At 49.7% G+C, this 71,581-nt stretch overlaps 3 protein-coding genes across 8 annotated transcripts in view; 2 read left to right on the forward strand and 1 right to left on the reverse strand.

Moving 5' to 3' along the window:
* The first annotated feature begins 1,610 nt into the window (after positions 1 to 1,610).
* Positions 1,611 to 9,547, forward strand: LOC119101500 (SET and MYND domain-containing protein 4). The gene is made up of 4 exons (XM_037224840.1): positions 1,611 to 2,221; positions 2,409 to 2,543; positions 7,759 to 7,880; positions 8,188 to 9,547. The coding sequence occupies exons 1-4, from the start codon at positions 1,663 to 1,665 to the stop codon at positions 9,214 to 9,216; spliced, it is 1,845 nt and encodes a 614-aa protein (XP_037080735.1). The 5' UTR covers positions 1,611 to 1,662; the 3' UTR covers positions 9,217 to 9,547.
* A 7,837-nt stretch (positions 9,548 to 17,384) lies between these two features.
* Positions 17,385 to 57,811, forward strand: LOC119100827 (protein prune homolog 2). Of its 2 annotated transcripts, XM_037223977.1 has the most exons (9): positions 17,385 to 17,512; positions 29,160 to 29,404; positions 40,418 to 45,371; positions 46,949 to 47,083; positions 48,412 to 48,545; positions 49,306 to 49,427; positions 51,670 to 51,888; positions 52,668 to 52,766; positions 56,945 to 57,809. In XM_037223977.1, the coding sequence occupies exons 3-9, from the start codon at positions 43,601 to 43,603 to the stop codon at positions 56,997 to 56,999; spliced, it is 2,535 nt and encodes an 844-aa protein (XP_037079872.1). In that variant the 5' UTR covers positions 17,385 to 17,512; positions 29,160 to 29,404; positions 40,418 to 43,600; the 3' UTR covers positions 57,000 to 57,809. The 2 variants fall into 2 exon arrangements, with proteins under 2 accessions (XP_037079872.1, XP_037079873.1); XM_037223978.1 differs by lacking the exons at positions 17,385 to 17,512; positions 29,160 to 29,404; positions 40,418 to 45,371 and having other exon boundaries at positions 45,594 to 47,083; positions 56,945 to 57,811.
* A 5,095-nt stretch (positions 57,812 to 62,906) lies between these two features.
* The window catches only part of LOC119100775 (caspase-7), a 12,417-nt gene continuing 3,742 nt past the window's right edge, over positions 62,907 to 71,581 (reverse strand). For all 5 annotated transcript variants that reach the window (XM_037223910.1, XM_037223908.1, XM_037223913.1 and 2 more), the window contains 2 exons: positions 68,865 to 69,465; positions 62,907 to 64,659 (listed from right to left, as the gene is read on the reverse strand). In XM_037223910.1, the coding sequence (XP_037079805.1) occupies positions 63,502 to 64,506 (1,005 nt within the window). In that variant the 5' untranslated portion in view covers positions 64,507 to 64,659; positions 68,865 to 69,465 and the 3' untranslated portion in view covers positions 62,907 to 63,501. The remainder of the gene's footprint in view (positions 64,660 to 68,864; positions 69,466 to 71,581) is intronic.

Below are 71,581 nucleotides of genomic sequence, written 5' to 3' on the forward strand. Positions count from 1 at the left end.
GTTGAGTTCGAAAGACTGCTGCAGTCATCAGAATTTCTATATTTAGTAAGTAAGATTCCCAATACATCATCATTTGATTGTGTCATGGAACGTCTTTATGACGTCACAGTCGCCGCCACTGTAGCAAACGGGCTGACTCACTTGTAGTATTTGATCTTGCCGAGAAGTGGCGTGTTAACTGGTGCGTGTTTGCTGACCCCGGATATCGTTATGTGCACGTGTTTTTGTACCTTCTCGTGGTGTCATTGTTTATGCATCCTTGGTTGTATATGTTTTACTTGCATTCACATGTTCCGTTACGCCGCATTTCTTAATTCAATCAATTTCCTGTCCCATTCCGTCATAACTAGTACCACTGCCAAAATTCCTCTGATATTTGGTAGAAAACATGGTTCATATTCGAAAGTTCCACCCAACGCATTAAATCGATTAAAGGCAACTGCTGTCCGTTGATGTCATGAGTTGTGCTTCTGCTGACATCAACCAGACACGAATAATTCAACGATCATGTTTTTCGTGTTCTTGAGCACTGTGAGGCCAATGAGGCGGCGGTATTCGCAGGGCATTTCTATGACGTCATGCATATCTAGGTGGCCTTCAAAAAGGCTGTGCGAAGTAGTCCGTACAAATTTGTATCCGTCGAGCATGGAAAGGGGGGTTTGAAATCTTTTAAATGGCATGACTGGAATTGCACTGAGTGATCTAAAATGTTACCATCCCAAAACACATACCAATGTGAAATACTCCTGTCAACAGATTGCACGGAATTTGCACAAATTGTGCATAGATTCAGCGATTTCCCGCATTTTACAAGTCCTCGTGTTTTCATTTGATTATTGATTAGCTCATTCGTGACCATGAGCGCAACGAGCACGCGGGAGCACGCAGAAATTCGTAATTTGTGGGGTAAAGGAACCCGAAAGGTGCTAAATTGCGTAAAACAAGATTGTACTTTTCAGTAAGTTTAAATATACGTACCCGTAAAATAAGCTGTTGGAGATCTGCTTATTTTTCCACGTCTATCCAGAGCTTGTTGGTCTCATTTTTTCGCAAACATTTTGAGGCATGCGCATAATGTATTAACATAACCGATGCTGTCTCGATAACGTCGTTTAAAGTATCTCCTGATAAAATATTCTTGAAAGGTTAAACATTTTAAGCATAAGACCTCCCCAGGCATAGTCTTAATTCCACTTCTGCCATAAATCCAATACATTCTCGGATCATATTGAATTGCCCAATGGTACCAAATTACCCCAGTTCGCCGTTCATACCCACGTATCATGTTTCCCACATATCTTCTGTGAATTGTCGCTCCTCCCTCATATGGAAGCCTGGGAGCCGTAAAACATGTTACCTGCAGGCCCCAAGGACTTAAAAGTCACGCCCTGGCACTCTCCCAAGGTCTTATTCCAGGGCGCACGCGTAACGCGTGGGCCCGTCCATGGTATGATACGGGCGTGCACCATGTGTCAGAGAGTGTACCCGCATGCCGCGCGGGTCGCCCGGTGGCAGGTGTGCCAGAGTGTGTACGCAGCTGGCTCGCCGTTATCAGGTGCGACGGGAGCCGGTGGTGGGCGGGGCGTACGGGGCGCGTGTGTGTGGGACGGTCCGGCGGTGGGTGGTTGCCGAGGTGCTGGGCGCGGCTTGGAACCAGTGGCCATGGCAGGCGACGGAGCAGACTTCGAGGCGACATACAAGAAATTGTGTGTGGCTTTGTCAAAACAAGGTCAGGTCAAGGATCTTACCAAGGAGTTCAACTCGATGCGCTCGGATGACTCGCGCGTACGTTTTCTCCTCGCGTTGGACGCGGTGCGCGCGCCGCCTTTTGAATTGAAAGCGAAGCTGAAGTGTGCCGAAGAGAGCAACAGGCTGCGCGCGGAGGGCAACGCTGCGTACGGCCGGCGCGGTCAGGAGGCGGCTGCGCTGGAGTTGTACACGCGCGCGGTGCTGGCGGCGCCGGCCGACGACGGCCCGGCGCTGGCGCTGGCGCTGGCCAACCGGTCTGCGGTGCTGCTGAGCCTGGGCTGGCTGGGACCGTGCCTGGTGGACATGCGTCGCGCGCTGCGGCATGGCTACCCGCAACAGCTGCGGCCCAAGCTGGAGCAGCGGCTGCAGAGGGTGCGGCAGGAGGCGCAGGCGCGCTCCTGCCCGGAGCTGGCCGGCCCGCTAGACTTCAACGAGGACGCGGCAGACGAAGACGATGAGCGACTTGTGTCGGGTCGGTGAAGTGCCGTGATCAGCGACGGGTTGTCACTTGAACACGGTACCGGATGTAGGTACTATGTGTCCCGTTTTGTTGTTCACTTAAAAATATCAAGTCACAATTACAAGCCCACAAGTATCCACCGTGCCTAGCTAGCAGTAAGGACATCGTGCACTTCTTCATGCTGGTTTGTCTGTTCCAGGCGCCTTCAGAGGGAAGCCCGCCCCCGAGCTGGAGTCCATCAATCGGAGCATGCCGTCGGCGTGTGCCGCGGTGGAGGTGCGCCACACGGACGAGAGGGGTCGCGTCCTGGTCGCCACGCGCGCCATCTCGCCAGGTGAGCCGCCCAGCTGATGCAGGGACGCGGCGCCATCTACCACCTGGGTGACGCTCCTGTCGCCGACTGGAAAGGTTCTTGGTGCTTCCAAGCGCGCGCGCTGGGGCGGGTGCGTAGACGCTTTCGGTGACATTGCTTTTGTTCGTCGCCTTCTGTCAAGATCCAGTTAGCAGAAGCCTTTGATGTGACTTGTGCAAGGTCTGTCAAAGAGACAGTGTAGAAGCATCTGATGTGACTTGCTCGGGGAGAGCGAGACAGTGCTGCTGGTCCACCGGACCTACATGTACATGTTACATGTGCATGTAGGCGCGCAGCTAGAGCCTTGGCAAGGAGGGGGACCCTTGACGAAGGGCTCCCCGATAGTTGTTGCCCCCTCCCCCCCTCAAAAACTCGCCAGATATGACCCATTCTTAAAGAGGGCATGCTTTTCATTGATATTTTTCGTTTCTTCCTTTGAACTGGAATAGAAGCCACAAGCCACCCTGGAATAAATGCTTAGTCAGTTTTACAGTCAACAAAGTGAAGAAATCATGCGTTCAACGATTGCATGAAATAAATCGCCGCCGCTCTCCGTTTTTCAATGGTTCGGTGGACTCGCTTTAAACCGATAGAACTCAGAGGCGTAGTCATAATTTGCATCTGGGATCCACAGAGATGTTACGCATCCCACGAATGTAGATTATAGACCGAAATGGGTCAGCAATTTTTGCCAAGCTGGCCAAACCATGTTTGTCCGGAAATGTTAAACATACGATCGGAATCGATTATTGATGCAAATTATGTACGTAGTTTTGGGCATGCGCGCTCGCAAATCGTCTACCAAAAACCTCGACTCTAGGAATCGTATCGTCATCCGTCTTGATAGTGTGGTCGCGGTATGGCCGATGCATGAGTTTGGTCGACGTGCACGGTCGTCGATGGAGCATTTAAACTCTTAGATGACGTTCGTCATTTTCAGTGCTGGGTTCTTTGTGGACAGACCGTTTTTTGCACTTAGGTTCAATATTCTGAGCTCATGGAAGGGCCCCATTTTGATGCGCATTGGTGTAGAATGCCACCATGCTGGCTTAGTGCAGGCAAGGTGCAACTGACAGCGCTGGAAGCTTGTCATATCAGGGACAAAGATCCAGCATGCCGCCGGTACGTGGATGTACGGGTAATGCCGTGCTTAGGGGATGGACAGCATGTGCCACCTAGAAACGGGCCGTAAGAAGGGGGGGGGGGGCAATAAAGCTGGGTGGAGGCTTCACAAGTGTTTGTTGCTATACGAGGTACCTAAGGGTACTGTGCTTGATAGAAACTTGGTCATAAAACCGGATGACATGTTTTTCATAAGAGAAATGCAGAATTTTGTGCCGATGGGGCCACGAATGCCTTGTTGTTACGTGCAGTTTGTGCTTATGTATGCTGTGCTTGTGATTATGTCTGATGATTGTGACAGGACCAATGAAATGTTGCAATATGACGTAGGCAACCTCCTTGACAGATTTTCGGTTTTTTCGAATTAATTGTTCCCTATCTTTTCGGATGGAAAAGGATTTGCTCCGAGAATTAAATCATCTGAAAAGCAGGTACATGTTAGATAGGTTGTAATTTTCAATGAAACTTGTCGCATGGAAAAGCTGCTTCTTCACTTCACTAATGTGGCTGTTTAGAAATGAATCTTATCTTAAAATATGTCAAAATAGATCACAATGTTTTGCATTGGTGGGCTGTGTACGCATATTGGGGCATGTTCATATGTTTGTGTGCTTAAGTATGCTTCAGCGGGTATTGTAGTTTTTTATTGATTGCAATCGAACAACCCAGAACAACAACACTCATAAACAAGAAGGCCATAATTGTTTTCCATACCAATTACAAATGGGAAGTAAGTTCTTCAGCCAGGATTTTGCTCACAAGGTGCTAAATTGGGCCATTCGGCTCTTTCAGTCAAGAGGACTCCCCTTTGTCGCTACACGGGCCGTTTTATGTGCTCAAAAGACCTTTTGAAGCTTGTGTTCTTATTTTGATGCAGCATGGGCGGATTGTTTATTGCTTCAGGAACCCTGTGTGCGTCTTAAACTGCAAAGGGCTATAGGGTTTTCAGCCCTAGGGTCCCCGCTACCTCAAGGAATGGCGTATGGCCTGAAGGTCTTGGCTACGCGCCATTGAAAATAAGTGTGATGGATGATAAAATATATCAGACAACTTCAAGACATGACTAGTTCTGGGTGGTAGGGCAAACTGTCCTGCCTTTGGAACCATGGAATGTTGCGGTCGCCACAACGGTGTATGTACACATGAGCGCTAATGTGTATATATATATATATATATATATATATATATATATATATAAGCAACATGGTCATAAGTGTGTTTGTGTGTGTGTGTGTGTGTGTGTGTGTGTGTGTGTGTGTGTGTGTGTGTGTGTTGTGTGTGTGTGTGTGTGTGTGTGTGTGTGTGTGTGTTTGCGTTTGCGTATATGTGTGTGTGTGCGTGTGCGTGTGTCAATAAATGTGCGCTTTTCCTGTGCAGTGATAAGCTGTCCACGTCTGCGCTCCAGAGGTTGTTAGAGCGTTTGGTACCTCTGGTATTTTTTAAATGGAACTGAATAATTCTAGTCGTTCGCGAGCCATGTTAGGCAATCCAGAATCCGAATCATCCAAGCTGCCAATGCATACGAAGCCTAACTGGATAAATGCCAAAACGGGAACGATACCGAAATCGGATTTGATTCCGTGAACGTCAAGCATAAGTCTGCCAGCAACATTTGCCTGACGTGCACGTATGCAGCTGTTCTGGTGCTCGGGCGCAGTGAAAGCACATCACTTCGATGGAAATCTGTGGACTTTTTCTCGTACTACCACAATATCTCATCGTTCAATAGTTACATTCACAAATATCGGACAAGTGTGCCCTTTCCGTTTCGTCTCGCGAACATAATTTCCGTCAACGTATTCAAGAATCCTGGTTACAGTTTATGCTGACGCCATTTTGTTATCACCGTTGTCTTGCGACCCCAGCTAAAATGTTGACCAGGGACCTCCTTGCTTCTCATAACGCTGCACCCTTTCTTCCTTACCATGGAGGATCTTCACCGCCGTAGAACGATGCTTTGATCCTGAGGTAAGCTCACATTGTCCCCTCCCCACCCCCTACCAACGTGTGTTGTAATGGTGTGAGGCATCCCACCTTTCCCTTAACCGTGACATTTCAGAGATATTTGTGCACCGGGCATGTGGCACGCGCTGAATTCCACTGGTGACACCGCATAGTTCACAAGGGACTGTGCAGAAACTCATGAACTGAGTATATTTTTTTATAAAATTAAGATATTGGCCGTCCGCCATATTGCTTTCCAAGCCTGTTCGCCTTGAAGTATCGATCTGCACCACAGGCATGCTCCAGTTCCACCTCAGGCTCAACTCTGCCCCTCCACACCGATATAGCTATATCTCTCTCTCTCCCTCTGTCTCTCTATCTTTCCATACCTTCATCTAACTTTCTTTTAATTTATATCCCCATCCCCTTTCTCCCTATCTCCCTATATCCGTGTCGCTGCATTCTTTGTTTCGACGCCTTCCTATCAGGGGTATAGTTCCCTATTCAGTCGAGGGTGGGGGCTCAAGCCCCCCCCCCCCTCGGCGAACATTATCTTCTATCCCCACTCCCAATCCTTGAGAAAAAGTGAGCCAAATCCGTGGCGAAAGCCGTCTGTTGGCGTGTTTTGTGTTAGGTTGTCGGCGTCGTATTCTGCTCATCTCCTCAACTTATGTCGTGGAACTTCACCCCTGTTCTCGGCTATCTGCCTGCCTGTCTCTCTGCTTGTATATATATATATATATATATATATATATATATATATATTGTTCTCTCCCTTCTCCGCCTCTTCCTCCCCCACCTTCACTTGCGCCCCGTTCCCCCTCCCCCTGCCTCCGCTTCCTCAGATGTCCAGTGAGTATGAACTGCGGTGTTATTCTCCATATCTCACCATTCCCACTTCTCTATACCATGACTTGTTTCAGCGAATGTTCTCTGGACGTCCCCGAATGTTCTCATGATTTCCTCGAACGGTGTCTTGATTACCCCTAATGTCTTACCTCAGTGACTTCCCCGACTGCCGTGATGTTGTCGTAGGCCTAATTATCCCCACCCCGCACCGATATGAAATGTTACCAGCTGCAACCCAACGACAGGGGTCAGCAATCCCCACCCTGCACCGATATGACATGTTGCCAGATGCAACCCAACGACGGGGGTCAACAATCCCCGCCCCGCACCGATATGAAATGTTACCATCTGCAACCCAACGACAGGGGTCAGCAATCTCCTGTCTTGTGTTAACTTGTAATGATCCCAACGAGCAATGTCTACCTCAATAAAAGTAATGTCTTTTTCCATCTATTTGCTAATACCAATAGATCACATTATAACTCACTGTGGACAATATGTCATCAATTCCTCGGCATGAGTGATGTGAGTAAAACACAAAACTACGCAGCTTAGCACAGAACCCACACGCTGCGGTCTATGTTGTTTGTGATTCACTGAAGGAAGATGGATCTGAGCTTATAATCATGGAGTGAAAAGCATAAGACTGCGCCACTTGCCCATGCGTACTGCACCATTACGCTGGCGGCTTGTGGTACCTGATTTGCGTAAGCGTAAGCGGTTTTGGTGAGCACATCAACAATCACTGTGACCGCAAATTACGCGTGTGCTATCGGAGTGTCCTCGCTTGTTTATGCTCTGTCATTCGCCAACGTTCACCGTGTGCCCTCCCCCTCCCTCCCCTCCCCCGTACCCAACTTTTATTTGCTGGCAATATTGCGATTTCGTTGATCTGGAGTGGATATTCTTTGCCTTATGCATCAGCGACATTTCAGATTGGTTTGCTTTGTCCTCCCATTTTCATTTTTGTGTAATGATGCTACCTGACGCGCGATGAATTGCCGGTATGTTGATTTGCCAATTCTGCCCCCCCCCCCCCCGAAACACTAGTTTGCCATGGAAGGTGTGTTATTGTTTTGAAGAAGTCAGGTCCACGTTCACCTCTTCGTTCTGTAATCGTTTAACTCCAAACGTGTGATATTGAAACGTACTCCGTGAGAGTAGCGTTGTATGCGGGCGTTGCGGCAGATCCGGATGCCCCGTCCGCTTGCTGAGAATGCTCACCTCGGGGCCGGCGCGCGCGCGGCCCTTGACCCCGATCCGTGTGGGGTGTGCACGTCAGGTGAGCTGCTGGTGGTGGAGCAGCCTTACTGCGCCGTCCTGCTGCCGGAGGAGACGCAGGGTCACTGCCACCACTGCTGCCGCTGGAGTCCGGCGCCGGTCGGCTGCCTTCACTGTACGGAGGTCAGTCCGTACGCTCTCGCCCTCCCCCTCCCCCCCTCCCCCTTTCTCCTCGGTCAGACATTAACCGTATCGCTCCGCCCTAGGCCGGGCCAGGCACTGCGGCATGTGGCCTTCGCTGGCATGAGTACTTTTAACTGGGAGGCAGTTATACAACATGGACCCGGACAGGTCCTTCCGACAGTGTTGTACCGTACGTTCCTTATCTTCCGACTGAGGGGCCCGCGTTTTGTGCGGGCGCCCAGTCTCGTCGCGATGACGCGAGTGGCCGAGGACGCTGACCGGAGGACGCCTGGCCGCGCGCCGACAGGTGCGGTTCTGCAGCGGCCGCTGCCGGGCCGAGGCCTGGACGCAGTATCACGCCGTCGAGTGTGCCATCTACGGCCAGCTGGTGGCGCTGGACGCCGGCCAGATGGCGCTGCTGGCAGTGCGAGCCGTGGTCGTGGCCGGCTGGCCGCGGCTGGCGGCGGCGGCGGCTGGCGGTGCCCCGGACACGCCCGAGTACCGCTCCGACGACTACCAGCGCGTGCGCCAGCTGGTGGGTAACGCGGCGGCGCGGCCGGCCGCCGACCTCTTCAAGCGCGCGCTGATGGCGGTGACATTAGGCCGGCTGCTGGAGCGGTCCAGCCTGCCGCCGCCCGGCGCGGACGCGGCCGAGCGGCAACGCCGCCTGGTCACGCTGTCGGCCGAGCTGCTGCGCCACCTGCAGACGCTGCCCTGCAACGCGCACGAGGTGTCGGAGCAGCGGCTGCCCGGTGGGCGGCTGGCTGGCGCCACCACGTGCCAAGTAGGTGCCGCCGTGCTGCCGGTGCTCAGTCTCACCAATCACTCCTGTGACCCGAACGTGTTCCGCTGCTACCACGGCACGACGGCCGTGCTGCGCGCGCTGCGTCCGATCGACGCCGGAGGCGAGCTGCTCGACAACTACGGCTACCACTACGCGCTGATGGAGCGCGACGAGCGGCGCCGCGGCCTGGCACGCCAGTACTACTTCAGCTGCGCGTGCGCCGCGTGCCGGGCCGACCTGCCGCCATACGAGCGGATACCGAATGGGCGGCCGCGCGCCATCTGTCGCACCTGCACCGGCGATGTCGCCATGTGCGACCACGAGGCGGACGTGACCAAGTACGAGGCGGAAGTGGCGCGCGCCGCTGATGAGCTTCAGCAGGCCGTCTCTGCCGTGCTTGAGGAGGGGGCAGTCGACGTGAAGGACCGTGTTGGTGAGCTGATAGAGCTCTTGGATAGGCGAGTGAAGCTGCCGTGGAGGGGGCTGAACGACGCGCAAGAGGTCTTCAAGATGTGCTTTCTGATCAGCGGAGATGTGTGCCCGGACGGCTAGGCTGGAAGGGCTCGTCATTCGTATTGTGCTAGTCAGACTCCGCCAATGTTGGCGCCACCGCAGGACCTGCGTGGTGTGTGAACTGATTGTGCAAGACAATATGATAAACACAGGTTTGATATGCGCGATAAGGTAATGTCGGAGAAACTGGCTGAACATTATTTGAACAACTCATTTGGCCAGCGCGCTGACTTAAATAGTGATTTAATAAATATCGTTATCGTGAAACAGAACGAGTTATACCACCGTGACACGTGACAACGTCGCATAACCGTGTGGCAAAGTACAGGTACTTGAATGCCGTGGAGACCGATATTTGCCAGGTTATTCCACACGCTTGTTGGGGTCCGTTGGCCCTTGCCCTGCCTTCGTTCGGAGTCGGCCAGTCAGTATCAGGTCGGTTGGCGGCCAATACAGTATCTGTGCGTCCTGTGCAGGGCGAATCGGACAGGTCAAGATGTGCGAGTTATGGGTGGAAGGCAACGCATCAGCAGCAGAGGAAATATTGTGAAGGCCGAGACAGCGGCGGAGACAGACGTCCGACACCCAACTGTACTAATTTTGCTGCAATGCACGCCAATATCATAGTATGATGTTTACATCTCCTAGGTGCTCACACTAACCACGGGACAGGCAATATCGCTCCATCAGTGCCACGCCGGCCTTTGCCTCCACCCACTCGTTTTGTTCCGCTGCACGAGCGGCGCCATGACGCAACACCTGAGGGCGGGAGCCAGGAGAGTTTCTCCGCCGCGGCAGCGGGCGGCACTGGGCGGACCTGGCCACCGCCGCGGCCCAGCCCGACCACGAGCGCCTCTCGCGTGCTGGGCGAAGCTGCGAAGAGCTGGGAGTGCGGTCCCACGCCGGCGGCCCGACCGCCGTCATCGCTGCACACCGAACCCCATCATCAGCTGCCACCTTGGGCCAGTTTCCCGGAGTCAAGGACGCGTGAGCGGCGTTCGTGTCTGGCGTGTTGTGTCTGGCTGTGGATGTCGCCGGCGCACATCGTGTCTGGCTATCCAGCGCGCGGGTATCGTCTGGACTCATACCAAACGCCTGGCCCTGCTTGGAGGGGGGGGGGGGGGGGGGGGCAGGCAGGAACGCCGACTTTCTCCAGCCTATTTTGTAGATATGTGGGGCTGCTCTGATTCACCCGTGCATGATCAAGCAGCCACCCTCATTTCCCCATTAGGCATTGCCTTCTGATAGACAATGCGCCAAGTATGTCTTGTCTTGCTTGATGCAGCTCAATGCTTCATGCGGGTCAATGTTTCAGACAGGAAGCATTGCACGGGCAACGAAATTTTTCCCAAGTTGCATGGCTGATCGCCTTGCTTTTATACTTTCCAGCTAACCCCCATAGCCTCAATGCTAAATTTTTAGGGCTTCGAGCCTCCCCCCACTCCCCTTTACCGGTTCCCCAGCCACTGGCAGCCCCCCCCCCCCCCCCCCCGTCTCCCGCGCTCCTGGCGGCAGGTAACACTGGGGCCTGGCCTCAGACGTCGGTAAGCCATGCTTCTGCGGGCGTCGCTTGCAAGGTTCGGAAATGCTAGCCCACCGGGACATGTAGCAGTCAATCATAAAACTTCTCCGTCTGTTTATTGCGAAATATTATTGTTCGGCACATGTTCCTGTGCGTGTGAATGCATAGCAACGAGTGGCAGAGCATTATAATCTTTGGTATCTTAGAACAAATCTGCATAGGCCCGTTCCCTTTGTAGCATTTTGCTCCAAGAGTTTCGATGATCGGAGCTTTAAGCGTTTGGAATGGGAGAGTTGCCAAAAATTCGCTGTAAAAACTGTTTCAAAGGCAAACTCTGTGCAAGGTGTCAGCTTCTCGGCCGGTTGACACGGGGCTTTGCTTTACATGTGTAGGAACGTAGCCCTGTCATCACGACAGGCACAGCGGCACAGCGGTATTTTCTAACAACACATCTTTCAGTCTTCGATCATGTTTGATTGTGCTGCGGTTTCCATGTCACCGTTTTTGTTGTTGCTCTTCTTCTTTCTATCTATCTGTCTACCGCTTTTGTTCTAAAATCTTTGTTTTTTATCTGAAATCACGGACACATCCCAAGCTTTGTCCAGTGAGGGACCATTTTGTCCATGCGTGCCTTCTGGAACTTGGTTCCTCTCTCCCCTCACAAAAAATCCCCGGATTTCGGTCCCTTTGACTTGAGACTTTTATTTCTAAATCAGCAAGCATCTCCCACCTGAATGGTCCGCTGGATTAAATCAACTTTACTCTTAGAGGTCGGTTTTATTTTATTGTTATGTCTAACTTTTTGACTGAATGAGTGGACAGAAGCTACCGGAAAATACAGTTTATCCTGGATTTAAAAGTAATTCAAACGAAATTAAGAGGGGAGTTCCATACTTCTCGTAAAATTAATCAGCAAAAAAAATAATAAAACAGCTATAAGCACGCGCGCTGTTCGTCTAAAAGAAACGACACCGACGCCCTGCGTTGCAGTCTCTGCGGGCCGCACGGCGTTCGCACAGCCAACCCCGGCGACGGTCACTGGGTAGACGAAGATGACCATGCACTGGAAACTAGCACTTTCCAATGCTTCATCAAATCAATTGGTCTGTGGGAAGAGGATATCCCCGTTCGAAATTTTCATAATGTGCGCGATTTTCAAAATGATCCTCTGGACGGATTACCAATATGTACATCACTACGAACTCGTGACGCAGTGATGTAATCTCTCTTGCGCATGTTGCTGTAACTGATAATTACGTTTCAGGAATCAGCTCGAAATGGCACAGGTAAAATGTTCTGGCTGGGAGGTGAAATGCGTATCGTCCCATCCCTGGTCAGTACGGAGACCTTCAGGTGAATATATCATACACCGGCCCCTTCCCTGATGCGGCGGGCCCTCTGACCGGGCTATCTGGCACTGTAGGGGCCCACTGATACAAAATAGTCCCTTTCCGGCACTGGGAGTCCAATAATGTGCCCTGGCCAACCTGGGGCTCATTGCCGACACAAGGTCTCCTGTTGTTGTCAGCCGTTAGCTGCTGTTAGGTACTTCGCTGTTTCAAGGGCCGAACAATGCAAGAGACCTTCTGGTTGACATTTGCAGGCCCGGGTCTTGCCTCTGTTTTGGAAAGGGATCCCCTAGGGTCAAGACCGGCACGGAACCGACTGTTCGGTATTGGTGGCCTCAGCCCACTGACTGAGATAAGGACCCCTACTGTCCCAGGAGCCTCCGATCGGTGTAAGAGGTACTTCAAAATTTTGGGGGTCCGGCCTTCGGGCTGAGGTTCCTTATGTGACCTCCGTTTTTGTTTTGTTTTTTGGGCCATCATGTGACCGATTTGGACCGTCCAATCGGACCCTTGATCGCCGGCCCTAAGGGGCCCAAAAAACCCTCGGGACTCTCGGGCCTGAAGGGTCCCTACGTAAGGGTCTTTAAGCCCTTGTTTGCCCTCCCTATGGCTGCGCCCCCGGAACTTGATTCCTCAGGAAAATAAAGATTTGGGGGCATGTTAGATGCTACTTTGTTGAAGGGGCCAATCCAGGATATCATTAGAGTGGAAGACAAAGAAATTGTAGTGTCCCTGGATTTTGATGCCCCTTGAAATGAAAGCTTCGGAGCTCTTTCAATCACTCGTTTGGATTTGGTGCCTCCAGGAAATAAATGTTATGGTTCCCCGAAAGGAAGCTTTTGGTGTCTTCTTACCGAATGGGTGAATGTAGGATTTCACAATAGAGAGGTGCGGCCATTGTGGTGTCCCCTAGAATTTCTTAACTCCTGGAAATGAAGGTATTCGTACCTTTTTCGCTGACCCCTGAAGATTGGTGCCCCTGGAAAATAAAGGTTATTGCGCCCCAAAATAACGATTTTTTGGTGCTCTCTCGTCGAAGGGTTGATCTACAATTGTGTCAGATTCTAGGATGGTGTATAAATTGCGCCAGACCTCCTTATGCAACCGCCTTGAACCTTCATACCTGCTCTGAGCAAAATGGTACTGGTCTTCTTTTAAGGTCGGGGACCTTTCATGGCCTTGAGAAAATTGAGGTGCTAAAAAAACTAAGAGATTGCTTTTATTTTGGGACTTGAATAAGCGTCAAGGATAATGCTACGCGGTATGTTTCTAAAACAAATTGCTGACTCCGACCATTTAGGCCAGCGTCCGGTACTGCTAGATCCGTATTCCAGCATTTTTATTCTCCAGATCGGATGAACAGCTACAGCATTGTCATTCATCGTCATCCCGCTAGAAACATGTCTTGTGCTTTTGAGATAAGAACATTGTCTTGTGCCTTCCGAGTCAGAACACAGTTGGCCATGGTGCCCAGCCTCGAGCTCACTCGCTGTATCAGCAATCAGCGGCACATTTAGCCTTGTTTGTGAGGCGGTTTCGCTACAAGCGCTGGACCAGGCAGCATAGCGGGAACTGAAACGCGTGGTCAAGGCCATGACAGGCAGGGCCTGCGCCACGGATTTCGAGACGCGGAGCATTATCTTCCAGGGGGTACACCAAGGGTGTGTCCCCTTGCAACTAAAAAGAATCCTGACAGAGGGCCTCTGGACAGTGTCGCATTCAGGAGGAGGGACACCGAGGGTTAAAAAGAATCCTGACCGGGGACCTCTGGACAGCGTCTCATTCAGGAAGAGGGACACCAAGGGTGTGTGTCCCCTTACAACTAAAAAGAATCCTGAATGGGGCCTTCAAATTATTGACGAAAGGGTCTCGCTGACTTAAACAGGGTTTCCGGTTCCATAAAAACCGTTGATGCAAAGAGGGTTTCTTTTTCCAGAACAGCATGCTTCCGATCCACGAAGGGCCTCCAAATCTGGCCGAGGGGCCTCGTTTTCCAAAAACAGGGCATCCTGAGCCGGAACCGCGGTCACCTGATGCATGATAGCCCCCCCCCCCCCCCCCCCCCGTCTCAGATATGGGCCCTTCTAAATATGCCTGTCTTGTGAAGGGCGCCACTTAACCCAGAACAGGGGCCACCAAGCTTGTAATGGGGGTATCCCGGGCCAGCAATGGGAGCTTCCTTGGCAAAACATCAGGCCTCCTGATATAGAGCACGGGCTAATTTATTCATATATCGATGGCCTCACGATCCAAATGATCCAGAAAACGGGTCTCTTGATGCAGGAAAAGGGCTGCGGGGCCCGATGTAGTGCTCTCTACCCCTTTTATTGGGGCATCCTTGATCCGAATTTTGGTGATCTACTGTACTACAATGCCCTTAGACTGTTACAAAGGAGTCTCCCAATTTTGTTGTGGAGGGGGGGGGGGGGGTAAAGGTGTGTTCTGACCATCCGTCCCCACCCTTTACCCCAACCCCCACCACCTCTGCCGTTTCGCAGCTGATGACTGCACATTTTAGTAAACAAGTGCTCAGATTATTGCGGTGAACATTACGAATACTTACGAAAATCGAAGCGGTGGCAGTGTGTTTAAATGCGTGAGGCTACACGATCAACGAGAAGCTTCTCTATTTTGCCGACCCTGTATGGCCGAAGACAAGCTTTCAGGTGCGCAGAGGCTAACGGACGGTTGAGTAAGGGGTTCGGTTTTCCAGCTTCCTCCTCGGTAATACGCGTCTGCCATCTGTCGGTAGCTCCTTTGCAACATCGGTCGGCATCCGAGATTGCAGGAAAGCCTGCACTTGCTCATGCAGGCTTAGCTATGCCGCCCAGGTGTGCCCGCAGACACCGAGTAGCCCGCACGCTCCACCTTGATCCGAGTGACTCACGCTATATGGCAGCAAAATAACGTGGACAGGCGCGTCCGGGCTGCCACTGCGGCTCGCTGTTATAGGCACATGTAGGGACGTCCATAAATTACGTCACGTGTGTTACGGTATGCTTTCACTCTCCATCCGGCATGAGTTCGTCTTGTACCTGGTTAATTCACGCCGTGCCATGATCTCCCTGTCATGCACGGATACCCATATTTTATAGTCATGCTTGTTATGGAGCAATTCTTTGCAACGTTAACACCACGTTGCACATTGAAATAAATAGCATTTGAAGGGCTGGTTTGAGCATAATTCGCCACGCCACTACACTCGACCGGTGTTACGTTGTCATCTGCTTTTGTTCTTCCTTTGTACCGACCCTCGTTCGCTCATCTTGCAAATCGTTGCAAAGCGCATGTTAACCCCCGCCTACCGTATGCAGCCTGCAATCTTTTGTCAAGCACCGGAAGAATTATCCGCCATCTCTAGTGTTGCATAACTTGTGGACGGTACCTTTGTGGGCAGGACCTGTCTGATGTGACCTAAAGGTCTTAACACAAGTTGTTTTCTTTTTCTTTTTCTCTCTGCCAGCTTAGCTTTTTCCCCTCTCTCTCCCGCTCCTCTTTCCTGGCGGCCCATGCCGACGGATGCACCTGGTTCACAAACCAACCTAGCAAACTTCCCAGTGATTCATGGCGCCATTTCGCCAGCACAGGCGCTGTCCGCAGATGCATTTGGGTGAGGCGTGTTGGCAGCGAGACCTGATGCCAATCCCTGGACCACGGCCGCTCCTCTGGTGAAAGCCGTCGGAGGTATGGTTGGCCGGTCATTTCCTCCCCCACCGCAGCTGCGTTGGACGAATTGTGTTATGAGTCCAGAGGTTTTATGTTGTCAGTTATTGACTTTCAATATAATAGGAGATTGGTTAACCGACGTTATCAGGCAACACTTGTTTATTTTGTCAGTGCTCAATGTAACGGTATGATTGATACTGCAACTCATGTTTGCTTGGTATCTTCGCTTAACCAGAATCTCCCGGTGTAACGAATGTTGATAACCGTCAGAAAAGGAACCCTGCACTCAGTGCGTGAAAAAAGGGGGAGCCTAAGGCCTTTCTCGTTAACATCAAGTTATATTGACTACGTCCATTTGAAACACGAATGTTGGAAGATACCCTGGATCGCTGGCTCGTAGCGCAAGAGCATCACTTACTTTCGCTGTAGCGATTTTACAGATTTCATCTGCGAGAAATTACTTGCATCACTTCAGCCGCCACAAAAACGATCAAAAATAGGCAACGGCTGGGCCGAGCATATTCAGCTCCGGGGTGTAGTGTGTTTGCCAAGCTGTGCCACCCCGCCAACACATGCAAGCTGTGAATCACAACCCCCTCCGCTGAGATTGTTGGCACGCGATGAATTCGTGGAAGCTGCCAGATCACGACAGGAAATGGACAGCAAATGCGCTGCTTGTGAGCTATGACCTTGCCGACGCTCGCTTGTGTGTATGTACATGAGAACATGAACTTGCGGGACAATTTGGCAGCAATTTAGCAACAACGCTGTTCAGAGAGGCTAGACATTCGCTTCCTGATCAGGTTGGAAAGTCACTGTTCATGTAATGATGGATCCTCCTCAATGACAGTTGGCTCCAGCCGTGCAAGCGGTCTGTGGGTTGCTACAACGCAAAAAAAATTCAGCAAAACACGTGCAGGGGACTTGCGAGCGTAACGGCGTTGCAGAACAATTCATCGTCAACGGACAGTACTGCAAATGAGCTCATCATCTTGAGTGTCTGGAACTGCGATACTTGAGCATAGCAGTCGTAGAACGGGCCTTGTCGAGCGTGTATGGCGTAGTTACATTTCACGCTTTGTGGACCCAGGGTCATCAGTACCATGTCGGTGTCGGGTGCGCCGTGTAGGAGCTCAGGTCATGCTGCCACTATTGTATACGTTTGGATGCGGTTAAGCCAAGGTATATGCGAAACGTTATATTCTTATGAGATAATTCGTGGATACAAAGAGACAGGTGTAGGCCAGTCAATCATACGAAGGTAAAATAAACGGATGGGCGCTCCTCACCGATGGACGTTAAGCATAGTGCCCCATTAGGTGGCCATTAGCCGAGCTTAGCTGGGCATTAACCTTTACTCAAGAGCGCGACCGACCGCCATGGCAACTTGTCACATCGATCCCGTTTGACCTTTCCTGTCGCCTGCCGTCGGAGATGAGCTGCGATCCGTACCCGGTGACCCGGGTCATTGTGTTCTTGCCGTTCCCCCTCTCGCCTCCGTCAGCAGCACGCGCCTCCCAGCCCGGCCTTGGCCGAGCCCTGAGTCGCTGACCTGCGAGTCATGACTCAGGCCGGCTCCGGGGGAGGGGAAGCCGGCTCGCCAGGTCGGCGGCGGTGGCGGCGGCCGCCGCCGCCACAAACACCAGTTCAGGCGAGTCGGCCAGCCCGCTCGGCCACGGGCGGAGGGAAGGTGCGGCGTGCGACGGTCGCCGCGTCACCACCTGCAGGATTGGCAGCAGGCAGAGGACGGGGGCGCTGCAGGGAAGGCCACCGCTGCTGCTGACCGCTTTCGACGCCGGTGAGTGGCAGCAGTACCGTGACAAGTCAACCCGGTGTGGCAGTGCTGGTTTGATAAATCAACGGAGGGCACTGGGAGGTGGCATACGGTCAGATTTGATATCAAAACCGGAATGCTGCGCGTCTGGTTTTGGTTTTGGTTGGTCTGCTTTATGAACGATTTCGAGGGGAATGGTGGTCCATTCCTTTACTGCATTCGAGTTTGTGGTAATGCCTCTGGCGAAATGATGATATATAAAACGTCATGAACACCTGTGCTGTTGTCAGCGGTATTATTGTTTACGCAACATTTTGTCCGGTTTTTCTGGCAGCCGTCAGGCGTCAGTCGGGTCTGGGCAGGACTTGAGAATACATATTGCACAGCTAGGCAATGCGATTTGTAGACCGACACCCTATCCACCAAGCCCTTATTGATACTTGAAAGGTAAGACGGGAGCAGCCACCTACAAACAGCATGATTGGGGGCTATTATTTCGAATCCATCAGTGGCGCGGATATAATAACTGTTCGGGATATCGTTCTCGTCTGGCATGTTTGTCGTGTGGTGTGTTAGTCCGTACACAACATTTCGACCAGTTCGCTCTCTGGCCGTCGTCAGGTGCTATCAAGCCCTGAGAGGGACTGATGATGTTTGGCTATCAGTCAAGCATCGTCAGTAACTTTCATAGCATACGTTGGCGCATGCCAAAAATCGCCATTTTTCAGCGCCAACCTATGCCTTACGACACTTGGCGAAATAAAACCCTGAAACGTTACGTACACTATAACGCCATTAACGAGCCTGACACATTCGGCCAACATGATGGACAATGTGTCCGGACACCCTTGACCTTGAGTTAAAGATGGCGGACACTGGAGCAAACACGCAGCGTTACGTCCCACAGACCACCCCTACGTAGCTCGTCTACGTCCCGCAGACCACCCCGATGTAGCTCGTCTACGTTCCACAGACCACCCCGATGTAGCTCGTCTACGTCCCACAGACCACCCCGATGGTAGCTCGTCTACGTCCCGCAGACCACCTCGATGTAGCTCGTCTGCAAGGTCAAATGGCTCCTGGCTGGGGGGGGGGGGGGGCTGGTTAGCTCTACTCAGGGTCGTTTTGTCAGTTGCTCTGCAGCACGTTATGTTTGGGCACGTGGACCGGAAGGGGAGGGGGGATGGAATGGGGGCTGAGCTCGCACTCCCAGGTCTCTGATAATTTTGCATTTTATGAGCGTTGAAGAAATGCAGAAAAAATACCGCACCTGGCCACCGGCCGCCAGCTTGGGAGAAACTCCGCTGCCATCCGGGTAGGGATTGCTTTGGAAAGTCCCTTATTCGGAACCCGGCGCATGGAGGTCGCTGCTTCATGCATTTTCATATCGGTTATGACATTTAGATGCAGCCGTTTCAAAGAAATCTGATTTCTATGGAAGGCATCGTTTTTAGTTTATGGCGTGAGAGGGGGTTTGGAAAACATGATCTGATCGCATAGACATGCGACGGAGGAGTGACACCGTGAGCGTTATGGCACCCCAGCCTCCGAGTATGTTGAACCTTAACACTGTGTCAACACATGAAAAATGACGTTAACTTTCGATCTGGCTCACCCGCTTTCTGAGTCCTTTCTTCATCTGTATCTGGCGGGCTAGCAGTGTCCAGGAAACATGACGTTTTATCCCCAGTTTTACCTGAAATGGCAGTTGCCATCGGACCCAAAGAATGCTAATCGATGGCCGCAAGAACTGTGAGGCCTTGGCAGCCTAACCTTTAACCTCCAGCAAACTTGGTATTGGCCTATGAACATTGACGAGACACAATTAGTCAAAAATGGATTAAACCTCCAAAAACCTTCCACCTCCCGGTACAAAACCTTCCGATGCAAATTCGTTTTCGAAATTGAGGAGAATAAACGGTTGCATAGCCTAAATCTTTTGGGCCGAATGGCAGATGAGCTGAATGTTAATTTTTTAATTTGCGATTTTGACCAGGTTCCTGCACATCACTGAATGTCTCCAGTGTCAAGACGTTCTGACTCAGAGGCGCTTTGAATGGGAATTTTTTTAACGCGAAATGGGTGGGCAAAATAAGGGCTATACAATGTCCCATCTTGTTAACATTGCGCGGCGCATGTCTTCTCTGTGCCCCCCCCCCCCCCCCCCAACACACACTCAGTGATTACACCTCATGCCTCTCTGCACAACAGCTTGAGATGACTTCCATTGCCCCTGGCCTAATCTTAGGGAACCACAAACAGGGCGTCGTCTTGATCGCGTGCATACATGGTGCTCACGCACCGTCGCCGGCAAGGCCAAGCTGCGGTGGCGGCGGCGGCAACTGGGCCGCGCAGCCGGCCAGCTGTGACCGCGCCGCGCCCGGCTGCAAACGGTCCGTGACGTCACCGCGCGACGTGACGTCACGGCCCGGTGAGTCACACGGCCGTCGCCCCGCCCGGCTGGTCGCCCTGTCGAAACGGCGACCCTGACAGCCGGGGAGAGGGGCGGCGGTAGAGGCGGTGTCTGCTCCGCGGGTGCCGTCTCGCTCTGCCGTCCTGAGCGCTGGGTGTGTCGCACACCGGCGCATTGCTGAGCGCCCTCTGAAATGTTGAATGCGTCGCCCCACCTCTGTACTTCCACCAGACCGGTGACTTGACCATTGGGCGTGTTACAGATCGGTGTTCTGCATACACAGCGTGTCGCCCGGGGATTGCGAACAAAAGGACGCGTAGCAGCGCTTGTCTGGCAGGTGCTTGTGGGATAAAATGTTCGTATGCTTTAAATTCGCTTAGACAAAATTCGTAATGTAAGGACTTAAGATACAATGAAGTTGGTATGGTCAACGTTGGGAACAATGTTCTAAAACAGAATTTTCGCGCGCGGAAAAGTTCGTCGGAACAAAGTCTTTTTGACAAAAGTATAGCCGTAGCTTCATACGCCGAAGCGCACGTGCTGATGTATCATGTCAGTACGGAAAGTCCGCAGCCAGAATATTTTATGCAAATGTTTAATGCAAGCTCGTATCCGGATCATCATCATTGGTGCTGGGCGTTTGATGCATCATTACTGTGGGGGCCACTAAACTCCGTCGACCGGGAATAGAGAGTGGAAGGGAAAGAGAATGGCGGTTGACCTAGACAACTGCATGGGTTGTGTCAAGCGTAATGACTATCATAACTCATGTCATTGAAAATGAAATCGCTTTAACGGTGGCCAGCAAATGAACAGAAATCAATGGGTGTGATGTAAAATGTCGCTTGAATGGAAATTTCCATTTTTTTAGTACAAATCTATCCACCGCAGATAAGCAGTCATCTTTGTCGTGTACTCCTTATCCCTCGCCCTGGCGGCGTCTTTATCGGCACTTTGATGCACCCACTTTGATCAGGACCTTGTTTACAACCGACCCAGCATAATCCGAAGCTTTCGCTTTTACACTGTATGCCAGGTGGGGGAAGAAATTGCACGCTTGAATTATAACCTTTAGATTACCCTGTGAAGACCACATTTCGGAGAAATCTAACAGCTGAGATGTGCTATTTGCGGCCCGGATGCTCTAACTTTTCTGTGGAGCACCCCCTTGGGAGTACTACTCATGTGAAATTGTTACGATATGATTATGCATTCTTACGAGTGTTTCCATACATCCTTGTTTGAAACGAACTTTTATGCTTGAAACCTTCACGGACGTACAGTTACTAACAATCGATTGCATACACACTTGAAGGGAACATTTCACATTTGAAGATATTGAAGAGAGCATCACATATGATGAAACATGCTCACCTATCAATATCGGCACACTCTTTAAGTAGAAAAACTGCTGTAGACAGCACAATTTTCTGTTGAGTAAATATGTTCCTCAATGCATTATGGTTTGATTACGTCATCGTTAATTGCACGCCATTGATTGAGAGTCAATTGACGGCCGGTATATCTGGAAATCACGCGCACGAACGCCAGATATGAACGACTTGACAATCATCTTTTCTAGGCCTTGATCACCGCATGACTCACGGAATGGCAGATTTAATGACGTTATTATGACGTCATGAATGCAAAGGTGACTTTGAAACGCTCTCCCCGATATACTTTTCTGCATTTCCGCAGGCGTGTAGCTCAGAAACTAGAGGGGCAGCATTGTGAAACCTTCCGAGGGGCAACATTGTGAACAGCACCAAAAAGTCTTCAAGATGGCTATTTCAGTTCAAACCCGATATAAATTGGAAACACATCCTGTAATACATGCGAACTTTTTCCATTCCAATTTTTGTTGTGACGAACTTCTGTCAATACGAATATTGTACATACCCACCTGCTTAATACCTTATAAACATTTCCTCGGGAAATTATACGTACAAATTTGGGCGTACGTCGTTCTTCCATGCGAACTGTATGCCTGACGTAAATTGGCTTACGAACAATTACGTGCGTGCTTCATGCATACGTACTTACGTGCAGACGTACCTCATGAGGCTCTGAAGGAAGAGCACAGCGTAAACTATTGGGTACAGTCAATAAAATGGTTATTGAGCATTATAACGTCGTTTAGCCGGTATCTCTTGGTATACAGAAGGTTGTCAACTTAACATAACAACTTCTAACTTACAAGGCCGGCAACACAGGAGCTAAATGCCCTTCTTTCTTAAAACAAGCAGAAATTAGGCGTGATTAACTGCATTATCGACCAACACAGATGCAGTTTGGGTATGGGCATTTGCAACAGATCACCACACGGTTCCGCCTGTTCATTAAGAACGAATTACACGAAGAAGCCCGCGAGTGCTTACGCACACCACAGTGGAAAGGATCTGTACAACTAATCTGGATTGCTGAAGAAATGTGCAGAACGTCGGGGGTGCTTAAGTCAAGGATGAAGCCAATTATCTAGATGCGTCACCATGGGGCTGATATTACGCATCCCTGGAAAGAAGGGGGCCCACTTTCGTCCATGACCACAGCTTGAAACGTGGAATTTGGATAATAACACCATGCTTGCCTCATGATATCGTTAACCAGTGCTTCCTGCCGTCGTTGATCGCCGGCACAAAAACTCCAAACACATTATGTCGAGATAAAAAAACGCACCGCACGTAAGCAGCAAGTACTTAACTGCTTATGTCAAGTAATTTGGACAAACTGGATGCAAGAGCCAGACTGCACAGCAGAGATTGCCTCACGAGGACTCCGACAGAGCGCGCCTGTGCACTAGAGCCAAACGAGCCGCGTGACTCTCAGCCGGTGGCCGTGGCGCGGGGCCTGCCGTGCAGCGTGCGGTACCGCGGCGCCGCGTGAGCGGTCGCGCGGTCAGGGCCGGTCGACCGCGCCGACGCCGTCGGCACAGCGGTATCGACCGTCGCCGGCGGCCACCTCCACCGCTTAGATTGATTTCGCGCCGGCAACATTGAACGCATCACGGGCGGATGTGGCGGCGACCGTGTCGACGGCGCTGCACCAGCCGGCCGGGTGGCGGCCGGACCGTACCGGCCTCGGAGCAGCTGAGCTGACGCTGATGCCCGACGTCGGGGCGGATCCCGAGTCCGGCTCAGTGCACCTGAGTGCGGTCCGGTTGTGAGGATGAGCCAGCTTGTGGCAATGATCTGATCGCAAACAAGTCCAAGGCTGGGATGAATCGTGATGTTTGTTGCAATGACAGCAGTGGCGTGTCCAAGGGGATTTGGGGGGGGGGGGGGGGTACGTCCTCCTCCTGCAGATGGCAGGGACCGCCTCGGGCCCAAAGGCCTGTTGTTACTTTTTGCGGGCGTAGTTTAAGACGCCCTTAGATGCACCAATTATTGGAGTTTTCGGGCTGTGGTCATTTTGCGCCCATAGCATCGACCCTACCAAATTAGTGCGGTGTGCATATGGCCTTAAAGTCAACCCGTTTTTAGGAATGGCCATGGCTGCTTTAATTCCATAAAGTCCAAAGGGTCACTCAATATCTCGCAGGGCCTCAGAGGTCAAATGTGGTACGCAAACTGTCGCAGTAGTTTTTTTCTCGCAAGCACGGGCTGAGCACGTGGCATACCGCAAGATGCGCACCATGTCGATGACAGGAAGTTCTTCCGGCCGAGCTCAGCAGATAACTGTGGGTCACATGTGTATGGCCAATGCACAGTCTGCCGAGGATCATCTTCCGTCTCCGCACCTTGCGGAAGCCAGATGGTCAGGTCCTGGCTGAGGTTGTATTATCTTAAGCTTGTTGCTAGCCGTCACTTCTCATGAGTGCTGCCCTTATGCCGTACAGGAAAGGCTTTATTGCCGAGTAAAAAAGGCTCTGGCAGTGATTTGTAAAGCGCGTGTGCATGGCGCTTGGGCTGCCCGCTTCGCGGCAGCCAGCTTGTTGCCCGTAATTCCAGCGTGGCCAGAAATCCAACTCGATGCAACTTTCTTTGTAGTCTGATCTTATTCGGCCAGACAGCTTAAAGTGGGGGCATGGTGTGTGAAATGCCCCAAGAACCAAAAGGCTGCCCAGGGAGTCCGTTGAAATGAGGTGCAAAGCGTCTTCACTGACTTCGATGAAACGGAACGCTTTGGTGCTGGCCATCAGTTTCGATGTAAAAACTGACGAGTGTGATGGGAGCGAACAGGCTCGTGTCACGGTACCACTGACAAACGCGCACCCCACACCGCTGGCGGTGTTGTATCCATCCGTGGGCTCATTGTACGCCAATTGTTCTCGGATGTGGAGAAATCGAGGGCGATGTTCCCGCACACGGCACTGCGGCAGGTGCTGATACCTAGCCGCTCGGGCAGCGCTCGGGCGATCTCGTTTGCCACATCAGCCGGGTGTGTCGAGGCCTGATCGAGGCCTGATCGCCTGAGGCCTGATCGCCGACTGCAGCGGTGGGAGCGGGACCGAGCTATACCATCGGATCGCCAACTGCAGCGGTGGGAGCGGGACCGAGCTATACCATCTGATCGCCGACTGCAGCGGTGGGAGCGGGACCGAGCTATACCATCTGATCGCCAATTGCAGCGGTGGGAGCGGGACCGAGCTATGCCATCTGATCGCCAACTGCAGCGGTGGGAGCGGGACCGAGCTATACCATCCCAGCATTCGCTTGTTCTTGACCAAGCCTGTGAAGTCGAGGTGAAACGGTTCTCGGATTGATATAAGACCGCCAGGAGGCACGTTAGGCCTCCCGAACGGTACGCCGAGCATTCGGCCAAGCCTTCTGAAACTTGTTATGCTTGCTTCAGTGCTGCAACGGTCAAACGCACGAAATGCTCGTTGACGTAAGCGTATGGCATCTCGACACTCCACGGTCCACAATGGGACGGGATTGCGATAAGGGCCTCCAAGCGCACGGTGTATACGTTCAGCAGCGGGACCACGCAGAGGTCCGGCTGGATCACGTTTGCTAGCAGCAACTCAAGTCTGGGGTGGTGGAGGAAGGGGACCCATTGGCTTAGGATTTCTAGAATACAAAAACGGGACTTAAGGCATCAGAATAGGATTCTGATCTTCCCGTAATCCGAAACCGGAGCCCTACAGCGACAAATAGGCACCCCTTAGCTGAAAGGGTCATTTAAACCTGACTGGGCCCTCCTGGACGAAATTTGCGCTACGTGACTGCAGGGCTGCGGATGATGTGGTCAAACCAGTACAGATAGGCTTCAATCCTGGAAACGGCCTCTGGTCGTATAAAACGGTCACATCACGATGTGGCAAACCCCGAACTGCCTCAGCATGATGTGACGACATAGCCCGGCTCGTGGCCGTTTTGACACAGCCACATCGCCATTTAGCGATTCCGTCAATGAGAAAAGATGACGTGGGTCTCGAGTGCGGGTGGCTTTCCAGTGATCACAACGCGATGTGGTAAGCCGTGTTTTGCCTCATCGCGTTACGGCCGTTTGTAAACAGTCCACTACATGACGTAGTTGACGCATGGGCAGTGGACGGTAGTGTTTCACGCTAACAATTGGTCTTCCTGTGAGCTGTACCGTAAATTGCCTTGAAGCGTTACAGGATTATTAACGGTTAAGTTGCGTTTGTGAGTACAGAGGCGTGAGCCTTGCCGTAAAGCACTCTTGGGTGTCTCTAAAATTTGGGGTGATGATATCAAGATTACGAACGCAAGGCGTGAACCCTACCAAAAATGATATAAAGCTATCCCGGACGGTTTTCTGAAGAACACCTTGCTGGTCTTCTGTCCACGCGGCACCTTTTCACATCCCATATGATAATGTAGAAATAGCATTTCGAAAGAAGTAGAACTAACCATATTGGCTTGTCTGCTTTGAAATCCAATCGGTCAGAACTTAAAACTTGAGTTCAAAAAGCGGCATTGCTGTCAACATGATATTGGTCGCTTTTCGTAATGATGAAACACTCCACTTACAACTCTTAACCCATTTCCGTGTTATGCTCTTTTTTTAGGCACGATCGAGTGAGTAATAACATAATTGTGCAAGCAAATACCATTACGGAGGTTCCCTTAACGCATCTTGTCACGAGCTTTGTGAGTAGATGACTTGAGTTCTATATCGTAAAATGTTACTTGCCACATTGTAGCATGATCATTAGAGAGCCAGAGACACTCCGGCTGATGCTGCCGTTTTGAACAACTTTACGGCGATGCGGCAAGCCACGTGTCGATGGGGATCTCTCTTCGTGATGTTACCAAACGGAAATTAAATGAGTTTTCTCAGGAGTTTAAAAGAGGTGCAGAATGAAAAGGAATGTTTTGAAAGAAAATCCAGTCAAACACGTTTCAGCTGCGCATATATCATACTCTTTTAGAGCCACGTAAGTACTCATGAGCTCTGATGTCATGAAAATTATGACCGTTGGAGCATAGACAGATTCCAATGCATGCCTGTAAACGATGATACTTAATTCTTTCCTATACTGCGGTGCAAACCACTTGGTCTTACCATCAGTAGAAATAAGCATGCTACGTACCCAACAGTGTCATATTATCGCTGTATATCTCAGTAATACAGTAGAAGAAAAAACATATCGCTATGCGTTAGATGTCACAAAACGATGCTTTTGTTGACACAATAGAGGTGGCCGTTACAGTGTCAGCTGATTCTGGAAAAAACACCAGGTCATCGTCACCACTGTGGAACGTTATATCTTCTGAATTAAATTCTTTGCGGGTAAATATAAGACTTTGTTGGCTATCTGCCTTGATCTACCTATTTCTGAAGCAATCTCACTTTTCTGTGGAGAATAAGTTTTCCCAATCCGTTATCGATTGATTTTGTTGCACTTTGATCTCTTATCTCGTGGATAACTGATCCTCAGTGGACTAGAATGCGCTGGTTAATATATGTCAGCATTAAAAGACGGCTTTAGTATGCTTGACATGTCTAATGACGTCTATGGGCAAGAGCGACCTCAGGTACCGCTAGAGGCAAAGATAACTAACATAAAATATTCGGAAGATAACATACATATCATGCGCTGATGCATCATGATACACTTACGCGCATTTTTCAAAAACGCATATGATGGTTGGCATGCTTAATCAACGCTCGTCGTCAGAGCAGTCGTCACCCAGTTATGGCCCGCTCAACTCAGCTACAGGTACACAAAAATCAGAAGGAAATCCCCTCCTTCAAGATTTTGCACATCTGGAAATCGGCCAATCTGGCCGAACAGCTGCAAGTGGCTTACTCACCCGCCGACAGGCTGGCTGAAGTCGTCGTTGATGGAACTGCCAGTGTGCAACGCAGTCTCCATGTCCTTGCTCTTTTAAAGAGGCTGGTTCACATTTGTATGGGCGTTGGAATACGATAGCCATTTTTAAGATAATGCCCTCCCGTTCAGTCAAGCCCTTTTTAAGAATCAAGATCCTGACGTTTCTGAGCTAGATATACGGTAACTTGTGCTTTTGGAGATGCGTGACGCACTAGAAACGGGTAACGAATTCCGCCTCCTCGTTGGTCAAATCCATTTAAGGTCGAGAGAAATAAGACCACAGAGTTTTCGTGACTATGGCACGTTAGTACTAATCGCCGCATCAACGGACAGCAGTTGGCTGTCATCCAGTCCAACGCGTAAATGCAAGGACAGTTCAGGGAAGTTCTGGTAGTCATGACAAAATGGGGCTGGGAATCGAAGAAATAAGTAACAGCTCCATAACTAAGAATTCGGAAATTCAAGTGAGAAGCATGCAATCACAACAAATATCAAGAGAACTACAATAAAGGGTCAAAACACGTTCACATAACGGTAGTACACGGCTTACGCGCATAACGGTTCATTGCGCGTGCATAAATTAAGAAGTCACCTCCCGGTGAAATACAGTACTTCAAGTGAATCAGCGTGTCCGCTTCAATGACGATTATGACATAGCCAGTCTGGTAGCGGCTCTGACGTAATAAAAACTTGCCCTGACGTCATCAAACGATGACGCATTGGAGAACATGTGTATTAACACGCACTCGCGTAGGGGTCACATTGACCCTCGAGGATTTTTCCGGAATAGTTTCCGAACGGTGCTGCGCAGCCATGCCAAATTATGCATAGCTGTAGACAACTGAATAGTAGATCATGTGGTATAAAAAAATGGGTGTAGCTTTTATGGTCGCTGACCTAGGGCAGGTTAAATTCAGTCTATGGATTCAGCGATGTGAATTTCTAGAGAATTGTTGAATCTGATGGAACAACGGAGTGTTAGACGGGGCCATACATCTCTGAGATGCTTCCTTCGACATAACAACAATTGAATGACCCAATTCTATTGACCTAGGGTCAGATCTGAAGGTTAAACCAAGGCCAAAACCAGCCTGTTTTATTACTCGAGGGCTTGCTGTATGGAGTAGTTTTTGGTGCTTATTTCCAATTGATCGATGGAAGGAGACCTATAAGACATATTCCATTGACTTCTTAAAGTTTATAAAAGGTCACTGACCTAAAATTACCAGGTCAAGATTTCGTTTTTTAGGAACATACCGCCCACTGTCATCTTTGTCGCTTATTTAAATGCAAAACTCAAAGCATTCTTTTGTGATTCTGGCTACCATGACCTTAGCAAGATCAAACAAGGACACTGGCCTTAAAGGAGCGTGTGAACTTTTGCTTAGAGCAGGTATCTAGGTGCTAGGGGCACTTTGGGGACCTTGTTTGAACTTATTTGACCCAAATGGTATGGCCTAGTAACCTCAAACTGTGACCTACGTGACTTCACGTGCAAGCTAACACACTCTGTGAGTTTGGTATCTCTAGCCCTTGTAAATCCTGAGATCTCATCAGGGTCAAATTGACTTTCACCCGAGCCAAGGGTATCCAACCGGGCTCCAACCAATAGCAAACCGGGCTCGTGTTAAAGAGTGAAATTTGGATGTTAAGAGCATTCTTTTGCACTTAAAGCATCCCAACAGTTAGAAGTGAGCTTTCCCATCATATCTCATGCTTGTCTCAGTGTCTTCAAATACGGCACATTTCCCTCACGTGTACTTTATGTATGGATTCCTTGGCGCCCCTGCGGGAAGATAACAAACTGTGATGCCTAGACCTCCCTGCCTAGAACATGTACCGAGTTGGCCCGCCTTGCCGGGGCAACTCTTTATGTGGGACTACATCAATCTCGCAAGTTATTTCTTCAGCGGGCATATGTGCAGTGAACACCACCGGTGGGACGCACCACATCCTTCAAAACACCAAAGAAACGTTAGCCTTTTGGAGACTAACTCTGTCTGGTTTCGTTACAGACCAAAGGTGCGCCGGTGGCGGCATGTCCGCTTTCTCGGTGGCAACGGCGGCCGACAATGACCCATACGCCGACGAGATGATCAAGAATGACCGGCCCCTGAGCGCAGCTGCTCACAAGGAGAGCGAACACGGTTGGCCCCTGGACGAACTCGCCGAGGAGACGAACAAGAATGGGTCGCCTCTGGATGGACTTACCGACGAGATGAACAAGAACAGCGAGTCTGTGCGTGGACCGCCTATGGAGGTAAACAAAAACCACTGGCTTGTGGATGAACCAGAGAACCTGTCGCAAACTCGCTTTTCAAATACACATCATACCGCAGCCGTTCATCCCGAACACGGTGCGCTAACAGATGGAATTTTTGGAAGCATAACAAAGCTCGGGCCGAAAAGTGTGAGCGAGTCAGGGATCAAAGTGGGTTGGCCTACAGAGGGCCGGTTGCACACGGATGTCATTGTCTCGCCAGCGTCGGCTGGTACATCCATGACGGGACCGCTTCCGTCTGGTCGCGACAGCGCAGCGTCGGACGCGGCTCAATCACAGCTCGACGATCCCGGCAAAGCGTCGTCTCAGTCCTCTGAGAACCGCAGTGACGCGGAGCGCCTTCACGCGGGCGAGCATGACAACCGGTCAAAAACAGAATCATCTCAGTCCGTTGCGGATCATGTTGATGAGGCTTCCAAGTCACCATCAGTACCGGCGGGCCAACCAAAAAATGAGCTTAAACAGTCCGCTGATGAGAATGTTGCTGTTAGCGAGGTAATGCCACGAGAACACCCACAAGTGTCAACCGCGGCACTTTCTCAGCCCGACGAGGAACAAACTGGTGTGGGTGGTGCGGTCTCAAGTGACCATGCAAGTAATCCATTTGCTGCGCCCGCATATTTGTACACTATGGACGAGATTCCGAGTGTCAGTGAAATATCCTCGAATCAAACAAACGTTACATCAGAATCTGAATCAATAAGAAGCGACGCAGCAGATTTCGACATGGGCAATGAAATCCCAGATGCACATTTGTCAGAGCCGAAGAGCGAAATGCTCCGACACGATCAGAAGCCAACCGACGTAGATATGTTTGCTCTGGATGAGATGAAAACGGACAGCGATGTGAGGACAAACTTGCTTCAGTCTGATGAGGAGCACATTGATGCAGATAACATCGACATTCTTGGATGCGCTGACGGGCTAGCACAGGGCTTCCTGCATGACCCGGTGTACCCCGCCGGGAAACGCGAAACTTTAATGGAAACTGGAGCCAATGAATTGAACGGGGTCCTTGGGATCAACCACGGGCGTGTCGACATCACTCCTGAAGCACCACTTACACTGGAACATGCAGAGAAAGCAAGAAGCCAACTGGTGCGATCTGAGCAAAACCCGAACGATGGAAAATGGGTGTCGGACTACGACACGACAACCGCTTGCGAAAACCATGTTCTTCCGAAAGACCAAGTCAGAGATACGAGCCGGGACGAACAAGAAGCGGATGCTTCTCGGTCTGACGAACAACGCACCGATGCAGGTGGCTTTGCACCCCATGCGGAAGTAGATGAGAACAAGCTGGGAGTGATTTCCGTTCTCGGAGACAACGAGCCCGTCAACAAGCCGATTGGCGAACCCATACACTCCAACGCCGTCGTGCTATCACCTCGGGCCGAAAAGCCTGAACCTGCTGCCCAACAAACGGATGCAAATGACACCACATTGCACGAAGATATTAACCAGCCAGTCAACGAACCAGTTGGCGAGCCACTTGATACCAAGGTCCAGGTGCCAGTGTGGACAGCCCAAGAGTTAGAATCTGTTGAGGGTCATGAAGATGTCAACGATTCCACGTGGCAGGAGACCGTCAGCAACCCATTCAACCAGCTCGTTACAGAACCCTTGCATTTTCATGCAGATCTGCTGTCAACACAGGCTAAACAGCCTGGACCACCCGAGAAGCACACGAATGCGACTGACGCCACATGGCAAGAAGATGTCAACGAGCCAGTCAACGAACTGGTTGAGGAGCTTCTTCACTGCAAGGCCGGTGTGCCATTATCGCAGGCCGAACAGCTCGCACCTGTTAATGGTCGCCCGGATGTGAAAGATCCCTCGTTGCAGGACAATGAGGCGGTCAAACAGCCGGTTGAAGAACTCCTGTATTCGAAGGCTGTCGTGCCGTCATCAGAGGCTGTACAGTCTGAAACAGTTGAGAAACACACGGATGTGACTAAGTCCTTAGAACAGGAACCCATTGACGAACCAGTGAACGAAGCATTTGGTGGACCTGTTCATCCCGAGGTCGACGTGCCGATATCTCAGGTCCCACAATTTAATCCTGCTGAGGGCCACGCGGACGTCATTAATCCCATGTGGCAGGAGGCTGTCAAGGAGGCCGTGGACGTGCCATTTCAAGAACCCCTGCATGATAATGCCGGCATAATGCCACTGCAGGTTGAACAGCTTGAATCAGTAGAGAAACACACGGACATGAAAGACATCACGAGACAGGAAGCCGTCAACAAGGCAGTCAACGAACTGGTCGCTGACCCTATCCATTCTAACGCCAAAATGCCGTTATCGCGGGCCGAACAGCAGGAAGGACATTGAGGGTCATGGGAATGTGAAGGATTCCAAGTGGCAGGATGCTGTCAACGAGCCTGCCAACGAGCTGATTGAGGACCTGTTGCATTCTAGGTCCAACGATGTTTTATTGCAGACTCCACAGTCTGATACAATTTGGAAACACACGGATCTCAATGACTTTGTATGGACAGAAGTCACGAACGAGTCAGTTCAAGAAAAAGTTAGCGATCCTACCCATTCACAGGGTAATGTCCCGTTTTCGCAGGTTGAGCAGCTTGCACCTGCTGAGGGCTTCTCGGACGTGAATGATCCCATTTGTCGGGCGCCTTTCAATGAGCCCTTCAACGAGTCCATTGAAGAAGCCCCGCATTCAAGTGTTGACAATACGTCACTGCAGGATGAACTGCTTGAGACAGTTGCGAAACGAACGGATGTGAATGACTCCCCAAGGAAGCAGCCCATCAAAGAGCCAGTCAACGAACTGGTCGGTGCAGCTCTTCAATCCAACTCCAACGTGCCGTTATCGCAGGTCAAGCACTCTGAGTCTGTTGAGAGTCACACGGATGTGAATGACCCAATGTTGTCTGAGGTCGAAAACGATTCTCTACACGAACCTATTGAAGAACACTTACATTCTGATGCAGACAATGTATCATCAAAGGCTCAACACCATGAAAAAGTTGAAGAGTTCACGGATGTGAATGACACCACACGGCACGAAACTCCCAACGAACCAATCAACGAACCGGATGGCGTTCCTCTTCATTCCAAGGGCGACGAACACTTATCCCAGGTGGAACAGATTGAACTTGTTGATGGTCACACGCATGAGAACGATACCATGACGCAAGAGTTCGTCAACGAGCTCAAGAACCAACCGGCCGCGAAATCCTTGAATTCCAACGCCGTCGTGCTATCATCTCAGGCCGAACAGCCTGAACCAACTGAGGACCACATTGATGGGAATGACACCACAAACCAGAAAGACATCTATGAGCCAGTTAGTGAACTGGCTGGCGAGGCTCCTGATTCCAAGGCCGGCGTGCCGTTATCGCAGGCCGAACAGCTTGCATTTGTTGATGATCACACAGATGCTAGCGATGCCTCGCTGCAAGAGGTTGCCACTGAAGTGGTCAACCAACCGGTTGCCGAACTCATTCATTCCAAGACTGATGTGCCAGTATGGCAGGCCGGACAGCTGGAATCTGTTGAGCGTCATGAGAATGTTAAGGATCCCATGTGGCACGAGACGTTCAGAGATCCCTTCAACCAGGCCATTGAAGAACCCATCCAGTTTAACGCCGATCTGCTGTCAACATCGTCTGAACAGCTTGAACTAACTGAGAACCAAACGGATGCGACTGACACCACAAGGCAGAGCGGTATCGGAGGCAGTCATGAGGTCAACAATGATTCTGTAAACGAACCAGCTGAAGGACCATTACATTTTCATGCGGACGATGTAACATCAGAGGCTGGGTACAATGAAAGAGTTGAGGAGTTCACGGATGTGAATCACACCACAGAGCACGAAACTATCAACGAGCCAGTCAACGAACCGGAAGGCGTTCCTCTTCATTCCAAGGGCGACGAGCCTTTATCCCAGGTGGAACAGATTGAACTTGTTGATGGTCACACGGATGAGAGCGATACCATGACGCAGGAGTTCGTCAGCGAGCTCAAGAACCAACCGGTTGGAGAATCCTTGCATTCCAATGCCTTCGTGCTATTATCTCAGGTCGAACAGCCTGAACCAACTGAGGAACACATGGATGGGAAGGCCACCACACGTCAGAAAGACATCGACGAGCCAGTCAACGAACTGGTTGACGATCCTCCTTATTCCAAAGCTGGCGTACCGTTATCGCAGGTCAAACATCTTGCACCTGTTCATGGTCACACGGATGTTAATGATCTTTCCTTGCAAGAAGTTGTCGATGAGGTGCTCAACAGGCCAGCTGAAGAACTCCTGCACTCTGAGGCAGTCGTCTTGTCGTCACATACTGAACAGCCTGACACAATTGAGGAAGACACGGATGTGAGCGACAGCAAATGGAAGGAATCCGTCAACGAACCAGTCCAAGAGCAAGTTAGTGATCGTACTCGTTCACAGGGCAATATGCCGTTATCGCAGGTCGCACTGTTTGGATCTGTTGAGGGAGGCTCAGACCTCAGTGGTTCGATGTGGCAAGAGCCAGAGTCCGTCAACGACTCGACTCAGCAAACCCTGCTTTCAAATGCTGATGATGTGTCATTAGAGAATGAACTGTCTGAAACAGTTATGAAATCAACGGATGTGAATGACTCTCCAAGGAAGCAACCTATCGACGAGCCAGTCAACTGAAGAGGTCGGTGCAACCCTTCAATCCAACGCCGGCGTACCGCTACCGCAGTTCAAACACCTAGAGTCCGTTGAGGGTCACACGGATGTGAATGATGCCATGTTGCATGATGTCGACAATGATTGTGTAAACGAACCGACTGAAGGACCATTGTATTTTGATGCAGACGATGTATCATCACAGGCTGAGCAGAATGAAAGAGTTGAAGAGTTCACGGATGTGAATGACACCACACGGAACGAAACTACCAACGAGCCATTCATTGAACCGGATGGCGTTCCTCTTCATTCCAAGGGCGACGAGCCTTTATCGCAGGCGGAACAGATTGGCCTTGTTGATAGTCACACGGATGAAAATGATCTTATGACGCAGGAGTTCGCCAACGAGCTCATCGACCAGCCGGCTGGAGAATCCTTGAATTCCAACGCCGTCGTGCTATCATCTCAGGCCGGACAGCCTGAACCAACTGAGGACCACATTGATGGGAATGACGCCACAAACCAGGAAGACATCTATGAGCCAGTTAGTGAACTGGTTGGCGAGGCTCCTAATTCCAAGGCCGGCGTGCCGTTATCGCAGGCCGAACAGCTTGCATTTGTTGATGATCACACAGATGCTAACGATACCTCGCCGCAAGAGGTTGCCACTGAAGTGGTCAACAAACCGGTTGCCGAACTCATTCTTCCTAAGACTGATGTGCCGGTATCGCAGGCCGGACAGCTGGAATATGTTGAGCGTCATGAGAATGTTAAGGATCCCATGTGGCACGAGACGTTCAGAGATCCCTTCAACCAGGCCATTGAAGAACCCATCCAGTTTAACGCCGATCTGCTGTCAACATCGTCTGAACAGCTTGAACCAACTGAGAACCAAACGGATGCGACTAACACCACAAGGCAGAGCGGTATCGGAGGCAGTCATGAGGTCGACAATGATTCTGTAAACGAACCAGCTGAAGGACCATTACATTTTCATGCGGACGATGTAACATCAGAGGCTGGGTACAATGAAAGAGTTGAGGAGTTCACGGATGTGAATCACACCACAGAGCACGAAACTATCAACGAGCCAGTCAACGAACCGGAAGGCGTTCCTCTTCATTCCAAGGGCAACGAGCCTTTATCGCAGGTGGAACAGATTGAACTTGTTGATGGTCACACGGATGAGAGCGATACTATGACGCAGGAGTTCGTCAGCGAGCTCAAGAACCAACCGGTTGGAGAATCCTTGCATTCCAATGCCATCGTGTTATCATCTCAGGTCGAACAGCCTGAACCAACTGAGGACCACACGGATGGGAATGCCACCACATGTCATAAAAACATCAACGAGCCAGTCAACGAACTGGTTGACAAGCCTCTTCATTTAAAGGGTGACGTGCCGTTGTCGGAGGGCGAACAGGTTGCATCTGTTAGTGATCAAACGGATGTTAATGATCTTTCCTTGCAAGAAGTTGTCGATGAGGGGGTCAACAGGCCGGCTGAAGAACTCCTGCACTCTGAGGCAGTCGTCTTGTCGTCACATGCTGAACAGCCTGACACAGTTGAGGAAGACACGAATGTGGGCGACGGGAAATGGAAGGAGTCCATCAACGAACCAGTCCAAGAGCAAGTTAGTGACCGTACTCGTTCACAGGGCAATATGCCGTTATCGCAGGTCGCACTGTTTGGATCTGTTGAGGGAGGCTCAGACCTCAGTGGTTTGATGTGGCAAGAGCCAGAGTCCGTCAACGACTCGACTCAGCAAACCCTGCTTTCAAATGCTGATGATGTACCATCAGAGAATGAACTGTCTGAAACAGTTATGATATCAACGGATGTGAATGACTCTCCAAGGAAGCAACCTATCGACGAGCCAGTCAACGAAGAGGTCGGTGCAACCCTTCAATCCAACGCCGGCGTACCGCTACCGCAGTTCAAACACCTAGAGTCCGTTGAGGGTCACACGGATGTGAATGATGCCATGTTGCATGATGTCGACAATGATTGTGTAAACGAACCGACTGAAGGACCATTGCATTTTGATGCAGACGATGTATCATCACAGGCTGAGCAGAATGAAAGAGTTGAAGAGTTCACGGATGTGAATGACACCACACGGAACGAAACTACCAACGAGCCATTCATTGAACCGGATGGCGTTCCTCTTCATTCCAAGGGCGACGAGCCTTTATCGCAGGCGGAACAGATTGGCCTTGTTGATAGTCACACGGATGAAAATGATCTTATGCCGCAGGAGTTCGCCAACGAGCTCATCGACCAGCCGGCTGGAGAATCCTTGAATTCCAACGCCGTCGTGCTATCATCTCAGGCCGGACAGCCTGAACCAACTGAGGACCACATTGATGGGAATGACGCCACAAACCAGGAAGACATCTATGAGCCAGGTAGTGAACTGGTTGGCGAGGCTCCTAATTCCAAGGCCGGCGTGCCGTTATCGCAGGCCGAACAGCTTGCATTTGTTGATGATCACACAGATGCTAACGATACCTCGCCGCAAGAAGTTGCCACTGAAGTGGTCAACAAACCGGTTGCCGAACTTATTCTTCCTAAGACTGATGTGCCGGTATCGCAGGCCGGACAGCTGGAATATGTTGAGCGTCATGAGAATGTTAAGGATCCCATGTGGCACGAGACGTTCAGAGATCCCTTCAACCAGGCCATTGAAGAACCCATCCAGTTTAACGCCGATCTGCTGCCAACATCGTCTGAACAGCTTAAACCAACTGAGAACCAAACGGATGCGACTAACACCACAAGGCAGAGCAGTATCGGAGGCAGTCATGAGGTCGACAATGATTCTGTAAACGAACCAGCTGAAGGACCATTACATTTTCATGCGGACGATGTAACATCAGAGGCTGGGTACAATGAAAGAGTTGAGGAGTTCACGGATGTGAATCACACCACAGAGCACGAAACTATCAACGAGCCAGTCAACGAACCGGAAGGCGTTCCTCTTCATTCCAAGGGCAACGAGCCTTTATCGCAGGTGGAACAGATTGAACTTGTTGATGGTCACACGGATGAGAGCGATACTATGACGCAGGAGTTCGTCAGCGAGCTCAAGAACCAACCGGTTGGAGAATCCTTGCATTCCAATGCCATCGTGTTATCATCTCAGGTCGAACAGCCTGAACCAACTGAGGACCACACGGATGGGAATGCCACCACATGTCATAAAAACATCAACGAGCCAGTCAACGAACTGGTTGACAAGCCTCTTCATTTAAAGGGTGACGTGCCGTTGTCGGAGGGCGAACAGGTTGCATCTGTTAGTGATCAAACGGATGTTAATGATCTTTCCTTGCAAGAAGTTGTCGATGAGGTGCTCAACAGGCCAGCTGAAGAACTCCTGCACTCTGAGGCCGTCGTCTTGTCGTCACATACTGAACAGCCTGACACAATTGAGGAAGACACGGATGTGAGCGACAGCAAATGGAAGGAATCCGTCAACGAACCAGTCCAAGAGCAAGTTAGCGATCCTACACATTCACTTGACGACGTGCCGTTTTCGCAGGTCGAACAGCTGCAACCAGTTGGGGCTTTCTCAGACGTGAATGATCCCGTGTGTCGGGCGCCTGTCAAGGAGCCCTTCAACGAGTTCATTGAAGAAGCCCTGCATTCAAGTGCTGACAATGCACCACTACAGGATGAGGTGGTAGAAACAGGTGCGAAACGAACGCATGTGAATTACTCCCCATGGAATGAATCCGTCAACCAGCCAGTTGGCGAACTAGTTGGTGTAAACCTTCATTCGAACGCTGACGCGCCGGTACCGCAGATCAAGCACCTTGAGTCTGTTGAGAGTCACACGGATGTGAATGACACCATGTTGAATGAGGTCGACAATGATTCTGTAAATGAAGTCATTGAAGAACCACTTCATCTTGATGCAGCCGGTGTATCATCACAGGCTGAACGGAATGAAAGGGCTGAAGAGGTCACGGATGTGAATGACGCCACACGGCACCAAATTACCAACGAGCCAATCAACGAACCGGTTGGCGTTCCTCTTCATTCCAAGGGCGACGAGCCTTTATCCCACGTGGAACAAATTGAACTTGTTGATGGCCACACGGATGAGAACGATACCATGACGCAGGAGTTCAACGAGCTCAAAAACCAGCCGATCGGAGAATCCTCCCATGCCAACACCTTCGTGCTATCATCTCAGGTCGAACAGCTTCTATCAACTGGGGAACACATGGATGAGAATGACACCACATGGCAGAAAGATATCAACGAACCAGTTAATGAACTGGTTGACGAGCCTCTGCATTCCATGGCCGGCGTGCCGTTATCACAGGTCGAACAGCTTACACCCGTCTATGGTTACCCAGATGTTAATGATCTCCCTTTGCGGGAGGTTGCCACCGAAGTGGTCAACCAACCAGTTGAAGAACTCCTGCATTTGAAGGACGTTGTGCCGTCACCAGAGGCTGTACAGTCCGAAAAAGTTGGGAAACACACGGATGCAATTGGCGCCGCACGGCAGCAGGATATCAGCGAGCCAGTCAACGAACTAGTTGCCAAACTCATTCATTCCAAGACTGATGTGCCGGTATCGCAGGCCGGACAGCTGGAATCTGTAGAGCGTCATGAGAATGTTAAGGATCCCATGTGGCAGGAGACGCTCATGGATCCTTTCAACCAGCCTATTGAAGAATTCGTGCATTTTAATGCCGAGCTGTTGTCAACACCGGCTGAACAGCCTGAACCAACAGGAAAACATGCGGATGCGGCTGACGCGACAAGGCAGAACGGTATCAAAGAGACGGTCAATGAATTACTTGACGAGCCTCTTCATTCCCAAGCTGGCGTACCGCTATCGCAGGTCAAACATCTTGCACCTGTTCATGGTCACACGGATGTTAATGATCTTTCCTTGCAAGAAGTTGTCGATGAGGGGGTCAACAGGCCGGCTGAAGAACTCCTGCACTCTGAGGCAGCCGTCTTGTCGTCACATGCTGAACAGCCTGACACAGTTGAGGAAGACACGAATGTGGGCGACAGGCAAATGGAAGGAATCCGTCAACGAACCAGTCCAAGGGCAAGTTAGTGACCGTACTCGTTCACAGGGCAATATGCCGTTATCGCAGGTCGCACTGTTTGGATCTGTTGAGGGAGGCTCAGACCTCAGTGGTTTGATGTGGCAAGAGCCAGAGTCCGTCAACGACTCGACTCAGCAAACCCTGCTTTCAAATGCTGATGATGTGTCATTAGAGAATGAACTGTCTGAAACAGTTATGAAATCAACGGATGTGAATGACTACCCAAGGAAGCAACCAATCGACGAGCCAGTCAACGAAGAGGTCGGTGCAGCACTTCAATCCAACTCCAACGTGCCGTTATCGCAGGTCAAACACCTTGAGTCTGCTGAGGGTCACACGGATGTGAATAACGCCATGTTGCATGAGGTCGACAATGATTCTGTAAACGAACCGACTGAAGGACCATTGCATTTTGATGCAGACGATGTATCATCACAGGCTGAAGAGAATGAAAGAGTTGAAGAGTTCACGGATGTGAATGACACCACAGGGCTCGAAACTACCAACGAGCCAGTCAACGAACCGGATGGCCTTTCTCTTCATTCCGAGGGCGACGAGACTTTATCCCAGGTGGAAAAGATTGACCTTGTTGATAGAAACACGGATGAAAACGATCTTGTGAGGCAGGAGTTCATCAACGAGCTCATCAACCAGCCGGTTGGAGGATCCTTGCATTCCAACGCCGTCATGCTATCATCTCAGGCTGAGCAGCCTGAACCATCTGAGGACCACATGGATGGGAATGACGCCACAAACCGGAAAGACATCTATGAGCCAGTTAGTGAGCTCGTTGGCGAGGCTCCTAATTCCAAGGCCGGTGTGCTGTTACCGCGGGCCGAACAGCTTGTACCTGTTGATGGTCACAATGATGTTAATGATCCCTCGCTGCAGAAGGATGCCATTGAGGTCGTCAACCAACCGGTTGCCGAACTCATGCATTCTGAGAATAAGGTACCGGTATCGCAGGCCGGACAGCTGGAATCCTTGGAGCGTCATGAGAATGTTAAGGATCCCATGTGGCAGGAGACGTTCAGAGATCCTTTCAATCAGCCTATTGAAGAATTCGTGCATTTTAATGCAGAGCTGTTGTCAACACCGGCTGAACAGCTTGAACCAACAGGAAAACATGCGGATGCGGCTGACGCGACAAGGCAGGACGGTATCAAAGAGACAGCTAACGAACTGGTTGACGAGCCTCGTCATTCCAAGGCCGGTATGCCGTTATCGCAGACGAAACAGCTTGCACCTGTTGGTAGTCACCCGGATGTTAATAATCCCTCGTTGCAGGACGTTGCCACTGAGGCTGTCAACCAGCCGGCTGAAGAGCTCCTGCATGCCAAGGCCATCGTGCCGTCGCCAGAGGCTGTGCAGCCTGAAGCTGTCCAGGAAGATACAGGTGTGAACGACAGCACATGGAAGGAATCCGTCAACGACCTAGTCCAAGAGCAAGTTAGCAATCTTACTCGTTCACAGGGCAATATGCCGTTATCGCAGGTCGCACTGTTTGGATCTGTTGAGGGAGGCTCAGACCTCAGTGGTTTGATGTGGCAAGAGCCAGAGTCCGTCAACGACTCGACTCAGCAAACCCTGCTTTCAAATGCTGATGATGTACCATCAGAGAATGAACTGTCTGAAACAGTTGTGAAATCAACGGATGTGAATGACTCCCCAAGGAAGAAACCTATCGACAAGCCAGTCAACGAAGAGGTCGGTGCAACACTCCAATCCAACTCCAACGTGCCGTTATCGCAGGTCAGACACCTTGAGTCTGTTGAGGGTCACACGGATGTGAATGACGCCATGTTGCATGAGGTCGACAATGATTCTGTAAACGAACCCATTCAACAGCCATTACATCTTGATGCGGACGATGTATCACCACAGGCTGAACAGAATGAAAAAGTTGAGAAGTTCACGGATGTGAATGACGCCACACGGCACCGAATTACCAACGAGCCAGTCAACGAACCGGTCGGCGTTCCTCTCTATTCCATGGGCGACGAACCTTTATCGCAGGTGGAACAGATTGAACTTGTTGATGGTCACACGGATGGGAACGATACCATGATGCAGGAGTTCGTTAGTGAGTTCATTGACCAGCCGGTTGGAGGATCCTTGCATTCCAATGCCGCCGTGCTATCATCTCAGGCTCAACAGCTTGAACCAACTGAGGACCACACGGATGGGAATGCCACCACATGTCAGAAAGACATCAACGAGCCAGTCAACGAACTGGTTGACGAGCCTCTTCATTTAAAGGGTGACGTGCCGTCATCACAGGTCGAACAGCTTACACCTGTTGATGGTCAAACGGATGCTGAGGATCCCACGTTGCAGGATATTTTCACTGAGGGGGTAGACCAACCGGTTAAAGAACTCCTGCGTTCGAAGGCCGCAGTGCTGCCGCCACAGGCTGAACAGTCAGAAAAAAATGGGAAACACACGGATGCAAAGGGCGGCGCACGGCAGGAAGACATTAGCGAGCCGGTCAAACAAGCGGATGCCAAACCCATTTATGCTAACACTGATGTACCGGCATCGCAGGCCGGACAACCAGAATCTACTGAGCTTCATGAGAATGTTAAGGATCCTATTTGGCAGGAGGCGTTCAAAGATCCCTTCCACCAGCCTATTGAAGAATCCGTGCACTTTAATGTAGAACTGCCGTCAACGCAGGCTGAACAGCTTGAACCAACTGAGAAACATGCGGGTGCAGATGACGGTACAAGGCAGGACAGTATCAAAGAAACAGTTAGTGAACTTGTTGACGAGCCTCTTCATTCCAAGGCCGGTGTGCAGTTATCGCACGCCGAGCAGCTTGCACTTGTTCATGGTCACACGGATGTTAATGATCCTGACGAACTCCTGAATTCTGACGGCGTCGTGCCGTCATTGCATGCTGAACAGCCTGAAAAGGTTGAGAAACACACGGATGCGACTGAGGCCTTATTGGAGGAAGTCATTAACTCGTCAGTCAGCGAACAACTCGGCGCAGCTGTTCATGCTGAGGCCGGCGTGCCGTTGTCGCAGGCCAAACATCTTAAACATGCTGAAGGTCACACGGATCAAATTGATCCCGTGTGGCACGAGGCTGTCAAAGAGGCTGTGGACGAGGCGATTGAAAAAACCCTCCATGATCATGCCGGCATGATGTCAATACAAGATGAAGAGCTTGAAGCAGTTGAGAAACACAACAACGTAAATGACGTCACAGGGCAAGAAACTGTCGCCAAGGTAGCCAATGAACTGGTCGCCGAACCCATTCATGCTACGGCCGATGTGACAGCATCGCAGGCCAAACAGGTAGAACCTGTTGAGGGTGGATGAGGGCGTAAAGGATGTTATGTGGCAGGAGGCTGTAAACGAGCCCGCAAACGACTCTATAGAAGAAGTTTTGCATTTTAATGCAGATCTATCGTCAACCCAGACTGAGCAGCATCGACCAGCTGAGAAACACGTCGATGGAAATGACACCACATGGAGGGAAGATCTCACTGATCCATTCAGTGAATTGAATAGCGAGCCTCTGGATGGCGATCCGTTGTTGCAGGAGGTTGCCAATGAGGTGGTCAACCAGCCGGCTGAAGAGCTCCTGCATTCTGAGGTCGTCGTGCTGACGTCACAGGCTGTACAGCCTGAAACAGTTGAGGAAGACACGGATGTGAGAGACAGTACAGGGAAAGAATCCGTCAACCGGTCGGTCGACGAACCAGGGCTTGCCAACGAACCTGCCCCACTGTCATTACGTGATGAGCACCTTGAACAAGCCATGAAACACACGGATGCCAATGATATCTTATGGCAGAACGGCACCAATCGTCCAGTCGATGAACCACTTTTTTCTCGTGAAAAACAACATTCTGATGAAGCACAAGCGTCACGTGGAGGTGAGCATGGACCAAAAGCCGTTCGCAGTCTGTTCCGCCTTGAGCATGACACAGACGGTAGTTCAAACCATTGTCAAAGCACAGACGAATCCAGAACCGAGCCACCCTCATTCGATGGAGAGCATATTGACATCGATGGCACGGTTCCCATGCACGATGAGCAAGATTGGACGGCTGGTCTGGCTACAGCCGGTGCAGAGCGTGACAGTTTTGATAGTTCAGTGCCATTGGCCGTCGGCGATAATTTGGTCACCGGATTTGAGCGGTTTGATGAAAATTATCCCGGAGTTGCTGAAGTTGCATTTCAAGAGCACAGCTCCAATTCACAAACTGAAATGAGCAGGGTGGCAATAGATGGCGCGGATAGCCAGCCCAAGCTTGATCACATTCCCTCAGTGAAGCATGTACTCACGATGAAAAGGGAATTTCGCATGAGCAGGTCGTCAATCCTGGAACTCACCCCATCGGAGATGATGAGTCCTCAGAGGATCTCAAGCTGTTGGCAGAGAGCGCACAGCATGGAACAGATGCAGGACACACCGATGCAAGGGACGAAAACGTGCTCGAAAATGTTCGGCGTGCAATGCTCCAAGCACGGTGCACAAATGATGAGAACACCGGTGATCATGCTCCGCAAGCCCCCGACGGTATGCTCACATCGATGGTGGACGTGCAGACCCATGCAGATGCTGCAAGCATGCACCAATCAAAGACTGAAGCACCTCTGGCCCAAGGGCAGGCAGAGAATGTGGACATTCTGATGCAGCACGTGCTCAGTGCCGGGTCCAATATCAAGCTGTCCTCATCCCAAGATCAAAGTACGAGTGCAAATGATCACATGTTACGAGAAATTTCCAGTGCACCAAGAGCCGAAGGGAACCAGGTGGGTTCTGAAAATGATCTAAAAACCGAAATGGAGCGGGTGGACTCTGAAAACATCTTTGTGGAGGGGGCAGCGTCGCAAGGACAGATCGACAACCTGTGCATGGACGCGGTGCTGCACTTTAACGAGCGCTCCGATGGTAATGGTGAAATCCCTCAGGAACACGTCCAGTTGCCAACGTCCGAGGAAGAACGCTTCGTTTCAAATCCCGTCGAGAATGAGGCTTTTTCCAAAGCAGATTCACCCCTGACCGCCGCGACGGAAGAAGTTAGCGATGACGGTAATACAGTATCGCAACCGTCAGTAGAAAGTGACCCACATGGGCTTCTTGACGTGTCTGCTGTCGACAAACACCAAAACGAGGGCCCGAATGCGGTCGACCTAGTCCAGCCTGCTCTTGCTGAAGGCGCAATATTTGCACTTTCTCCTCCAGAAGCTTCTCTAGCAGCGCAAGACAATCGTGATGACCGTGACCATGATGATAATAGCAACATCCCACAAGTCACACACAATTCAAGTATCAAACCAAATGAGCATGATGAATCGGAACCCATTTTCACTCAGCAGTTGGGCCTTTCACGCAAGGAAGGTTCTGATGAAGTTGGTGATGAAGTGCACGCTATGTATTCCGACGTTGTACGGAGCAGGGATCCTCGTGACGACGTTCTGAGCTCAGTCGGATCAAAAAGCGACAGTAAGAAAATCGTTGGGGTTCCGGACTTCCCAGAAATAGAGCAACAAACGCTGGAACAACACCGTTCAGCAGGAGCATTGCTTAGTTCCAGCTTCTCAGGTCCAAACGAAGATGATGCCCCGGTGCCGACCATGACATCCATGAACCAAGAGGCAGATAACAACCTGAACCAATACCCCGCTGCTCTCAGCCCAAAAGACGACCGAAATCAGTCGAATCCTGCAAAAGATGAGTCTTTGGATAACTTCCAGCACCCGACTGCCGCAGATGAATCCAAAAGTCAAAAGTCATACAGAGGTCAGCTGTTTGGGGAACCAGACAGGCATGAAGAGGTGCGTGTTCTTGACCGGCAAACAGCATCGCCCCGGCCATGGAACCCCGATGGTGTCGAAGCTCAGCAAGCTGATCTAACCAGCGCGTGTAACATGACACCCCCGTTCCGCGATGATGACTACTACGAGGAGTTTAGACGAAGGGAAGAGGATCTGCTGTCATCTCAAGGGAGGGCCCGCAGTGAAGAGAGGGGCCTTCCAGTTCAGAATTCGACTTTTGCCGAGGATTACAGTCCCTTCTCAGCCGAAGACTGCGACTTCACGGAAACCATCCACGACGCTGATGTGTCGACAATGTATGTTAGTCCTCGCACGGAGTCAGCTGTCTTCGGGACACCTCCGAAGGAAGTGCCGTCCCATCCACCAGAGGTCGCGCGGGTCAGCTCACCAGTGGATGTTGAACCAACTCGACGCAAACGCAGCCCATCCGAGCACGGCAGTCCAGGTATGTTCAGTCCCTGTGCGCATCTTACTATGCGAATGTACATTGGTGAAGAGAGCAAACTAATGATGCGTTAACATCAGGCATGTCACTAAGTATGGTCGGCTGAAGACTGGAACTTCAAAACATGATCTCTTTCGAGTCCTTGAGCCGTAATATATATATATATATATATATATATATATATATATATATACATTCATTTAATTCAGCAATATCAATCAACCAAAGACCGAGCTTTTCCGCCTCGTCCAACTCAATTTCTAGGGGCCTAGACTTGGACTAGTAACGCTTCTATGAAGCGAACTATGACTCAGAGTTCATGGTTTTAGGGATCCGGAACTCATATCAAGCTTTGAGTGAATTTCAGTTTCCAACCACCCCTGGACGGCACATTTTGATGACGAAAGGCATGCTGTAAAAAGAACAGCATAAGTTTGGTGCAGAGCATATGGGCATGCACTGACATATGCACTGCGCTGCGTGGGTTTGGATGGGTGGGGCGTGTTCCTGCTGTCTTCCCTCGCGTTTTGGGATTTATAGCATGTCATCACTCGGCCTATGTTACGTAAAACTGCGCACTTGTTACAAGGATTTAGTTAAGACCTTAGCTTACGCCTCTGGGTGGAGGTTCAGCGCCGACTTGACATGACCTCAGATAAGGGCTACTTAGTCTCTAAGTAGGCCAAGTTGACTTAGGTGCTAGATAACACCCGGCTATGATTGATATTCCTAATTCTGACCATATCTGCCCTTGACATGTTGACTTTAATTTTTCTTTATTCAGTTCCATTAACCGTCAAAAGGGAACGTAGGAACTTGACTAAGGATTGCAGGACTCAGACATAGACGTAAACTCGAATTCAAGCTTGCCACCAGTCTCGAGTGACTTGGTCTGGGAATTGGACTTCAGACATTGTGGTGTTACTCGAAATCTGACACAGGTTTTGTACTTGGGACTCACGCCTGGCCGAAGTGATCGATGTAGCGTCTTCTACAGTTCAGCTAGTTTCTTATGCCCACAACCTGCATTTACGTCATCTTATCCTCTGAACCAACTTAACCGTCCGAGTCCACCAATACAAGTATAACGCCATGCCAGCCACACAGGCACCAGGCACGCAGACACCAGCCACCTGGTCCGGCTCCCAGATCAGAATGACCGCGTGGTAGGCGCACGACCTCGTCGTGACCTGTTATTCTGGAACCCTCGGCCGACCGCACTTCCGGCTACGTGACCTCCGCTGACCAGCCGACAGCCGCATGAGGACCTCAACCTTAATGGCGATGCCGACTTATCGTAGCAGCCTCCCAGCAGACCCAACATGAGACCCAACACTACAATCGATGGCGACATCGGTCCATCAGTGCATTCATACTGACTCTGCTCGTGACGACTAACTGTGACCGTACCACGATCATCCTGCATGGATACTAGTTCAGGCTGGTCACTCCATCTCCTGATATTCCTCTCAAAGGATTCAACATTACACGATTCGTCTTTTCTTGTCTTCACCCCCGAAAACGCTGTATTATTGCTGTCATAGGGCTTCACCTGGCATTTCCCGGGCCATCCCCAGACGATCGCCAGGACCTCGTCTCGCTGGCCTCCGATGTCGGCAGCCACGAGTTCAGCATGGCCAGGAACCAGCCGACGCCTGTCACTCTGGCGGCGGACAGCGATCGAGCATCTGACAGCCTGGAGAGCCGACCGGGTGTGTTGTGTGATTCTACCTACGGTTGCAGTTGGCTTCCTCCTGATTCATTGGCTTCATAATTGTACCTTCTGTCGGCGACTGATTTAGCGTACAATCAGATGGGAATCAATTTGAAGCCTACAGGATGTTCCCAGAATATCTCCCGCACGATGTCAAGTTTCCGTAGCGATGTCAAGCGGTATGCAGCTGTAGAGAAATGAATGGGCAATCGTTTGATACTATAGTTAGATAGACCTCTTAAAGCTGCTAACCTGTAGCAGGTCACTGCTACAGGCTGGTGACCTGCGAGTGACCTCATATGCTAGCAGGTCAACTTCAGGTACTTGCTGTCGGTTGGGACAATACTCCAGGGTGTTGCAACAACGGAGTGTTTCATGGGGTCATACGTCTTTGAGATGTTTTTGGAGACAATCAGACTATTGAAACTAGGAAAAGAATAGTGCTTCTGACCGTGGGACAAAAGGCGAAGGTCAGATCAACGTCAAAATCGAACAGTTTTTCCTTGAAAACTTATTTCGTATTGGTTTTGAGGTCCAATTCAAATTCAGTTATATAATCCTCAATTTCTTCACAACTGCCCCGATGATGATTGCAATTCATTGATCACGGAAATGCAGTTATTTTGAATAATCATACCTAAAAACTGATCGTAAATTGACTTTTGATCTAATTGGCTTTGAACAACGCTTGCAATTCAAGGACTATGTCCCTTTTGGCAGTCTTGATGCCGATTTCAAATTCAACTATCAAAATGGTCTCGAGGGTTTTCAACAGAATCTTGAACTTCTATGTGTCAAATGAGACCACAAACCTGCTACAACCGAATAGCATTTTCCGTAGAAAACTTGTCTAGTTATAGGTGTTTGGGATCCCCTTGCTTGAACTTGTTTGACCTGAAGGTCAAGCCCTAACATTTAGACGCAAATGAGTTGACACATAGCGGTACCAGCTCTCAGAACATCTCGCCCCCTAGCTGCCTTAGTTTTTTAAATATTTTAATATTTTTGATATTTCAATAGCTTAATATTTTAAATACGTCAAATATAAGTTATAAATTTCATATCCAATTAATATCTTAATCTTTTAATATTTTTAGGATTTCAAATATTTTTGATATCTCAATTATATTATTATAATATCTTGATCCACCGTGCGGACCGCAGGGACTGAATCCCGTGCGGACGTATTCTGTGGGTACAGTTCCTGCAGCACATGATCCACACATACGGCACACACTGAAAGAATGGTCCTGTCTCAAGGTAGGGAACTTTATTCAGCTGCGGCAGTGGGTGCGGTCAAACTGACATGTTTCCTTTCATTTCCAGACCATTATGATTTACAGCCCGGCGTTGATGTTGGTGAATGTCGGGAAGCAACCGAGCAGGATGTCTGGCGAACGTGCATGGTTGCTGGCAAGGAACAGAGGATTGATATGAACGCAATCGAACCGTACACAAAGGTACTGATTGACTATGATGAACTGTCATTGTTTCTTAGTGGTATTTTGTTCGCTAATACATGCAACCCTAACGGCTGTTGGTGGAAAAAAATTACACACGTCTTCCACCTCTGTCCGCGCTTGTGGGACTTCTTTCCACATTGTTGCAAGTGTTATTAAGTGTTGCTCTCCACTCATTATGCATACGAGCTAATGCAGACTTCGATGCTGTTTTGCGTACCTGTACGTGTAACTAAGAAAACTGGACAAGGTTTGCTTATATTGTTTGGATTACAGCAATTTTTGGTCAGTCATGACAATTTCCGGGCTGTAGAACGAAGAAAAGTAGATGACGACGGCGAAAAACTACATGTGCCTGGGCCCCCATCCTTCGAGCTCGATGCCGAGACTCAGCCCGCTCAGGGACAATTATTCGGGGTTTGTGCTCGATGCTCGGACGGGTCCCACCAGTCGGTACTTCGGCCCCCTCATGGCAGTCGCATGCAGCCTGCTCTGGACAAGCTGGGTGTCGCGATGATGCAGGATAAATTGAGGAAGAGGATAAAAGGACGGATGAAAATTGGATGCACGGTGTTGTTTTATTGTATTTGCGGAATCTCCGTTGGATGGCGTGAGGTCAGGAAGTCGAACAGTGACCTGACACGTGTCGTCTCTGCCGACCGGTGCGCCCGCCTGCGCCGGGCGACGTTCGGTCTGTCCGCTGCCGGGCAGGTGTGCTGCCCGTCACTGCTGCCCGTCACTGACCTGCCCGCTGCCTCAGGTGCTGTCACAAGGAGGGTACGTGGACGGCGACGCCGGCCAGCCCATCATCGTATTCGCCTGCTGCCACCTGCCGGACAGGGCCCGAGCCGACTACACCTACATCATGGACAACCTCTTCCTGTGAGTGTAGCATCCCATGCCGTGCTGCTGCCTCCTGCCTCTCCTCGGAGGCGGTGTTCAGTGCACGCTCAGGTTGCCGACCCCTGTCCGAGCGGGCGGCTGACCGGCGCACGCCTAGGTTATCCACGAGGCCACAGGTCAGAGGCGAGGAGGGTGGTGTGCTGACCGACGGCCGCAGTCACCCGTCACGTATGCCATTCTTTCCCAATTTAACATGACGGATCGCTGCAGATTTGTTGGTGTCTTTGTAGGCATTGTCTTCGGTGAAATGGATCCGAGGTTGGTCTCGTTTTAACGGCTCCACCAAATGTTCGTATAAGGAGGGGGCATTGGGCAGTGGTGAGTAGCATAGGTAAGCCACTGGAAAGACAAGAAGCCGCATTGATCAACAATAAGATGACTTGCAGTTGCAAGCTCAAGATGTAACTGGTGAAGGCATGCGTACAGGAACAGTGAAAGCCAGGTGGGCTGCTACCTGTCTCTAGGCATTCTTATCTGTTACGTAAGTTGTTCAGTGCATTAGCGAAAAACATTATTCGCATAGCTAAGACAGTAGTATAAGCCTTATTTCTCGAAGAAAAAAAAACAGGAGAATGGGGATATAGTTGAGTTGATATGTCAGCAACATGTCTTTATCGAAACAATAGCAGAAGTATATTTACTTCTTTAATGTGGTCTTTAATATTTACTTCCGCTATTGTTTCGACAAAGGCATGCTACCGAAAGATCGACCCAATTATATCCCCATTCTCCTGTTTTTTTTTCTCGGAGGAACAAGGTTAATACTACTGTCTTACTTTCATCTGTTGTTACGGCTTAACAAACTTCACCTATCACCGTTTCAATAACCGTGATAACACATGAGAAGAATGGCCCAACGAATTCCTTTCGGTCATTAACGTTTCGTGATGTTTCGATTAACGTCCTGGTGGAGGCGCACCTCCGAGTGGACTCATAATAACCGGTGGATTTAAGGATGGCCGACGGATACTTTATCTGTGTAATTTAAAAGGTAACAGCGCACGCAATTAGCAAGTATGAATGTAACAGATAACGCTACACCTGAGGCGTATTTCAGCGAGAGCGTCAAACCACACTAAAACACACGACACCTACCTGTACCTTCTTGGTTGTGACAGTCGCAGTGCAACCTGATGTAAATTGATAATGCGGGAAGAAGAATGAGGGTGAGGAGACGATGAGTGCGGGGATGTGAGTGATGTATGAGGGCGCAGTATGCAAAAATGATTTGGACTTTGACCGCGCCTGCTTGTGGGTGGCACGTCGGAAGTGGACAATGGCCCACCGGGTGTTTGTTCCAAGAGTGATGTCGGGCGTTTGTTCCCGGTGTGATGTCGGGTGTTTGTTGCCGGTGTGATGTCGGGCGTTTGTTCCCGGTGTAATGTCGGGTGTTTGTTGCCGGTGTGATGTCGGGCGTTTGTTCCCGGTGTGATGTCGGGCGTTTGTTCCCGGTGTGATGTCGGGCGTTTGTTCCCGGTGTGATGTCGGGTGTTTGTTGCCGGTGTGATGTCGGGCGTTTGTTCCCGGTGTGATGCCGGGCGTTTGTTCCCGGTGTGATGTCGGGTGTTTGTTCCCGGTGTGATGTCGGGCGTTTGTTCCCGGTGTGATGTCGGGCGTTTGTTCCCGGTGTGATGTCGGGTGTTTGTCCCCGGTGTGATGTCGGGCGTTTGTTCCCGGTGTGATGTCGGGTGTTTGTTGCCGGTGTGATGTCGGGCGTTTGTTGCCGGTGTGATGTCGGGCGTTTGTTCCCGGTGTGATGTCGGGTGTTTGTTCCCGGTGTGATGTCGGGCGTTTGTTCCCGGTGTGATGTCGGGCGTTTGTTCCCGGTGTGATGTCGGGCGTTTGTTCCCGGTGTGATGTCGGGCGTTTGTTCCCGGTGTGATGTCGGGCGTTTGTTCCCGGTGTGATGTCGGGTGTTTGTTGCCGATGTGGTGTTCCATCCGGATCGTCGTAGCATGGAGCTGCGCAGTCTGTTCGATGGTGTCCCCTGACGGCAACATAGACTACGAGAGCCCCGAAACGCCAAGCTGTGGAACTATTGTTAACGTCATTGATAATGGGAATCTTTTTCTCCGGCACTTAAAATATGCGTTATAAACAGACGCACTAAGGAGAGTGGAAGGCTTAAGCACAGTGTGGCCCGGCGCGTAGCGCAGCTCGGCATGTGACTCTGATCAAGAGTCGACAGCAGGCCGGTGATGCTGGTTCTGCCCGGCTGCAGGTACGTGCTGGCCACGCTAGATGAGCTGGTCTCAGACAACTACGTGCTGGTCTACCTGCACGGCGCCACCGACAGCGGCCGCGCACCACCCTTCGGCTGGCTGCGGCGCTGCTACCAGCTGATCGACCGCCGCCTGCGGAAGAACCTGCAGTGCCTGTACCTGGTGCACCCCACCTTCTGGCTGCGCACGGTGGTGGCACTGACGCGACCCTTCGTTAGGTGAGGACGCCCACGGCAGACACTCTGCCTTGGACTTCTGAGCTGGGGGAATCTGGTGCTCACTGCAGCATTGCTTCAGGTATCGGTTGTCCTGTAAGATGCACACGTTATATGGTGTCTGGAGAATTTCAGCCGGTCTCGTGATACCCACTGCCGCCCCAATGCACAGATACATGTAAGGGCCTCTGGAGACAGTTGCTTTTGTTTTGTTTTGTTTGTTTTTGTTCCGGTAGACTTTCTGCCCTCGATCCGTTGGTGGGACTCCGTGATGGTCTGCTGGTCTGCTCCACGGTCTGCTGCTGGTCCAGCAGAGTTTTTCAAAGGCCACCGTCGGTTCTATATAGGTCCATATTGCTCTTTAGTGGACAGAAGCCACCTGGAGACGCTTCCCAACCAGTTTGGATGAAATTTTGGCGGTTGGTTAATGGCTAAAAAGTAATTCATTCAACCAGGAAGCATTATACGTTGTCAACAGTCAAACACCACATGCCTATATATATATATATATATATATATATATATATATATATATATACCACATGTAAACCTGCATTTGCTGTAAATATTTAATATCACCACTAGTGAAGCACTAGTGACCAAGTGCTTTAAGACCAAGTGAACTACCAATGTGACCGATATGCTGACACAATATGTACCGAGTCAATGCGACGCATTGTTCCGATCAGACCAGAATGTTGATGACGCCTACCCATCTCATTGCGATCAGGATCAGATCAGTTCGACCAGACCCGCCTGCCCAACTCTTTTATTGCCCGCAGCTCTAAGTTCAGCCGCAAGCTGCGTTACGTGAGTGGTCTGAGAGAACTCAGCGACATGATCCCGATGAACCACGTGGTCATACCGGACAAAGTCAAACAGTGAGTACCCGGCCGCGGTTCGCCTTCTGTGGGTGGTGACGCACGCCTGGTATAGCACAGGTGTTCCTTCTCCCTTTTTCATATTGTTTTCGCTAACACACAAGTGACACACAACAACACCCAAATTTGTGACATTTCCTCCCCGCATCGTGGGCGCTGCCTCGCCCTGTAGCGCGCCAAAACCGTGGCAGGGTGGCTCAGACAGCCGGCTGGAGCAGGGTCCGCCGGATGGCCGGCGGGCGTCCTCACCGGTATCAGTTCAGCTTCGGGCAGCACTAGCCGAGTCGGCCGGATGGCCGGTCGGCGTCTACACCGGCATCAGGGAGGCCGATTGCCGGTCGGCCGTCTACACCGCATCATTCAGCTTCGTGCAGGCATAGCCGAGTCCGCCGGATGGCCGGTCGACGTCTACACCGGCATCAGTTCAGCTTTGGGCAGCACTAGCCGAGTCCGCCGGATGGCCGGTCGGCTTCTACACCGGCATGAGTTCAGTTTCGGGCAGCACGAGCATCGCCTCATGCACGATGAACTCATGCTATTATCGCTCACGCATGTTCTCAACGGTTACACATACGTTATAGTAAGAGTATTCAAGCGCATGCAAGCATGGTCGCAGGCATATAGTAGCCCAACGAGCATGTGCCTCTCGTTACCAAATTCATGATGTGGTATCAAAACGATTTGACCAGACGTCAACAAGAAAAACGCCTTTCGGTAAACGCAAAACAAAAGGGTAGCCTGCACATGCGATTTTTATGCTGAGCAATGTATTTCACGTGCCTGCAGTGCACTAAGCCTGGCTTTCAGTGATTTTTGTTGAGTTGTTCCGCAGCTACTCACCTCTATTGCGAAACCCTCCATACACCCCTGCATAGGATTGCGAACCAACACACAGACTGCTTACATTGCTTTCAGCACAACCTCGTCCTGGCATTGTCAGCCTCCTGTCCTGGAACTGCCAGCCCCCTGTCGTGGAGCTGTCAGGCTCCGCCATCACTACCTCTTAAAAGAGGAATTAATTCATCAGATGACTCGATCGTGCCGAATAAGACCATACTGTACAGTGATTTCATTTGCAATATGCAATATATGTTTGGTATTTGTCTCTTTTTATGTTTGTGTTTTTATGTTACGGATAGTGTTTTACCTAATTTGTATTCCATGTAACGCGGCTGGGATCAAATGTCCAATTCACGTGATACAGTGATTCCTTAATCTCCTCCTACGAGCGGCCTTAACTATTTTATTATGGTACGGTTTTTTTAAAAATGTATAAAAGATCTTAATTCACATCACGGCGCGCACTGATTCATTGCCTGTATTTACCACCAACTTATTCGTCGCTGTGTGCGGTACTCCCTCCGTACACAAGCCTTACCTAAAGGTCGCAATTCCATATTTTTGCTACGCCAAAATGCCCCCGGTTGATCGCTCGGTCGCCGGCGGTGAGTATTTCAAGAACAACGAGACGTGCTCGCGCCGTATGTTGCCGGCGTCCGGCAGCCGACATCCATTCATTCATTCGTTGTGGCGAGAAAAGTGAGCCATGATGAAGTACGCTCTCCGAACTCCTTGGTTTGAGAAATTGCCAGAGGAGCCACACACATCAAGTAAAGAATAGTTAGCAACGGGTACCATAAGAGGATCCACCAAATGCAGCAAGATATTAGCGGAGCTCACTGCTATGGCAACAGCACTGTCAGTTTCGTGGGGTGTGTTTAAGTCCCTTACCAGACCGACAACACAGAAGCATTGTAGCAGCACTGACAGGTGGCGGTCCCTGGTAGTCAGCACAGTACACACGGTTCACGTCCCGCATCCCGGCAGTCAGATGTCGGGTCGGCCAGTGAATCCCGTGAATGGTGCTGAATGCAGCCCGAAATAATGCAAACACAATGCATCCATAGATGCTTTGTGGCTTAGCCGAACAAACGCGCAAGGACCTGTTTCACCAAATGGTGGAATACTTACTTTTCAATTTATTCATGCGTATGGCTTAAAATTACTTCTCAACGCTGCTTGATCTCGGAAAACGTTTTTGACCGTGGACCGATATGTCTTAGTAATTCGCGCGTTAACGGTAATTCGGACAAAACACGACTGAAATTTGTAGAAACTGTTTCGAACTGCAGCCATTTCTCTGGAACTTGTAACGACTTGGAGTAGCGTTTGGTGATAAATGACATTTGTGGTAGTTTGTGCATTTCCACAAAGTCTTTATGCTGATAACGATGGTCGTAGATGGCAGCTCCCTACTACGGTTGGGCTGAAGAAGTCCTTTAAATGTCTCCTCGCGGCCTCCTTCTCGATCACGACCCATGGATGGTGGGAAGAACGGCTTTAAGTTTTCTGCCTGTTCCGTCACGGAACATCACGCGGTAAAAGTAAGGCAACTCAAAACTGGGTAACGCGCTCCGGGCCGTTTAACACAGGGCGGTGAACACCAAATATGACAGCTGAACAAAATCCTATCATTGGAACCAGAGAGCTTTTTTTAATTTGTCACCCGTGCAAGTCTATGCTAAGATTCAAGACTTCATTGGCATTAAATCTACATGCAACAATTTGAGCTTCAAAACATCCGGCGGCAACGATTAACTATGGAACTATCGTCGAGTTGGTAGTGACCTGGCAACAATGGTAGCAAATAGGAGCTGTTGGCCTAGCGCACACAAAAATGTCGTTACCATGGCAACGGTGTGGGGAGGTTTGTTCACTTTCGTGTTGATAAATTGGCCAATGTGCTGATGGAATGTTACAAAGTAACAAGCGTAGAATCTGTTTGGCATTATCAATTCTGTATGAGCGTATTGCTAAAACTACCCTGAAGCGTCTGAAACGCTTCGAAATTTCGGAAGCTGAAGACTTATTCAAGCTAATGCTCGAATCGTTATTTTCGGGTGACTACTTCATTTTTTTAGATGGGGACGCCTGTCAAATCCTGCATGCGCCAAAACTATCTGTCAGCATGTCAATACATACAACATATGTCAATACAAATTTACATATATTTTTTTCATAATTCAGCAGGTGAAGTGGAACTGGTCATGACAGGGTTGTTTTACTTTCTTAGTGGAAGACATCCAAACGACATGACCGATCATGGTGGCGCGTAACTCCGCTCGGACTGCGGTGGTGAATTCCCTCCTAATGTTTGGGACTGTCCACCAGCCCATTCAGGCGTCCGTAATGCAATGGTGGCTGGTGAAGGTGCAAACCTTTCCACGTCACCCGCCAATTCAAACTTACTGCTATGACAGGTCACTGTTCCTTGACCGCTACCTGCTCTGACTGCTCATGACCTTGTTCTTTAAGTTCAGTAAAACCAACGCATGGATGATACATGTGAAAAACATGTCAGTCTTCTTTGCAACACATATCTTTTTACTAGCAGGTTTGAAGATGTCAAGCAGTCCTGTGCTTAACACTATTTAAGTCAAATATATTCTGAAACGGAATTCAAAATGAATCCCACATGAGGTCAAGCCTCTCAGTCGACCTTAAATTAGCCAACCACGGCCTCGCATCGCTACTTATAACCGGTGCAGGGTCGTTCAGGGTCAAGAGTATGTCAGGTAGTTTAAAATACCGTAAAAAGTAATACGTTGGCAATTTTTGCTGTATATAGACATCATCGTCATATATCCCGATTTCATGAGCACTACAATGCAGTACTGCACTGTAGTGCACCGCAATACTAAGGTCACGAAATGCTATAATGTGACTTTATCTTACGCCGCAGAAGTAAATAGTGGCAGGTTTTTTACTCAGCCAGGCTCACACGGAGGGTATTGAATATCTACGACGAGAGACATTTCATTGCTTGATTCGCGCCGTATGCTAACCGTATGAGAGAACTCAAAATGACCGTACAAGAGCTGCGAACCACGTACCACCACAATTTTCGTCCATGTTTGTTTGCCCTAATGCATGAAAAATGGATTTCGGAGGTGTCGTATCAACTAGCAAGCGCTTCGCGAGGTGACGATATCGACAAGACTCACAAGAGTTGATTTTCCATGCCTGCTTTTCATATTAAGTGACCTTAAGCAGCCGAGTAATGAAAATGTGGCCCGCAATGACAAGTTACGCGTGCTGTTGTCTTCTGTCGGGCGGCAGAAACCATGGCCCAATTCGGGAAATGCTGTCCACTAACTGGCGTTTCTTTGTCATTTCAGACTGGAGTTCCAGCTGATGATCGCTGAGCGGAAGAGAGAGCTCCGAATAAAATAGACCTCTGTTGGTGATGCTTTCCCCTGTTCAGGCAGCCTTTTCACCGTCCATGTTCGTTGATAGAACGACCTTGCGTTGGCTGAGCAGAACAACGTCCCAGCCCGCTCGCTGAAGACGCAGGCTGAGGCGCGCCAGCCTGAAGACTTCTGGAGCCCGCCGATCCGTGGCTATGGCGTCCGTTTGGAGGTGCGACCAGGTGCTGCGGCGTTCACCATAACTCATCTTTCCCCCGAGTCCAAACCTTTGCTGTATAGTGAGATTGGCGTATGCTATTATGATGAAGAGTTGGTGGGTATTGCTGGCTACGGTTCATGGTTGCTATCGACACAGCCACTCCACTCTGCTCGCGGCGCGGCAGAGTCGTTCTCCGTGAAGGGCCGTGTATGGGTCGCGCGCGAGGGGCTGTCTGAGGGTCGAACGCGCAAGCGGCTGTGAGCGGTGAATGGAGTGCCGCGGGACGGCCTTGCACTCCCATTGACTGTTGAACGGCGTGCTGAGCGATGATGAAAAATGGCCCGGCTGGATCACCGTGTACGCCGAGTCATCCGGAGGACACAGACCGACGCGAGCTATTGCGCTGGGTTCGTCTACAACGCCTCTGACTGCTGTGACCACTGGCGTGTCGCCTCGCGAGGCATGGGGCCCAGGTCTCGCGGCGTCGCTGATGCGGGCACTCCGACTAGACCGGAAATGCGGTGGGGCTGTGATTGACGTCATTCGTGGTGTGAGATATGTCGGTCGGGTGTGCTGGTGCGGTGCTGTAGGCGTGAAAGACTCACGGTATAAGGCATACAATACGCATCAGTCACATCGTTTTCCTCAGTAACAGCAATGCCCCGTTAAGACTCGAGTCGTGTGAGCGGCATTAGTGAGTTAGATGGAATGCATGTTTTAAGATCTTGAAGCAAGCATCAGATACGGTGAAACGAGCTCACTTTACAAGTATACGTATGTTCTTAAATTGACAAGACTGCTCTAGACAGCACAATTTTCTATTCAGTCAATATGCTTATCAATACGTCATTGTTTGATTGCGTCACTATACCTTGCGTAACATTGATTCGGAGCCGATCAACCGCCGTTATACCTGCATGGTGCTTAGCAACGCCAAATATCAACGATTTGACCACTGTATTTTTCCTGGCCTCGATTTTGCCGCACGACAAATGGAATAGCAGCATTTGTATGGCGTTATTATGGTGTCCCGGATGCCTGGGTGATCTTGAGATAGTCTGCACATCTTTGCGGGTGTATAGCTCAGAAACTAGAGCGGTTTATGTCTTCAGATGGGCGGGGCTGTGAACAGCACCGAATGATCTTCAGGATGGCTATTTCAGTTCAAAACTCTATACAAATGTGGAACACTCCCTTTCAAGACACTCGCTTGCAACCGCGGACGTAAGTAGTGACAACTTGTGAAAGCACGGGTCCAGAGATAGTGTGGTGTGTGTGTGTTGGGTGTGTGGTTGTGTGTGTGTGGTTGTGTGGGGTGGTGGGGTGTTGTGTGTGGGTGTGTGGGTGTGTGGGTGTGGTGGTGTGTGGTGTGTGTGTGTGTGTGTGTGTGTGTGGGTGTGTGGGTGTGTGGGTGTGGGTGATGTGTGTGTGTGTGTGTGTGTGTGTGTGTGTGTGTGTGTGTGGTGTGTGTTGTGTGTGTGTGTGTGTGTGTGTGTGTGTGTGTGTGTGTGTGTGTGTGTGTGTGTGTGTGGTGTGTGTGGTGTGTTTGTGTGTTTGTGTGTGTGTGTGTGTGTGTGTTTGTGTGTGTGTGTGTGTGTGTGTGTGTGTGGTGTGTGTGTGTGTGTGTGTGTGTGGTGTGGTGTGTGTGTGTTGTGTGTGTGAGAGGAGAGAGAGAGAGAGGGGAGGGAGGGATATATATATATATTTATAGTATATATATATATATATAATGCATATATAATATTTTTCTATACATATATAGTATAATTCGTTTCATATATATATATATATATATATATATATATTATATATATATATATATGTACATGCAATTTAAGACGTTTGAATAGCCCTTGTAATACTCTTGAATGCCAGCAATGCAACCTGGTGAATAAGGGGGCATGGAAAGCTTTTCATAGCACTTAACATAACATAAAGCATTTCAGTGGATAAAAATTCCCGTAAATGTTTGGTCGGAGCTGTAGGCACTCGCATGTGAAATGTTATGCATGCATGGCTAGTAGAGTAGTGCAGTGGATGTCAAGGAAGGTAAGCTTTTATCATAGACTGCAGATCTGATTTGACTATTCGAAATGCACGTCACGTGTTGATCTTCCCAGCACACGACCAATATTTAGGGTAGTGTCTTAACTTTGGGGCAAAGTTTTAAGAGCATATTTTGGCAAAACCTCAGGACCAGTTGCGTCTCATAAAACTACGCAATCAGTATGCAATAAGAATATTTTCGAGTCCAGATTACGCTGTTAGTATTTTGTTACGAACACTGCACTTCCTTTTTTCTTGGTAGCCCCAAAGTGTTACCCTATTCCGTGACATCTGCAATCGTCGCAAATGCCGTCGTTATGACGACGGTAGAATCTACTGCCGGCCGTCATCAGCTGTTACGACATAGAGGTGCCCCTTTTGAGCTGTTTGCCCCGCGCATTGCGGGTCTGCAGGCTTAAGAGTTGCACATCTTATGGTATCAATGACGTCAGCAAAAATGCACATTTGTGACTGGCACAGGGGGTGGCGAAGGTAATTTACCGTGAAGCGCATGGGCTGAAATTTGGAACAGTGCGCTGCTATAGACCATGCGATACTCCGTTTCCCCAAGGTCAAAGTACGTTTCGAACAGTTTCTGTGTTGAACGCCAAAAGCGAGATACCAAAGCCGTAGCATAACGTTCCGTTGAGTTCGCGTGATGATTGCTTCGTGCTCGCATGTCCTGTTCCCTAAATAAGTGTTTCAAGCTTTCGCAAAATTTATTACACAAGCATTTTGTTGAACATGTGTATTGCAAAACAACACACGTTGAGAAAGGCACGACAAATGAAAGTATTACTTTCATACTGGTGAGCAATGAGTTGAATGAGACATCTCTCTTCGAAGTGGTTACTTATCTAGCTTCTCAGCTATTCAGAAGAATTTCTAGAAAGCCGATCTTACTGATCAATAAAATACAAAAGGGTGTCATGCTCCTATTGTGCTCCGAATGATGCTCATATTTCATACATATCCCGTTACAAACAGGTTTCCCGTAAAAAATTACAAGTCATGTTTTCATTGTCAGTGCGCTGACCAGAAATGGTTAGGCATATATGTAAATAATATTAAGCGTCGTGGACGTTTGCATACTATAACCATGATTGTGTCTGTTGAGACACTACCAGTAAGTAAATCGTGAAACTAAGCGTGGTTCTTGATATCCCGCCAGTCCAGTGGTGCATATGTTATGCTCCGGCCCCGAGAACAGCCACGGCAACCAGTCGTTTAAAGCGGCGACACCGCAATGGAGCAAACCCCTGATTGTCAGGCCCCAATGCGATGGGGCAAACCCGCGATTATCAGGCCCCGATGTGATGTCACGCTTCATCCTGCGATCGTTTTGAAACAGCCACATCGCGCTCTGGAAATTTACAAAAAGCCGAACGGCGATGTACACCTCTCCGGGATGTGGTCGAGTTTCAAACGAGCACATTGCGATGTGGCAAATCGTGACCGGCGACATCGCACTTACGTCATTACACACCATGCTCACGATCCGACGCGCCGAGGCGTATTTTCTCAAAGATGTGTTTGCCTGCACAACTGCCTCACTGCTCATTCTGCTAAAAACAAAAAGCAGTAACCAGAATTGACATTGGTTTGACAAAATAGTGTAAATCCTCCTAAAATAGTATAAATCTTTGTCGGAGTGTAGCTCAGAAACCAGAGGGGGTTTCATCTTAAGACAGGGCGGGGTTGTAAACTTAAGGCGAAATGAAGTTTCATTATTGGACCACCTGCAACGATAAGGGATCTTGCTGCGTCAATGAGGGCTACTGCACCTATCTCGGGCAACGCGCCGGGGTCAGAGGGCCCCTGTGTCTCAGAACACCAGCCGGTAGCCACCCCACACTGGGGTGGAATGGACCTTCAACCCTTAGCCGGGGACGATATGCCCCTTAGTGTTCCACCTACTGGTTCTTGGCCTGGAAAAAGGTAAGAGGCCATAGTAATTTCCAACAAAGTGGATCGAATTGCGGTCAACCATGAAGAGAAGCTCAACCCATCAATGTCAACCCGTTGGCAGTGTTAACGTAAAAAGCAACATTATGAAGCTTTGAGTCGGCGCTCTAGTAACCTTGGGGGCCAGAGCAGCTATCGCCGGGGTTGTCCGAAAAACCGGACGATGTTGGTCACTTCATATGCCACCAGGCGGCGCGCCCGGCGCACGAGAGTGCCGTCGTGAAATAATGTTCCGAATGTTCCTCAAAATCAATTTGTACTGTTCAACTACTACTGCAACTGGGGGAGGGGGATATATTTAACATTTAACATTTTGGGACTGCCTTCTGAACGGATCAACAGTTACAGCCAGACGAAAATAAAGATCGTCTACTGTTCAAGTTCCACCACCAGAATCCAGCACCACTTAATGGTGCTGTGAACACTAATCCGTTCCTGTTGCCAATCAAAAAGTCGCACGGGTGAAATATCCACGAGGACTGCATTTTAAACGTACGAATGATGTCCTGCAGTGTTCAAAGGTACTCCTTTCAGATACGTCATCACTTTCGTTCACCCGTTGGCCGCCCCACAGGCTGCCACGGGAAAACGCTACGGTTTATGAACACTGCAACGCCGGGTGTCGTGGTTTTTGTTTCAGACTTGCGGGCGCGCATGTTCAAACCAATGTCGCAAAATTTTGTCACTAATCGATTCTGGCTGAATGCTGAACATTCGCAGACAGAAAGCCAATCCGTAACCACATTTCGATCAACTCAACCACCACGGGATCCTTAATAGCTCTGTAGAACCCACAACAAAGTTTGACATAGCCTCTGAGTTCTTTCGGTCTGGAAAGAGTCCACTCAACTATTGTAAAATGAATGGCGCCACCGGGTTGTTCCGCGCAGCCATTAAGTCCGCCTCCTTCAGATTGTTGAATTCAGCAAATAGAAATGCCTTTTAATGTCGCTTCTTTGACTTACGTTCCATTCAAAATAAAGATAACACGAAGACAATCGTGCGGTTCCCTCTCACCAATAGGGGCCCTTCGTCAGTTCTTTCTTGCAAAACAAGGCTCTGGCTGCGCTCCTGGGGTAGGGATTCGTTACAAACGACCGCATCACCATGTTTCAAAATACGACCCACAATGTTGCGATGCAATTGTTGGAGAGCCGGCCATACCTAAAAAGATACTTTCATTAATTTTTAACACTTCGGGAATTGCTAGATCACCGTATAGCGTTTCGAAACGGTCGGAGCCCGAAATATGACGCCAAGCCGAAGCTTGAGAATTGAGCTTTCCCACACCGCACTGTGATCGTTTGAGAGCAGACCATAGCCGAAAAGAGCTCTAAATTGTGTGGGATTTCTGGAAATTGCTAATCACGATATGGGTGTCTCAAAACGGTTACAAGTACAAGCATTAAGCCACGTGGGGGCGGGGAGGGGTGGCTCGGAGTTTCGAAGCGATGGCGGAAAATTCAGCGGCCAGATGTAAAAGCGTTACACAAACGTCACATGCTTCCTTTGAAAAGTGGCGAAATTATTGATCCTAGAGCATGGAGGTGGTCCGTGCCAGAGCAAACGGAAAGATGATATCGAGCGCCAAATACAAAAACCCTACCACGCTAGGTTTTTGCGCCATTCCAGAATCGCAGGATCCAGCGCTGCCCACGCTCTGACCACACAACTGGCGCCGGTGCATGTCTGTGCCAGCCACGCCAGAGATGGCGACACACATCCAGCCCAATCACTGTATTTTCAACACTTCATAAAGTTGCTTCAGCGGGAAGCAATTGACGACGATCGTAAGGCACGTTCAGTACATTGAGCACTGTGGTAAATGGATCTTCTATTCATACGAGGCTAGCAAGCAGCCGTCCCGGCACGGACACGATAGCGCAAATGCAGGTTCAGGACCGCCAGCGGAAGGTCTCTATGAGACCGAGTATCACAAAGTTAAGCATGAACTCGACCCCCGTCGGTAAGCCACATCTCGTCGGCCGCAAGTCAAGTGAAAGCTCCATTAAATCTGAGCGATCTGACCCCTGTGACTCCACTGAAACAATGAAAGTAACGGCAAATGGCGGATGCCGCCGCGTCTGTCACAGCTCACTAACAAACAGCAAATGATGAAGGCATTTGCGGCAATGGCCACCCCCAAGTGCGCTGACACAATACCACCTCACCATATCACCAGGAAACGTGGCCACGCCGGCGGAATTGACACCACTCTTTGATTTCAGACGCAGAGAAGTTCCCCAGACATCCTCGTGCAGTCTATGCATGCGTGCGACTACGGGAGCGCACCGCTCAGGCCACTCATGCCACTCTTTTAAACCTGAAACGTCCCGTAGTGGTGTCGGTCACCTCCGGCTGCATGGCGTACTTCGCGCACGACATCATCAGCGTCCTTGACGTTGATGCGATATCCCGCGATGCGGTTGTGAACGTCCTTCATACAGCAGGATATCTCCTCCAAGTGGCCGCGCGCGTCCAGCACCTCACACAACGCCCTGACATAGTAAGAGCCCCAGTCCGGCACACGGAATGCCTTGTTTCCGGGTGTGGTGGCAGAAAGGAAAAGAAAGTCGGCGAGCGCCGTCGTATACCGTACGTTCCGCTGCTGTCGTAAGCCACCTTCACCTCCACCACATCCACCACCTCCCGGCCCATCCGCAATCACCACTGGACGCAGCGCGTTGGGACCGCGGCAAGCCTGTGTGATCACGATCTTGAGCTTCCCGGCCAAAGCCGCGCAGCGGTGGGCCCCAAAGTAGTGGAACAGGTCGTTCAGCCACAATGAGTCACAGTCGGAGCTCAGAATGAAGTGTCCGCGAGAGTCTCTGTCTCCATGAGAGAGGAAGCACACCACGAGAAAATCGAAAGACTTCATGTCATTATCTTCTGATACTGACCGCAGCCTTGCCTCAATATCACACTTTCTGCAGTTGGGAAAGACCTTCGTCTCACATCCCAATTTCTGGAATGTCGTCAACAGCATCTCCGCGTCCAAATCAGAGCCTTCGCGCCGACCATGGTCGATCCATTCCTTTAAGCCACAGCTCTCCTTTTGGCACATGAAGTCCATCTGGTTGAAAACCATGCAAAATCCGCGGGAGTTGGGATATATCTTCCAGGTTGGCACATCCTGTGATGCGCCGGGAATCCCAGTCATATCCACCACCTTCCTGTGGTCAACATCGGGGTTCACAATGCCGGTGGCCATTAGCGCTGAGGGCTCCCCGACCAACACAGCTCTCAGGTCATCTCGACCGATACTCAGAAGTCCGTCTGCCAGAACGGTCAAGTCGGTAAGGTCAATTATCCGCTTTTGCATCCAGTGCAGTATATGGAGCTCCAGTAGCTGCTTGATGGTACGGCCTTTAGGAAATGGTGGTGATACGGCATCGGGATGATGGTTGGAAATGCTATCACACAAACGACCGACATCTTCCTGCTGGATCTGGCAGCAAATCGTATTGAGGGTAACCTGAAAGTGACATGGTCTGATTAGACACTTGATGATATTGATGATGAAACAATGATGATACTGAACAAACTCCGACTACAAGCTCTCCTCAAAAATACTCGGCTAAACCAAACCACGTCAATAGCACATGATGGTTGTTCTGAAGAACCCGCTCGTGCGTGCGTAGTCGTGCTAAAATATTTCTTCTTTTCGAGACACCGGATGCCCGGACACGGAATAAGGATTTTGGGACGTTAGTACAACAGCAAAAGCTCTGACCCACATTTTTAACAGTGCCTTGACATGGCTCTTACGGCCAATGCTTACACACGTTAGTGCTGTGCCACGTAACTTATCGTTCAGGCTTACACTTTTTTACTTCTACTGCAAAAACATATCCAGTAATTTCTTATACGCGACTTCACTTCTGCAAAAACTCATAAACGACTTGGGAGTTACACGTCATGGGAGCTACACGACAAAGCTCACGCTTCGAGACTGGCAAACCTCATTACTTTTACCATTCTACTGCCAAAATTTACAGTCATTACATACACAAGGCGCTACTTCTCCTGCAAAGACTGATGCGCGAGATCAATATTACTCCACAAAATTTTAACTTAAAAAATGTATGCGCGTTATTGCTTTTACTGCAATCACTCATCAGGCCATTACTTGCAAATGACATTGCTTATATTGCAGAGATACAAGGGTAGCATCAATGCTGAACAACAAAACTTGCTTCCAAAATGCAAATTTGCCACTACTTAAACCGCAAGAACTTTCGGCGTATGCGAAAGCGCTGTAACTTTGGTAGCAAAATACCAATGACGCGTCAGCTTTTTGGAACATAGCTTCGTCGTGTAGTGCTAAAGTATTACGTAACTCATTGCAGTTGAGGTAAAATTGAGTTTTAGTGAATACCAGTATTATGCAGTTTCACACTCAGTCGGGGGGCCCCAGTCACTCCTCACCTGTGTTAGAAATGTGTTTCACATTCGGGGCAAACGTGTTTGATTTAATTTGGGGCAGTTCTTGTTATTTTCCCTGCTTAGCCGTAAATTTGTTTTGCAATACTATGACACTGTGCTATGCCTTTCTCTTGGTGGAAGGAATGCTGCATTGAACTGGGACCGCCGAGGGTCTGCCGACTGCAATAATTGCAGCAGCAATAATGCACCGACACCATGAAGTGGGCACCTCTAGTTTGATTTCGCCCTTCTAAGCGCCCTCATGTTTTCGCTCGCTCTAGCGCTTTGGTGAGACTTACCCTCTGGGTGGAATGTACTGACAGGTTTTACTTGGGGAACATGGTCTGTGTCGTATAGCACAAATGTCGCATTTAAGCATTGGTGGCAAAAGTAAAATCACTTATAAACGAGGGCAATATAGGTATTTACAGTACACTTAATGACGGATATAATCTTTTAGATGCAAGTTTTTCATTAATTTCAAGCTTTCTTGCGTCGCACGTATGTCAAATCTGAATCGTTGCAACGGAAATAATGTCGCATGCAAGTCAAGACTGTATGTCTTTGTTGTAGAAGAAATGACGAATAGATGTTGTTTTTTAAGCATAAGTTTTGTCCCGTAGCACTCAAGTCGTGTGTGAGTTTTTGCAGCGGAAATAACGCCGGCGTCTAGGTAGAGAGTGAAAGTTAATGCAGTATTCGCAAAGACAGGTATGTTTTTCGAAGTATTCATTGTGTTGTATTGTACTCATATCGTGTATACGTCGTTGGAGTGGTACCCATTTCACGTCAAAGTAAAATCTGTACAAGTTTTTGCACCCGAAGTAATGTCGTTTGGACACGTTATCGGAATGGGAACTTTCCCATCGGTAGGATTTTTTGAGGTAGCACTTATATCGTGACCCCCCGAAGCTTTTTTTCCCGGAGGCATTTTTCGGGGGTGGTTTGGTGCAAGGAAAGATAATTCGGAAAATAAACCGTTGCGGTTGTCCGACATATGTTTTATACACTAACTAGTAGTAAAACTGATTCAGAAATATGCAACGAAGCAGCCATACGACCACTTTGCAGTCAGTCGTGCGCGAGACAGCCGGGCCAGGGGCAGTGGTCGCCGACGGTGGACGGGAGCAGGGCCCAGATAAGCAATACATGACAGAAGGGCCTGCATTCTGTGGCTTGGTTTCTAAATGCGAATCTCCAGTTTTGTGGCTTTTGTCAATTTGTTTTTGGCAGTTTCAAGCCTCCGAATTTGTTTCCTTTTAAAATGCTGCGACAAAATTCATCTCTTGAAAATCAGCCAGCGAAATGAAGGTGCAAGAAAAATCTGTCGTACCGTGAGCCATCGATTCACTTTCAAAATTCCCACCAGCATATGTCCAGGCCGTATTTTGGCATCTACTCTGTGGAGGCAGATGCCTCCTCAATGACCCAGAATGCCTGCCCGCTCGTGGAGTTTCGCCTCCCAGGAAAGACAATGTTGAAATGGATCTGGATCTCGGGAATCTGGATAGCGTTATTTGCCGAATGACATAGATGAGTCGAATAGGCAAGATTGTGCACCAGGGAGAAACAGCTCTAGATGCATATCTAGTATAGCAGACAAGACATTTGAGTACAGAGCGATGACAACTTCCCACCTCTATCAACTCCCCCCCCCCCCCCCCCCTTCCTCATCTCCGGCCATCGGGTCTGCTTTCCAGAAAAAAGTTCCTGAAACACGCCCTGAACTTAGCACCCCAGTTCTTGGAACGTTCTTACGCCTGTGGGTGTCACCATGTGAGTCTGAATGACTGGAATCAGGGACGTGGACGTGCTGAATTCAAAGCTGAATTCAGCCCCCCTTCCCATGCTCCTTAGAGACCCCTTAATACGCGCCCGGGCGGCCGGTTGGATGCCCTTCGCTCGGGTGGGCGGGTGTCAATTTGACCCCCCTGAGATCTCAGGAACTAAGGGAGCTAGACACACCAAATTCACAGGGCGTGTTGGCCTGAACATGAACTTACTTATGTCAAAATTTGAGGTCTCTTGGTTATGTCCTTCGGGTCAAATAATGTTAAACAAAGTCAAACCCCAGGTTGGTCTCCAGTGCCCCCGGAACCTTGATACCTCTTCTTAGCAAAGGGTCACATGTTCATTTAAAGTCAGTGACCATGTTTGACCTTTTGAAGGTCATAATGATCAAAGCATTACAAGACTGCATTGAGTTTTGCATTTGAATAAGCGAAACAAGATTACGTTCGGCAGTATGTTCCTAAAACAAAATGCTGACCTAGGTCAATTTAGGTCAATTATCTATTCTGACATTTATGAAGCCCATCGAAAATTATAATGCGGTTTATGCTATCAATACATTCAAAATGAACACCAGAAACTACCCCATTCAGCAAGTCCTTGAGTGATCAAACAGGCTCTTTTTTATCTGTTCCTTTCTGAGATCTTCCTTTTACATCCTATTCCAGGCATTTCATTAAAATGCAGCTTCACACCGCCTCGAAATGGAAGTGATTTTTTGCAGTAGAAACAAAATCGGGATTCAACGAGGTGTTTGCTTTTTTATTCTAACATCGGGCATCCCGATTAACAGTGGCCAAAATCCGAGGATCAAAACCTTATCGGCTCAGCTCCCCTCCCCCCTAACCCATTTAGGAAGGTGACACACTTGGTTGGAATTCTCCTTAAGTTTGCAAACGTTCTTACAGTGTGATGTTCAAGGTAAGAAATTATCCTGCCTTATAAAAACCTTATGTCTGAAAACCGGCTACCTTGCCCTTAAAAAAGCCGAAGCACATGCAGCCCATATATTGGCGTGTCCCGATCAAAGCTATCACCTAGAAAAAGACCGGCCAGAATTTCCAGACTTAACATAAGAAAGACCTGTATGATAAAATATACAAGGCATCTCCAGTATACTATGTGATACGAAATGAACATTGAACTAACAGTGATACCTTCAGTTATCAGCAATTCATAGAAATCTTATGCATTTCTTGGCCCAGATTTTCCTTTTTGTCCACATTCATCATGGGGCCGAGGGACTCAGAAAACCATTGGGCCTCAGTTCTTCATTGGGGGCTTCCCCACTCACCCCCACACCCGAAAAAAATATAGTAATGCCTCTGCACATATTACAATCAAGACGTAGCAACGCGAGCCCGAGTGGGCCAGAGTTCTCATGCATTCGGCCACCATGGATTAACGGTATAATCTTGCTTATGGTTTACCACATATGTCACCTAGGACATTGTATGTTCATACCTTGAGTGACGACAAGAAGACCGGCTTTTCCAGACGACTGATCTGTTCCCGATCCAAACCAAGGGTGGCCAGCACATCCAGTCTGCCAATGACCGCCAGAGCTTCCAGAAACAAGTATTTCCACGTCGCGTTTTCAAAACCTTTTTGCCCAGCTTGAGAAGGAGTCAGCCGCTGCTTTGCCACAATCTGCACTGGTCATTTTCAGGACGCATTTTTGTAGCACAGCGGCTGGCCAATCATCTGTTGTTAAGAACAGGATACGAACCACGTCTTCTGGTTCAAGGTCTTCCTCGATGTCACGGAGGGCAGCAATATCCAGATTCTCGCCGAACACATTTTCTCGCGGCTCCGTAGGAAGCATGATCGGTCGTGTATCTGTTGCGAATGGTTCTGGCTGATAGGTTGGGGTGATGGTAAGGTTTACCTCCAACTGATCGCCACCTTCAATGCAAGTCAACTTGCCATTTGAGGCTTACTCAACACTCATGTCAGAACTACCAGGCCAGGCCAGGCCACGCCAGGCCAGGCCAGGCCTTGCCTTGCCTTGCCTTGTCTTATCTCGTTTTCCTGGGTTTTCCTTGCCTCGTCGGTACGCCGCCACCTGAAATGCAGAGAGCATCTAACAAGCTACGCAGGAACCAACAGCTCATGGCTTCCCGGTATATAAAAGAAAGCTTCACGAAGTGACTCAGAACAAAATATTACATTTCGTATCTTATCCGAGCTGTTACTACAAAAAAAATACACAAAACAAAAAGATAGTAACAGCTCTTATCAGAGCTGTAGTAACAGCTCTTATCAGAGCTGTTACTACAAACAAAAAATATACACCTTATGGCACACGCACGCACGCACGCGAGCGCGCGCCCACACACGCGTGCGCACGCACACCCACGCCAACGCGCACACGCACACGCACACGAATGGAATATTTGGAGAAGTAGACATGTCAAACCCCCATCGCTTCAACCAAATACCACCACGGATTTACGGATTTACGTCAAACACATTTCCGTAAAGTAAAAACGGAAACACGCAAGATTAGCAATGTTTCTTCTCATGGCGCTTGGTTTTCAGGTTTTGGTTACGTAAATGTGATTGAAAAACACGGGCAGATTTTTGGTCCTGTGGCATATTAAATATTTGGCATATCTCCTAAGCGGCAATGGCCGCATTGCTAGGACATCTTTATCACCAGTGCAACACCATTACCACCCATAGGACACCTTATTACCAAAAACACACCTCTATCATGAGTAAACATAATTATCACCACTTGGATAACTCATCGCCAGGACATCCTTATCGCCATGACACCATTTTACCCATAGGACACCTTTATCGCTAGCAGAACACCTTTGTCGCCAGGATGGTCCCACCACGCGCGAGGAGGGCGAGGCGACAACACACCTGACAATCCTCAGAAAACGCTATCCGGATGACGCTCAATCCCAAGGTGATCAACCCCAATACCTTTAGCAAAAAGACCACTGGGCTTAATTAATGTATCAGAAAGCCCCTATGTCATGAGTACCCAACATGTGGACATCCTTGATGCGGTATTCACATACCAACTAACAACTAGCATTGCTTCAAAATTGTCCGGCTATGAGAAGTCCCAAGGCCGATAGTTCCAGTCGAAGTGAGTTACCATTTGGCATTTGACTAAAATACCACGAAAAACGAAACGAATTTTGGTTTGATACTGATCGCAATGAAAATGGCCATAGAACTTTGAAGCGTTCGTGGTTCAACCCGTACCGGGATGGGGCACAGCAGCTTGTATTCGAAATCGGCCTCGGACAGTGTGACAACGGCTGCTCTCCGGTCGATTTCTGACGCATTCCTAGGTAGTGCAACTTTGACGCAACTTAGTGAGCTCCTGTCGGCAGGGCCTCGGATAACATGTTAACTGGGGGGGGGGGACAAATGCCCCGCAGTGACCGAAATTGCCCCCCCCCCCCCCCATTAAACACATTTTGCCCCCCCCCCCCCCAGTGGGAGATCATATAAAGATCAGCAAAAACGGTAATGCGCTGCCATGAGTAGAGAAATCAGCAATGGTGGAAATCCTGAAGCTCACGATTACGAAAGACGTCGCTATCATGCTTCTTTATAGTTTTTCACCACGTTTTTTCCTAATATGGTAGCTTCCTGGCAGCCGGCGGTTTTTTTACTAAGGCACTTCACGACGCAGCATATACAGTTTCGTTGCTTGGCAACGGCGGCAGACCCGACGTTGGTGGAATCAAGGCCCTATAAGCGTTAATTCAGTCGCCTGTGGCGGACCCGTTGCCAATTGGTGTTCTCGTCCAGGTCGCTGTGTTCAGCGATGGGCATACGACGGTTCTTTGTGAAAAAGGTAGCTATTTGATGCTCATTAATTCCCAGTTCGATGTGCACCGTGCAGTTGCTACTTTTGGGTCCACGGGGTCACAAGACAGGGCAAAAAGGCAGGAAAGGCCTGCCGCATTCTGTACGTCTGAATGGCGTGACTCACTAACTAGTGGATTTCGTGGGATGCCAGAAACAAGAGATAGGAGCAAACCGAAATTATGCATGCAATTTGCGAAATATCGAAATAATCAGATATCCATGGGCGTGGAAAGGTGCCAAGGGAAAAGTGAGAACTGTGTGAGCCTTGGTGAGAAGGCGAAGTTTTTTATTACGAACTGTAACCAAAGACACGTGTTCCACTCATTACTTAAAGCAAATTT

The sequence above is a fragment of the Pollicipes pollicipes genome, unplaced genomic scaffold (assembly GCF_011947565.3).
Source record: "Pollicipes pollicipes isolate AB1234 unplaced genomic scaffold, Ppol_2.1 Scaffold_4881;HRSCAF=5763_pilon_pilon_pilon, whole genome shotgun sequence".
NCBI lineage: Eukaryota > Metazoa > Arthropoda > Thecostraca > Pollicipedomorpha > Pollicipedidae > Pollicipes > Pollicipes pollicipes.

Coding starts and splice junctions, on each gene's coding strand:
- LOC119100827 (XM_037223977.1), top strand. CDS start 43,601: ATGCTCCAAGCACGGTGCACAAATGATGAGAACACCGGTGATCATGCT. Junction 48,546..49,305: donor CAATCGAACCGTACACAAAG/GTACTGATTGAC, acceptor CCGCTGCCTCAG/GTGCTGTCACAAGGAGGGTA. Junction 49,428..51,669: donor ATCATGGACAACCTCTTCCT/GTGAGTGTAGCA, acceptor GCCCGGCTGCAG/GTACGTGCTGGCCACGCTAG.
- LOC119101500 (XM_037224840.1), top strand. CDS start 1,663: ATGGCAGGCGACGGAGCAGACTTCGAGGCGACATACAAGAAATTGTGT. Junction 2,222..2,408: donor CGATGAGCGACTTGTGTCGG/GTCGGTGAAGTG, acceptor TGTCTGTTCCAG/GCGCCTTCAGAGGGAAGCCC. Junction 7,881..8,187: donor GCTGCCTTCACTGTACGGAG/GTCAGTCCGTAC, acceptor GCGCGCCGACAG/GTGCGGTTCTGCAGCGGCCG.